Source organism: Ctenopharyngodon idella, chromosome 20 (genome assembly GCF_019924925.1).
Source record: "Ctenopharyngodon idella isolate HZGC_01 chromosome 20, HZGC01, whole genome shotgun sequence".
Classification (NCBI taxonomy): Eukaryota; Metazoa; Chordata; class Actinopteri; order Cypriniformes; family Xenocyprididae; genus Ctenopharyngodon; species Ctenopharyngodon idella.
Window position 1 is genome coordinate 12,548,456 of NC_067239.1, and position 52,904 is coordinate 12,601,359.

Below are 52,904 nucleotides of genomic sequence, written 5' to 3' on the forward strand. Positions count from 1 at the left end.
GGCCTACCTTAATCAAGAGTTTCTAAATAAAAAAGGCATAGATTGTAAAGAGTAGCCTAAAATTACTTGATTTTTACAATTAAGTTGTACAAATGGGTGTCATGCAACGACATTTGATTTAATGTACTTATTTTGTCGTGTTTTCATTTAGCTTATCAGCTGTACACTGGAATACTCATTGCGTAGTAGATATAGGTGGCACGGCATTTGGAGACTCTGCCTGAGGGCGTTTGGAAGAAACAACCTGTCTCAGAATCCTATCCGGCTAGCACGACAATTTGTGTTACAAACTCTAACATCAATTCTCAAGTTTGAACTTAAAGATAAATAGCCTAATAAGTTTCTGTAAAACGATATCTTCTTTGACAGGACCGCGAAGCGGAGAATGATCTTGAAAGGTGTTTGAGGAATAATGTGACCAGGAAATGCGAACAGATTTTTGACTGCAAGCAATAAATCGCCTTCATTCCTCTCGACGGGGCTGTGCTATCTCGTGTCACCGGTCAAAGTGTTTTCTCAAGCTCACAGAATGGACGAAACGCTTCGTCTCAAGCCCACTCAACCTTTACTAGGATAACATGGACCCTATGGATCACTGAAATGCGATTTACTGCTTCAATTTAACTTGATCTACACATATGGGACTGATGAACAATTTCACGATGGAAGACTTAAGAGAAAGGGTTTTATTGTGCTGTCAAAACACTTTCTCGTGTTTCAGAGACCCTGCGACTGATACTTCACCTGCCACCGAGAAACGGCATATTGAAGTGATAAAAAATGATTTTGTGAAAGCGCCCAACAGGGAGTTACCACCGAAACCTGTAGAGAAACCCGGCTACGTTTACGTTGCGCTGTACGACTATACGGCGCGTACGGATGATGATTTGAGTTTTAACGCAGGGGATAAACTGGAGCCACTCGATAAATCCGATGACTGGTGGTTTGCGAGAGGAATCAGCGGGATTTCAGCAAACAAAGAGGGCTACATTCCTGCTAACTATGTTGCACCCTTAGAAAGCCTCGATGCTGAACCGTAAGTTTCTGTGGCTCTTTAGAGCTAACCCTGAAACTGTAGCCTATGTCAATTAAAAAAAAAAAAAAAAAAAAAAAAAAAAAAAAATCTTTAAAGGGATTTCATATATCTGTACCACTGATGGTATGTAATTTATGATTTTTAAAGGTGAGATTAGTTGGGGGAGAGGGGATCACATTATGGTTTTGTTTGGAAGGATTTCCCTGACTGAGTTATGGTCAGAATGATCTGCCTTTCTCAACGCACCTGAGCATGAACATTATAGTTTATTTATCATGACCTTCCTGAAAAAAATCACAGACAGCTATCACATCAGATAGAATTAGTCATCTCTTTTTAACCAGCAGTACAACTGGCACTGTATGAAGTAGCACAATTGTATAACCCGTATTGTAATGCAGTGATTCTCAAACATGTCCTCAGTTTCCTGGGGACCCCCCACCACTGCACATTTTGAATGTCTCCCCTCATCTAACACAGCTGATTCAACTCATCAGCTCATTAGTACAGACTGCAAGACTTGAATTGGGTGTGTCTGATGAGGGAGACATCCAAAATATGCAATAGTTGGGGGTCCTCAGGACAGGTTTGAGAAGCACTGTTTTAATGTATAACAGTGTATTGTATTTTCATTTGCGTGCACATATGCCCTTGATGGGTTAGTTCACCCAAAAAATTAAAATTCTGTAATTAATTACTTGCCCTCATGTTGTTCCAAACCCGTAAGACTTTTGTTCATCTTCAGAACAAAAATTAAGATATTTTTGATGAAATCAGAGAGCTCTCTGATCCCTCCATAGACAACAATTTAATTACCCATTTTAATGACCTTTCTGGACCTTGACAATGGTAATTAAATTGCTGTCTATGGAGGAGTCAAAGAGCTCAAATTTCATCAAAAATATCTTAATTTTTTAATTTTTTGAATGAAGGTCTTGCGGGTTAGGAACGACATGAGGGTGAGTAATTAACGACAGAATTTTATCAGAATTCTGACAGATTCTGTCTCTGCATTGTCTGTTATTTCTTTAAAGGAAGCTGGTTAATGTTCAGTAGACAACCAGGAAGTTTTGAGCCTGTTAATGTTTCCTAAGCTGTGTGCAATATAGGTGCCATAAATCAATAAAAAATATTCACACCTTAAAAATAAGTAAATTAAAATAAATTGTTAAAAAAAAAAAACCTTTATTTTATTGTGCTAGACTTGTAATTGAGTTATTGAAAAGGGGTCTTTCTCTGTCAGTATTATTAACTCTAATAATGGTCAACATTTGTCATGTGTGATAGCTAGTGTGAGGCTAGTATGCTTTGTATGTCACTTTGGCACACTAAATAGTTTCTGACGTATGTACTTTCCAGTTTTTCCAGCTCTGCCACTAACTACGTAATGTGCTTTGAGTGTAAATTTGTTTTGTAAGGATTTGACATACTTTCAGTCAAATGTAGCCATTTGACAAGACTTTACAGTTCATTGTACTGCTGGTGTGTGACGTGTCATCATGTCTCAGCAAATTTTTAGCTGTCTGATCCATGTTGAAGATTTAGACACTACTTAGAAACTACTAAAACCTACTGGAACTACAAGGTCTCTGCAGTGTGTATATGTCAAAAATAAACACTGAGGAGACCAAAGGTTAGTTTATGATATAATAAGAATCTCATAGTCTTTGTTTGAACATGCTCAATTGTTATCTAGACCTGTACCCTTTATTACCCCAATGGTTCTCAACTGGCTTTACTTCAGAATTTCAGAACCCATGAAATGGCAACAACATATTAATAAATCATACAGAAGTAAACTAAAATGTCCTTAAAAGCAAACACTGAAATGTATTACGTTATCATGATCTGCATAGGTCTAACAATATGCCAAATTCTTAACATGACAGACATTGACTGGGAAAAGTAACAATTTTGTAAACTCATAAACAACAGCAGTAGTGTGAATTAGCAGCATAACATATGAAACAAACACTGGGCTAAATATTGCATTACTAAATGTTGTGTTAGACATTTTACCAAGTGACAGGTCAATTTACACCAAATTGATGTAGAGTTTGTTTGGATGTTTTGATTTTGACCTCTAATATTGGGTGATATCTAATTCAAATAACGTTGTGCTGCTCTTCCACTGCAGATGGTATTTTCCAGAAACAAAGCGCTTGGATGCTGAGAAGATGTTAACGTCTCAAGAAAACAAGAGTGGAGCTTTTCTAATCAGAAACTGTGAAAGCCAGCCAGGGGAACTCTCACTCTCAGGTACATTAACCTGTTTTTATTTCCTTAATAATTTTCACATGTGCAGCTGTGAAACTAAAAGTTATTATGGGGTTGTTTTTTGACATCAAATTAAAAAAAAAAAAAAATCTCTATAAAGGACTATTGCTCTCAAATCAGAAGATGTTTTTTCAAAGTTATCGTTTGGCTTATGTTATAAGTAATGACTTGACAGATTGGTGTCTTTGCCTGCTATGCAGTGCAAGTAAGGCTGTCACTAATGATTATATTGGTAATTGAGTAATCGTTTGATTATTTTGACGATTAATCGAGTAATCTGATTTATTTTTTCTGGTAATAAAAGTAGACTTAAGTGAACAATAACCATTAAAATTACTTAAAATACATAGGTATAATGACAATGAGGCAATAATAATTGGTTCATATAAAGTATCAAAAGCAAGTAATCATAGTTTTATTGAACAAAAATACTTGGCCTGCCCCCTAATATTCGACTAATCGTTAGTTGACTAGAAGAAGCTTAGTCGACCAAAATTTTATTAGTCAGTTTAGTTGCAAAAAAAAAAAAAAACTTGTGGTGAAGTCACACAGTCCGTGAGGGACAGATCATTAACCTTGTGGTAAATACAATATGCCAGGCAGGAAATTCAAACATTCGCCTATCATCCATTGACCTCAAATATGGCTTATCATTTGACATGGGCAAATTGCAATCAAGGATTTTTTTTTTTTAAATCGAGTAATCAAATTTAATCAAGGAACCGTGACAGCCATAAATGCAAGTACCCAGCTAAAATTTTTTATTCTACGAACGTTTCCAAAAATTCATTATTGGTTATGAGAATGCTAAAATGTCCAGTTTTCTTAATGTTAGTTTTGGAATGTTTTTTTTTTTTTTTTTTTTTTAAGGTTAGTATGATGTCCCTGTAACATTCTTTCAACTTCATTTTTGTTAACAACTCAATGTTATAGGAATGTTGATTTGTAACATTCCAAGAACATAAAAATGTCCAGTTTCCTTAATGTTAATAGAATGTCATTTAAAGGGTTAGTTCAGCCAAAAATGAAATTTCTGTCATTAAGTACTCATCATGTCATTCCAAACCCATAAGACTGTTCATCTTCTGAACATAAATGAAGATATTTTTTAATGAAATCCAAGAGATTTTTTTTTATCCCCCATAGAAAGCAACATAATCACCACATTCAAGGTCTAGAAAAGTCGTAAAGACATTGTTAAAATGAGACTAATTCCGCCATATTGCGCGTTGCACTTTCTCCCGTTCAAAACAATACGAGTGACGCATCTTGTGTTATTCTATAGTCTTTGGTAGAACCTAGTACCTAGTAGAACCTTCTCTTCACTTCAAAGCATTAATTTTGAACCACTGTAGTCATGTTGATTATTTTAACAATGTCTTTAATACTTTTCTGGATCTTGAATATATATATAAAAAAAACCTTCAGATTTCATCAAAAATATCTTAATTTGTGTTCCGGAGATGAACAAAGGTCTTACAGGTTTGGAACGACATGAGGGTGAGTAAGGTTAGTATGATGTTCCTGAAACAGTGGAACACCTGCTGTTGACAAGCAAAATCACTGAAGGAAAAAGAAATAAGATTAGAAACTACAACTGACTTCCAGCCACGGCCTTAGATGAAATCAACTGCAAATAAAAGAAGACATTAAATCTCTAAATATCTCAGCAGAGGATGATTAAACAACTCACAGCATTACATCTTGACTGTATGAGATCTTCCAAAAATGCTACAACCTCTTGTGCAAAAGTTGAGACACACTTAGACAATAGACATCAACTCTCATCATACAAACCTCAACAATGGTGACAATCAAAAAAATATTCATAGATAAATATTCATGCCGCAATGCATGCTGGGAGCCATGAATGAGTTTTGTTTGCTGACATGAAGCATGTCACAATTGTTGCCTTTCATGTGCCGATTGTTGATGCCTGTGAGTGTTTAAACAGCTCTGTAGTTAATAACTTAATGCACACAATATGTTTTTATAATTTATAGTATTGTGAATCACTCCCTCAACTGATTTGTTCAAAGACTAGCCTACTCTGTGCACCTCTGCTGCGAGTCACACAATGATCTGTGACTTTGCTTCAGAGGTTTAGCTGGCAGAAAAAAAAAATCATTGTTTTGAGTGACATCAATTAATACTTAGTGTTAATGAAAAAAACTCAGTGTATTGCTCAAAACTACTGTCAGGACTGCTGCTCTGCACTTCACTACAGTGTAAATACATTCTTTCCGCGCTGTTCAGTGCGTCGCACAGTTTTGGCCCACAGATTTCAAGAGTTGGTCAGCTAAATGAAACAGGCAATGTGCCAAATAGGTAGGCTAGGGGTAGTCGTGACAGCAGATGCAGCGTAAATTAATATTTAATATGATAAACTAATTTTGCGGCACACAAATTTATGTGTACACAGAAGAAAGCTCTGTCTATAGGCTCTGCCCTGGTACAGGTTGTGTCGAGCCATTTATTAGTCTGGCTGTTTGATGAGAAAGAGATTAAATGTAGTTGCAATAAACTCTGTAATAATTTGTACAAATGTATCAGATAGACTATTCTGTTGAGCGGAGCTGAGAACTGATGACAGCATGGCTTGATCTTTGGTTAACCAGTCAGCGGAAAGGGCCATTTTATTCCCGCCCATGTAGAGATCGAATGTTCAAGCTGTTTATCCATTTTGGTTTTATTTGTCTGTTTCGCTTTTTCTTAACTTGTGTCAACCGTTACATTTATTACCACAAACTACTCAATGTAAACTTTTTCCAGATTTAAAGACCAGTGATAAAGCCTAAATATTTTCTGCCCATGTAACGACTCATTTTCACTTGTTTATCAAATAAATAAATGCCAGCAATCGACATGTGATCATTATTTTCATCTCATCTTAGCACTATCAGTAATTTGTATTTGTTTCATGCTAAAATGTGGATGCTCAGTTAGAAGATTTAGCTGTCATCAAAAGCACAACTTAAGTTAAAGAATTTTAAATGTGTTTTTTAAACCAAGGCTGGAAAATCTGCTTCCTGATTAGTGACAAGAAAGATAAACAAGTGTTTCCTCATTCCAGAGTCTTTGTGTCATTTCACATGGTTTTTTTTATTTTTTTTATTTGCTCATAATCTTTTACAAGATTGACATTTGAGATCATGAGAGGAACTTAGGTGATAAGGACTCTGCCCAAGGTGCCTAGTTATAGCAACAGCCAATGTCGTCAACCAACATGTGACTAAAAGTAGCTGATTAGTGATTACTCACCAACTCATTAACACTAGACTGTGTCCTGAGCTTTCAGTGCCACTCCCTGTATCACAGATCAACCATAAACTACACAGAGCTCAGACTCAGCCTAATTCCTCAGTCCAGCAATGAAATGTTGCCACTATTTTTCCAAATTTGAGAGTGTGCACTTTGTTTTCCAGAAATTTATAACCTAAAGAAAAAATGGTAACACTATTTTAGATTCTTTTAACTATTTGCTTATTAGCTTGCATATTACTAGAATATTGGCTGTTTATTAGTACTTATTAAGCACATATTAATGCCTTATTCTACATGTCCTTATTCTACATTCTTAATCCTACCCAATACCTAAACTTAGCAGTAAAGCAGTAAATTAGGAATTTATTGAGGGAAAGGTCATAATTAACAGTGAATATGTGTTCCCTATACTAATTACCCATAAAATTATCATGATAAAGTTTTTCATATCAGTCATTACGATAAATGTCAAATCTTTATTTCTTTCAAGCAGAATTTTGCTCCTGAATGAAAATGGTAGAAACCAGACAGTTAATCGTGGTTTTAAACTACTCGTTATTGTCAGAACATGACAAAAACTTGACAAACAGGTGAACATTTCATAAATCTGAGGTGGTATATTCAAAAAGATTATAAATATAGCTGCAAGCAGCCATTAAGGGGCCAAGCACAAAGAAGGCATGATAAGTCATGCCAACAAGACTGGGAGCATCAGACCAACTGCAACAATGAGCAATTAAAGATCTATTAAGATGATTTTAGGCAAAATAGCTGAAAATGCAGAGATACAGCCTCGAGTCATTTTTGCATCATGCCTCAAATTCGTTGCTGTGGCGTACAAAAACGGTTTCGACTATCGAGGTGAAATCCATAACTTTTTGCCAGTATGGTCTGAAGATGACTGATAATTGGATTGAGTTGGATATTATTCGACTCGGCATGATGCCCTGAATCTAACGAGGCCACTTTTATTATTTTTGGGCAAATCAGTCAGAAGTTATGAGCAAAAATAGCCATTTTTCATATCTCCGGAGCAGCTCCAAAACACAGCATATAACCTCAGGTCATGCTTGTGATGACATGGACCAAGTTTGAACTCAATACGATAAAGCGTTGAGGAGATACAGCCTTACGTCTATTTTCGCAAGCGCTACATACAATTAGTTTGTGCGTTTTTGAAAGCGGTTTGACAAATCGACTTAAATTCCATAACTTTTTGTCGGCATGCTCTGAAGATGATCTGGTTCAATTTTTGTGAAAATCGGATCAACGGCCTAGGAAGAGCTTGAAAAAGTAGATTTTTCAGAGAAGTCTAAATGGCGGAAAAATTTTCATGACGGAAAATGATGTCATAGGGTGCAATTGAATCAGCTTGAGTTTTGTTTCTAGCACTTACGATTCAAAAGTTATTAGCATAAATGTGAGTGCAAATTTGGACTGCTGGTGGTGCTAAAGGGATTGAGTTAGAGACTCCAAATTTGCTATGGTGACAGTTCAGACTGTCCTCTATCAGTGTGCCAAATTTCACAACTTTTTAACATACGGTTCTATGGGCTGCCATAGACTCCCTGAGCAGAAGAATAATAATAATAAGAATGCCAATGATTACTACGCACCTTCGGTGCTTGGCCCCTAATGTTAATATATTTTTTTCTACATCAAAATATGCATAAGTATCATATATGCATTTTTGAAATGACTCTGCTTATATATACAGATGAGAGTAGGACATTATTCAAAATGGTAAAATGTATTTTTTTATTTGTGTACATTCAAAATGACTACAAAATGTCATGCCTTTGAAAAATAAAGAAAACATCAGATTGCGCTGCTAGCGCGTCTGGACCTTCTTTAACATTTTTCTAGCACACGCCACAAACAAAAACTAAAACAAAGTGAATACTTGACATGCCTACAGTACTTTTAAAAGTCTACATTTAGATTATTTGACATTAAATGCATTATATAAGTCACTGATGATCGCATGTGATCATAACGTGACTTACAGTCCGGAAAATACGGTAAGCTATATAGCAAATTATTTTGCGGACCCCCTGGCACTTTGAGAAATCCAGCGTTAGCGTCAGTTCTGGCAGGTCACGTCAGTCAAGCTCGCATCAGCTGACTCCCAGGTGACTTACGTCTACCTATAGGAATACGTCGCCTATCACGACATTCATATATAAGCTCATCAGTATTATCAGCAGCTATTGCATTTTTTCTGGAGCTAATTACCCTCCTCCATCCCCAGCTCCTCCTCTCTTCAGTCAGGATCGGCCTTATGATTCCCCTGAATCAGACTGATTCTTGAAATATGTGTACATGTTAACTTATTGACATTAATTATATCTGCATATGTTGGTTCTGTTCTGTTTACCCTAGGGGGGTTATTGCTGCTCTTATCCATGCTAGGCTGCATGAATGCGCAGGGAGTTCTTGCCCAGAACAGAACCATACCGCCAATACAAACTCTATGCAATTATCAATCATATTTGACAATAGTGGTCCTGACAGAACCACTAGTCTACACAGAAGAAAGCCCTGTCTAGGCGGTGCTTCGGTACGGGTTGTGTCGAGCCATTTATTGTTCTGATTTTTTGATGAGAAAAAGAATAAATGTATTTGCAATAAACGCATTAAGAATCCATACAACTCCAGCAACGGAGGATCTTCTGCTAACCAATCAGCAGAAAGGGGCGTTTAATTCCCACCCACGTGTAGAAATTGAATATTCAAGCTGTTTATTCATTTTTCTACCTATGAACGAAAAACAAAAAATCAAGCTGAATTCTCGTTTTTCAAAAACAAACTAAAAAACAAAAAAGGAGCCATTTTCTCATTTTTCTACAATCAATATTAAATCAAAAAACGACTGAACGAATGATACATGGATTTGTGTCCCTACCCTTAAATGACCGTAAAGATTTGTGAGGACATAGTGGGTGTGTCAGATCCGCATCATGTGTGGCCGGTCTTAAAGTGACCGCAGCCTTTTGAAGCTTTAATAAATATTTATCTATATTTAATTTATAACTTATGCAGTGAAGATTGTGAAGTGTTTGATAAATGTATTCAACTTCTGTATATTTCCTACCTTAGATAAAATATTTAAAATATTCTGTCTTTATGTTGTTTCTACATCAATTTTGAGATTAAATGTGAAATAATTACAATATAAAAATATATTAAAACATTTTTTTTTTGGGTGCGATTAATCGTGATTAATTACAGAAAAAAACTGTAATTAATTAGTTAATTTTTTTAATCGATTGACAGCACTAATATTATTTGGTTGCTTTGCCTTTTTTTGATGTGCACAATGTCTCCTGCCATTGAAAGGCCATTGAGCAAAATAATGCTATTTTGATGCTTTTGATTGGTTCTCTTGTTTGAATTTGCAGTGCACCAAATCTGCCAATTACATCAATCCACATTGCCACTGAAAGCTTTAGGCTACAACCTGTCTGAGAGTTGCCACGATGGCGAGTGATAAAAATGCATTCCAGTGCTGGAAATTTAAAAATCATTTAATCCAAAATTCTGTATTTAAAGGGATATTTTTTCCAAAAATTAAAATTCTGTCATTTACTCACTCTCAAGATGTTCCAAACCTGTATTCATTTCTTTCTTCCGCTGAACACAAAAGAAGATATTTTGAGGAATGTCAGTAACCAAATAGTTGATGGGACCCCTTTGACTTCCATAGTATTTTTATTTTTTTTCTTGATGTGCTCTCTGTCTGTTTTGCAGTGCTGGACAATGGAAAAGTGAAGCATTATAAGATCAGAAAGTTGGATAATGGTGGCTATTATGTGTCAAGGACTCGGAATTTCACTACGCTGAGAGAACTAGTGGAGCACTACTCCATTCATGAAGATGGCCTCTGTGTTCGTTTGGCAGAACCCTGCAAAAAAGTGTGTTGATAATTTTTTCTGTCAAAGAAAAAAGATTGAAGGGTTTATTTTGCAAAAATAATCAATATTAATTGAGAGAAAGACTACATTTTCTCACGTAATACATACATAAAAATAAATAAATAACATGAGGTATTAATTTGAGATTTTGTTCGAAGAGTGTGAGACAATAGTGAAAAATTTACAAAAGTATTTGACTGCAGAATACACTAGAGCAACTGACCAATTAGAATAATATGCCAGAGAGTTATTCAATTCAATGTTCAAATGAATATTCAATCAATACATATTTCCTTGCTTTTGTTTGTGTGTACACTAGACAATTGCTCCAGAGACTCATGGTCTATCTTATAACACTGTGGATCATTGGGAGATCCCGCGTTCCTCTGTAAAACTCCTGAAGAAGTTGGGAGCGGGGCAGTTTGGGGAAGTCTATGAAGGCATATGGAATGGCAGAACATCTGTTGCTGTCAAAACACTCAAACCAGGTACACACACAAACATAGATAAGATGGATACACATATGTATGATAGACATACAACTCCAAACATACATGCAGATGGCTTGCTATAGGTTTTCTGTATGTGCTATAGGAACTATGGATCCAAAAGACTTCCTGCGAGAAGCTCACATAATGAAGAAACTCCGTCACCCTAAACTAATCCAGCTATATGCTGTCTGCACTACGGAAGAGCCCATCTACATCATCACAGAGCTCATGAGCCACGGAAGCCTTCAAGAATATCTGCAAAGTAAGACACACTCGCACATGCTACAATTATCAAACACAATTATGACAAAAATCATAATTGTCAGGTATTTCCCTTACGCAAAGAAAATATATGAATGATCAATATATTAAATGATTTAACGATATATTTGAACATATACAGAATAATTTACAGTATTGTGTTAATATATTACAATATATTGAATAATACATAAGGAATTGCCACTTTTCATATATTGAAAAATATGCGACTATATTTACTAATATAACATAATGTATGTAATTTTATATTCAGTAATAAACTTCATAATATATTAATGTATATGTGATCAGATATGGTACTGCATGTGTAATATATTTCGGATATATTTACTCATGCAGTATAAACACATATTAGAGAAATATATAATGTCATATATTTCTTATATTTTATAATTATTTACATTATAAACATTTGATAATTTTTAGGCTAGTTAACAAAAGCACAAGCACACCTGCATGAACTAAAGTATTTAGCAACGCATTTAGTAATTCAGCTTTTTTAATTAAAAAAACAAATCAATTATAGATCAATTATACACAAAAAACAAAACAAAACAAAGAACAATATGAAATACAAAATATAGACACAACAGGAGCAGACAAAAAGGGAAAGCTGTTTCATAATTAGTTTAATAATTAGTTAATGGCATCAGCTGTAATTGTGATTTATACAATACCTGATGTTGAATTCTAAGTTCTAATACACAGTATGTCATGATCTCTGTGTTTGTCTTTGGACTTTTGTTTGTTTTGGAGCGTCTGGAATCCGCTTCTTATATGAGGGGCTCTGTCATGATCTCTGTGTTTGTCTTTGGACTTTTGTTTCACTTCCTGTCTCATGTGCCATAGTTGTATTTTTGTAGTCCTTTGTAGTTTTTCTAGTTGATTAGTTCTGTGATCATTCCCAGGTGTGTCAATTTAATTAATTATATGGGAGTATATGGGAGAATTATTTTTTGTGATTATTATGGATAATACATTTAATTATTTATTGAACATTTGTTATTTATAATATTGCTGTTGGTGTCATATTATAAAAATAATAAGCCATTGAAGGTTGTTTGTTAAAGCAAATTTCAAACAACACAATTGGTTGAGATAATATTGCTTGGTGGGTTGGGTTGGCTTGGCGCTCAAACTGAACAAATGTTTAAATTTCACAACAGAGCCACAATGTTTACACTTTTCTGAGAAATCAACCTTTGAGTGGCTTAATTACCCATAAAGAACTGCTTTGATGCCAGAAGGGGTCATTTACGAACAAGGAGCTGGAGAAAGGGAGGAACACAGTTTACACTGGCCATGATGCTTCCTTATTGCCATAATTTAAATGTCAATCATGAATGCAGTTAGCAACAGGTATAATACAGTTGTGGTCATATTTACATACACCTTGCAGAGTCTGCAATTTTTTTTTTTTCTATCAAAATAAGAGGGATCATAAAAATGCCTTCATTTCTGAAGGGTAGTAAATGTAGTAAATGGAAAAATATGATGTTTAATCAAAATAAGAAAAATAGACACATTCTTAATTCTTTTTAAAAGTTTACATCCCCAGCTCTTAATGCATCATGTTGCCTTCTTGAGCACCAGTTAATGTTTGCTGCTTTTGTAATAGTTGTGTTTGAGTTCCTCAATTGTCCTCACTGTGAAAAAAATGGATCTCAAAACATTCACTGATGGAAAAAGTTCAAATTTGCTGAAGAAGCTGGAAAACCAATGTATTTCTGAAGAACATTTAGCAGTTTAACATCTCCGGACAAACAAGGGACTCATGAACAACTATCACAAAACAAAAAAAATCATGGATCATCCTGGTAACAACACACAGTATTAAGTATGTAAACTTATAAACTGTGTAATTTTCTTAAATTCAGCTATTACTTTGTCTTGTGGACTACTGTATATGTAAACATTTTTGTTATTTAGCTTATTAAGGGCTGTACTAAATAAACAAGCAACATGATCTCTCGTTTTGTTAAAATATGAGTAATTTAGCAAAATCCGCAAGGTGTAATGTAAACTTACGACAACAACTGTAAGTCAGAAGGTATGATAACGGGTTGAACACTGAGGCAAGAGGAGTCTACCCTGTTGAAAAACAGCATATGCTGGTTAGGTATGTTTTGAAGCATGGCAGCTGGTTTGAGCTGGTTTAAGCTGGTCCTTAGTTGGTCCTTAGCTGGTTTAAGCTGGTCAAGTGCTGGTCCTAAGCAACTAGCTCCAGCTCAGGACCAGCTTATAACCAGTTCAGGACCAGCTTAAACCAGCTCATGACCAACTAAGGACCAGCATAAACCAGCTCAAACCAGCTGCCATGCTTCAAAACATACCTAACTTTTTTTCAACAGGGTGGTGTACCATTATTAAGATTTCAATGAGTTTAATGATTATTGATAGGACTTTAGTACTACTGTAAATGTTTTCCAATCAGCAAATTTTGGTTTAAAAACATTGCCCTACAGGGAGTTTAAAAGTTTCCAATTCTAGAGGGAGTTCCGTCGGCAGCTGGGGACATATGTAAGCCTGTGTTCAGAATTTCATCCACAGTCTAATGGGCAGACCGAGCAGGCCAACCAGGACCTAAAAAAAAATGCTTTCATTTTCCATTTCCATTTTGTAGTTTCAGCAATATTGTGTGATGTAATTTAAAAAGACAATAGTTAACAATTTTCATGATTAAGATTACACATTAGCCATAAAAAAAAGAGACCACATTTTCTAAAAGTTTACATGTACCACCTGTTTCTTGAATAATAACATAAAATGTTATTAAACATGTTATTAAAATGTTATTAAAACCTCAGTAAGAACTTCTGTAGATATATGACAGAAATAAAGTCAAATACGAGTAAATACGAGCAAGAGTTGGTTGTTAGTCGCCAGCAGCATACCAGCTCCAGACATTAGCTAAAATTACAACATCAGCATTTCTTCTGTGAAACCGCAAAACCAATGTTACTCACGTATGAAGCAGAAACAACGCAGCCTCTGCGTTTGTTTTCAGGCCTTCCCACTTAGATCTCTCCAGTGCTGGAAAACTTTTCTAATATTAACGCGGGTCCTAAAACTCTTGCCTGATCATATCCCTTCTTTTTCCAGTGATATTCCTCAGAGATTGTCTCTTCTGTATTGTCTTTCATCTCTCTTTCTACAATCATTCTTCAAATCTCCCTCTTGCTCACTCTCTCCTCCACCATCATATGCCCCCTAATGCTGATTGGCTACACGTTTATTGTGGTGCTCGGTCCGAGCAACTTTTCAACAGAGATTTCGAAAAATTGCTTACTGCACCTTTAAGGCTCTGGATGGAAGTCAGTTGTAGTTGTTTTGTTCTGTCTCCTGTCTTTTTTCTGTTCTTGTTGTTTCTCTTCCCTTCAGTGATTCTGGTCAACCATCACTTAATTAGTAACATAATTATATAATTATTATCCAATTATCATGCTGGGAACTAGAAATTTGCTATAACTAATTCAATTTGAGTTCTGCTTCAGTTATTGAGTTCACATAACTTTCAGTACTATTTCAGTGAAGTGAACTCATTTTTATTTAGTACATTGTTAGGTTTGACAGTGTAGACACAGGGGGAAAGGTGGGACTGATTCTTAGGGCCCAGAGAAATTTTTTTATTGTTATTATTTTTTTATTTATTTGAATTATCCATATTATAATATATCATATAAATTGCATATTTCATAAAGGTTATTAACAATCCATAGGTTCTTGAGGTTAGATTATTTTGAAGAAACCGTTAATTTGTAAATAAAACAGAATATACATTTTACATACAGTACGCTAAATGTCCTACTTTTCAGGTCATATTTTGAGCAGTCAAATATTTAATTTTTAATGCATTAGAGTATTTGACTAAAGAAGCATGCAAAACGCTGTTCTCTCTGACAGTGCTGCTGAGGTTATGACCCACATCACGGTTATGGATTCAGACAAACCTGTTGATTGAGGGTCTGCAGCCCACTTCATTTGTCAGCATATCTGATACCACACATCGGATGTGTGTTAACTGTATTTATTGCCTATTCTATCTCTCTCTTTCTCTCATACAGAAGACAGAGGTGCTTCTCTGCAAATGTCTGATCAGATAGAAATGGGAGCACAAGTGGCAGCTGGCATGGCATACTTAGAGCTGCAGAACTATATTCACAGAGATCTTGCAGCTCGGAACGTTCTGGTGGGAGATAACAATGTGTGCAAGGTTGCCGACTTTGGCTTGGCACGAGTTTTTCTGGTGAGAAATAGTCTATATTTTTATATAAAAAAGGCTTGACCTCTCAGCTTGCCTATAGGGCAGTGGTTCTCAAACAGGGGGTCGCAACCCAAATATGGCTCACATGTCTCTCATGATAGTGTCACGGACAGCAGGGAAAATATATGTAGGGTAAATGCAAAGAATAACAAGCAACTAATACATAGTACTATAAATAACCTTAGCTACTTATAAAAGGGAGGAGTAAATTCTTCACATATTTTTTGCTGTGACATCAAAGGTTGTGCATTTGGTCAGTTTTTTTCAGTATTTGGCCCAGTGTTAATCCAAACTTCTGCTGTTGTTTATTCATTTACAAAAAGTTTAATTTCCCTATTCAGTTTGTCATTTCAATAAATTTGCATGATGTTGGGTCTGTCCAATTCATTTTAAGGACATTTTTGTTTATTTTTATACAATAAACAAATAACCAATTGATGTGCAATATGAAATCTGGGTTCTGTTGCAAACCAGTTGAGAACCACTGCAGTAGTGTATGCCCTGATTATATATAAAGAATACAACAACTGTACCTTTAATTTCTTCACTGCATGTGCTCTTTAGAAGGACAATGAGGACAGTGGTGAGAATGTTTATGAGGCCAAAGAAGGAACCAAGTTTCCAGTGAAATGGACTGCACCTGAGGCCATCAACGAGAATAAATTTACCATCAAATCTGACGTCTGGTCTTTTGGGATCCTGCTGTATGAAATTGTGACTTTTGGACAGATGCCTTATCCAAGTACGTCTTTCTCGTATATTATTGGACTTTTTAGGGATGTTGATAATGCTGAGGTGAAGTTTTGTTGGAATAATACAATCTAGAAGAAAAAAACTGGCTCTGACAGACACGAGTCAATTCCTTTGAGTCTGATTCATCTCTGAAATTAGATTTCTTTATTTGACTTCTTTGATTTGGATAATGTTGAGAGAGATTAATATATGGCAGTGGTATTGGGACATAATTTGTCCCTATCCCTTAAGCCTTCTCCTACACCGACCCCTAAACCCTAACCACATTGAACCCGCTGATCAGTAAAGGTGTTCTTGAAGGTCCAGGATGAAAGCCATTGTTTTGATCATGGTACTGTAATATGAGCTTGATTGGATGCATTGCTGCTGACCTCAACAACAAGAGACAGGGTGTTTTTACCTCCTTTTTAAAAAGTTGATTTTCCTCTCTATTTGATTAGTTTCATTTTATTATTTGCATTAGCATTGCTAATTTTTTTCCCTTCTGATCTCACCTTGACCGTATCAGAACAGACCTGCGACCCAGCTGAGAACCATTGTAACATACTAACATACTGTACTACCATCATGTTTGACCTTGTCAAAGCATTGAAGAGTTTTAATGTTGATTTTCTCTCTTTCTCCAGCCATGACAAACTTTCAGGTGGTCCAACAGTTGCCCAAAGGCTACAGGATGCCATGTCCTCTAAACTGCCCAAAATTTTTGTATGACATCATGTGTGAATGCTGGAAGAAAGTCCCTGCAGACAGACCTACCTTTGAAACTCTGCAGTGGAAACTCGAGGACTTCTTTGATATGGATGTCAGCTCTTACGATGATGCAAACCGCTACTAAAAAACACTACTACTTACAAACTTAAGGGGTTAGTTCACCCAAAAATGAAAATTCTTTCATTTATTACTCACCCTCATGTCGTTTCACATCCGTAAAACCTTCATTCATCTTTGGAACACAATTTAAGATCTTTTTGATGAAGTCTGAGAGCTTTCTGTCCCTCCATAGAGATTCAACGCAACTACCACTTTCAAGGTCCAGAAAGGCAGGAATGGCATCATTAAAGTACTTCATGTGACTCCAGTAGTTTAACGTCAATTTTATGAAGCGACTCGAGTGCTTGGTTTGTGCAAAAAAACATAATTTACCACTTTACTTACAAAAATATTGATCTGCAACGCACGTTCACGAGAGATTCACAATGTATGCGTGTTATGTTCAGACTCGCGCGTCAACGCAAATGCGCGAGTGTTCATGAGAGCATCACGACGCATGTGTTTTGTGTTCACGCGAGAGCTGACATTGTTGCATGAACATGCTTTGGATAATATTATTTTGCAAAAAAAGTTGTAAATTATGTTTTTCAATTTTGGGTGAATTAACCCTTTAATATAACTGTAGATGAGTCAATTGCAAGTGGGTTTTGGCAAGCCAGACTGAGATGCCATTGTAGTATAAAAGAAACAAAATGCCTTTATGTATTCTCAATGTACACATATAATATGCTCAACGTACTTATCATCAGGGCCGGCCCTGACCAATTTGCTGCCCTAGGCAATGTTTTACCTGGTGCCCCTGGTATTGCAGCCAATTCCACCACTGAATAAAAAAAGCTGATAATGGTGAAACTATACAAAAATAGCACCTAAGTCACATTATAGCTTAAACACAAATAGCAAGAGTAATTACATCTAGCGTTCATGCACAAAACATGTATTCATTGAGCACTTTTCTGGCATACTGTTTAATTTTCAAAAGTGTTTGTTTTCCAGTAGATGGCAGAAATCTTCCACTAAACTAGCACATTTTTCATGTTATCATTATGAATGAAATCATTTTGAAAAAGAATTTTACATAAAACGTTGCTATTTTAAGGTAAAAATAACTGACGTTAACTCCAGCTAGATAGCTAGCTTTTTCAAAATAACCAGTTGTTATCATCTAACTACTATGCAATTAGATAAAATGTTCATTCATTGTATCACATTACCTCTGTCTGCACTGCGCAGACCGCATGACATCAATATCAAAGTATCGAGAGAACGATTAGAGAGCAGATGGCTCCATATGCTTTGAAAATTCTCTCGCTGTACTTTGATGTCATACACCGATCGCAACCCATTCATTGGTTGATTTCCCTGGAAACTGCTCTGTTGGTTTAAACAGAAAGATCAATAGCATTAGTATGTGGCGGCACTGTCTGTTCTGTCGACCAGTGACAAACTGGACAATGAGTGGGGTGGATGTTGTTTTAAAACAAATACTGTATGCATAATTTGTGCAGTTTTGTTTTTTGATGCCATTGAAAACGATTTTGCACAATTAACAACATAATTCAGCTTTAAATCAAATGTATACTCTGAGCCTTGTGATAGTGAATTGTTTTTTTGTTCTTTGTAGGCAAATCTGTATTTTCTTGTGTGTGCATACTGTGTGTCAGCAATATCATGGTAGTTTAGTGTCACTTTACTTGCACTCATGCTGGCACCATGAAGCTGAAACTATTGAGGAATAATTATACAGAGTCTGGGCGACACACATGTATGGATCAGATAGCAGCATAGCCAGATTTACCAGTTTCAGGATAAGTTTAAATAGCGAATGAGTCACTGCCTGTCAGCCTAACAGCATTACTGGCTCAAAGGGAGGAATGCTCAGAATTCGCTACATATATTTGCTCACAGCATTAAGTTCTATGTGACAGTAAAGGCATACTGAGTCTAGACTCTCATTTGAACCTTAGTGAAGACTGTAATTATTAGATGTATTGTACAATTATAGTGATTTTTAAATGCATTTTAGATCTAAATAGTTTCTTTGAGGTTAATTTACAGACTGTGATTCTATTTCTTATCCTTTTATAAGAAGATAAACAAATACATTTTAGATCTAAATAGAGATTCTTTGAGGTTAATTTACAGACTGTGATTCTATTTCTCATTGTAAGAAGATAAAAATATACACTACCATTCAAAAGTGTGGGGACAGTAACTATAACATTATCAGTTTCCACAATATGAATCAAACAACATATTGATCAAACTTATAAGATTATAGTATAAAATGTTTGGTGATCAGCAAATCAGCATGATTTCAGAATGATCATGTGATACTGAAGACTGGAGAAATGATGTTGAAAATTCATCAGCATCATTTGCCATCATGAAATTAATATAACATTATAATGTATTTTAATAATAAAGTATTTTAATAATAATGTTACAATTAACTTGTACTAATGTTTACAGCCTTGATGAGCATAAGAAACTTAATTTAAAAACATTAACATCTAACCAACCCCAAACTTTTGAATTGTGTGTACAATTATACAAGTACAGACCAAAAAAGTAGGCCTACAACTGTAATGTAAAATTCATAATAGTTATTACTCTACATTTGTAATTGAAGATTGAAGCATATATTTAATATATTTTTTTTGTAATTCATAACAAAAGAATAATGTATTTGTATATGTATATTCACTTAGTGAAATAAATTTTAATACTTAATAATGATCCTGGACTATGCTTTATATCTCCACCACATGGGGGCACTAACAACCTTGGATTTTCAGTTGGGTGTCAAATTAAGCCTTGCTTATTCTTTCACCTACCCCAGCAGTGTGACCGCCATCAACTGACTGCACAAGCGCCTTCTTCTCGTTTATAGTTAACGTCAGGGGCGTCGTAAGTGGGGGGAAAAGGGTGACAGAGTGCATGGGGCCCTCAACGATCCTGAAATTATTATTATACAATTGCGCATATACACGGTGTCTGCGCTATTTCTCTGTTCGCAAGCTTTGGCACACGTCTGTGTAGGCGCCTCCTACAAGCACAGCATGCACGCAATTCACATTATTTGATTGGTTGTCTTGGAACATTGCAAAGCGCTAAATGGCTGAGGGAGAGCGGATGCGCCGGACTCCGGAGTGTGGTGATCTTCGAATCGCTCCGCCGCCGCCGTTCAAGCTAAGATCAGGAAAAAAGTAAACAGTAAGGGAAAACAATTCCTCATAAATTTCTTTCCAAAGAGACCAAGTGAGAACCTATATTTTTCAAGCGAGGCGACGGCGACCTATATGCCGCTGTTTACGTTGTGTAAATAGATGCTTGCTGAACCGGAGTCTGCATAATGAGAAACAACTTGTTTCTAAGCCGGTAATAAACGCTCTTATCGTACTCTAAACACCGAAGTAACACGAGAAGTGTGTGACAAATCATTAGAGAAACTAAATATGGAAAACAATATGTAAACCATGTTTGTGTGGATCTTGCATTAAAATATTAATATGAGCAAACTTGGTCATATAATTTTAAGATAGTGTGATATAATAAACTAAAAAAAAAATGTATATCAAAAACAATTCAAAATATTAAACACTCACAAAATTCATCACAAGATCCAGGCAGCTATTGTTTACAAATCCAACACACTTTTAACATTTTACAGAAATGACAAATTATTTAAAATATATAAAAATTGGCCATCTTAGTAACAGTCATGAAAGAGTAATATCAAAAGTGTCATTATTTCTACCAAGTTTACTATTCAGCAGCTATTCTTAAACTATACACATATTATGGTAGCATAAATATCAGACATGTAGCCTAAAATATGGCTCAGGATAATATCAATCCTATGTTCATCATGCTTGTAGAGGTACCTACAATGTTAAATAGTTTAGAAAGATTGTAATGTTTTGGAATACAAGGCACAATGTCTGTTAATAAAACACAAAACTGTCATTTTTATGTCTAATATTACTGGGGTGCTCTATTTATAGCACAATTCAAACACAAGAGTGTTACATGATATATAGTACAACTGTTTTTCTATCAGTGAGTGCTCTGTGTATAACTGTACACTATTATTTAAAAAAGTGTGACATAAAATAAAAATACTATAATAATAAGGGGCCCCCGCACACTGTCTTTGCGTAGGGCCCAGGAATCGGTGCTACACCCTGGTTGACGTGGTTGCCTTTTTATTTTCTAAAATTCCAGAGGCAGTTTGAAACAAAACATTTTCTAAACCAACATGTAGTAGCAGTGAGAAGTACTGTGGCGGACCAACATCAGATCATATTGTAAAACATCTATTTTTTGTTTTTATGTCAAGCATGAAACCTGTCTCTCTCCCCCCATTTATAGCAAAAACACTTGAACAAGTTATTTTCAACTAGGTATCATTTCTCCTGTTACAGAACAACCAATCAGGAGTTAAAAGTAGCCACTCAACTGAGACTGCCTTGCTGTCGGTTACTGAAGCTCTATGAATTTCAAGAGCTGATACCAAATCATCAGTTCTCATTCTGCTATATCTATCTGCAGCTTCTGACATTGTTAATCATCAGATCCTTCTGTCCACCCTCTCATCACTGGGCATCGCTAGAACTCCACTTTGCTGGTTTGAATCCTACCTCACAGGTAGGTCTTTCAAAGTTGCCTGGGGGGAGAGGCATGCAAAACACATTAACTGGTCGCCGGGGCACCTTAGGAATCAGTTCTTGGACCCCTTCTCTTCTCCATATACACAACATCACTGGGACCCATTATACAGGCACATGGTTTCTAAAATTATTGCTATGCTGATCCCACAGTAGCTGCACAGATCTAAGCCTGCCTGGCAGACATCTTGGCATAGATGAAAGAACATCACCTGCAACTCAACCTAGCAAAGACAGAGCTTCTTGTCTTCCCAGTGACTTCACAGTACAGCACAATTTCACTAACTTGCTATAGGTTCAGCAACAATAATCCCATAGAGTTCGGCCAGGAATAATTTTTGATGACCAGCTGACCTTCAAAGACCACGTTGCTACTACAGCACGATCCATGCAGGTTTGCACTGTACAACATCAGGAAGATCAGGCCCTTGCTAACTGAGCATGCAACACAAGTTCTCATCCAGGCCCTTGTTATTTCGAGGCGGGACTATTGCAATGCTCTTCTAGCTGGACCTCCAACATGTGCAATCAAACCTCTTGATTCAGAACGCAGTGGCTTGACTGGTCTTCAACAAACCTAAAAGAGCCAATGTCACAGCGATAACATAAGATAATAGGGCTGGACGATTATGGCCTAAAATCAAAACCTCAATTAATTGAACATTTTACCTCGATTACGATTAATGAACGATTATTTTGTTTCTGTTTTTTTTTTTTTTTTGCCCTCATTAGTTTACTGACAAGGTTTGTACTGTAAATATGATTGAATATTAAAGGTGGGATATTTTTTCCTATTGAAAGTGTGATTGACATAGCTCACTTTCAGCAGTTATTTCATCTATGGTTCGTAACATTTCTTAACAGCGCAGCTACTGTTTGTATCAGTGTTCGTGCCACAATGCAGCTGCGCGAGCACGGTAGCTCGATATAATACACATCCGATCATCTACAATCGCTTGTCCAAACTGGCAAACCTTAAAACACATACTGACAAAGTTTAGTGAAGTTGCTTTCATGCCACTGACTGGACGGGGCAGAGTCAGGTGGCTACACACATGGTAGTATGTTTTTAAGGGGGAAGTATTAACAGGATTAAAAAACCGAAATAACCGACATGGGAAAATTACGTCGGTTAGAGGTTCTGAATTTCGGTTTCGATTACTTTTCGGTTAATCGCCCAGCCCTATAAGATATATATTTTAATAACTGTGCCAATGGGAGGGAAAATGCTTGTTTTATTAATCATAGCCAAACCCACACACTGTAGAAATCCTAATTAGGGGCCAGGCACCGAAGGTGCGAATAGACACCTATTGTATCTGTTAGTTTTCTTATTCTTCTTCCGCTCTTTATGGCATATGGTAAAAAGTTGTGAAATTTGGCACCCAGATAGAGGACAGTCTCAACATTAAACACAGCAATTTTGGAGTCTCTAACTGAATCCCTCTAATGCCACCAACTGTCAAATTTTGCATGTATCTGTTTTTCCCCATACAAAAGGAAGTCAGTGGTAACCCAAACTGTTTTGCATATATATATATATATATATATATATTTTTTTTTTTACTGCAGTGCTCTTTGACACATTTTGTCACATTTCCATGCAAGAAAAGCAAAATAATAATAATAATAAAACCAGCATATTACAGAAAATGCTGCTAATGCTGCAGATGTTCATGTAATCCTCAGGGCCAGTTGAATGTCCTGCCTGTGATTTGATAGAACTTCTGGTTAAATGGGTGGAAGAAGCGTTGCAGTTTTTCCTTGATGGAAGGGTTTACATCCGGATGGATCCGTCCCTTACTGCCCGCTAGGCACTTGTTAAATATGAAGTTATATCGTAGACAGAAGAACCCACGTGTTGCGTTAAAGTACAGATTGTAATGGCTGATCTTTGAGGGAAGGTTTAAGAAATGCTCAACCAGCTTAAGTTCTGGCAGTGGGTCTATAATGAGGCGGTCTCCATCAACTACATGAAATTGCTCAACAGGGAAGTACTTTAACCAGTGTTCTAGGTACTTGGTGTAGATGCTTGTCCGTACAGCCTTGTACTTTGTGTTCACCTCACAAGTGTTGGTATCAATCACAAGTTCCTCAAACTTGTCATATGTTTTGTTTTGGCGCACTTTCCCCTCCAGGACCTGTGTGTAGTCAGAAACAGTGCGGGTGGTGGGCTCACGCACGATCACCAAAAGCTTAATGGAGGAATTCATCTTAAAAATCCTCTCAGGTACCTCCTCAGTGATGAAATATGCAGGACTCTTCTCAATAGTTATTTGATGAGGAAAAGAGAAAGGCATCTTTTCGCGGTACCAGTCAATGCCACGAGCATAGTTCTGGTCATTGTCGAAAAAGTGGACCTCTTGGGAGGCCTTGACAACAGCAGGGTGAAGACTGAGCATCTCCAGCAATGCGCGTGTCCCACCTTTCCTCACCCCAATGATGATGGCTCTGGGCAACTGCTTAATGAGGTGATGCATTTGCAGTTTCTCCCTTGTGCTGTTGGTCCTGCGCAGCTTGAGACGATGAGCTTGTTTTTGCCACAACATATGTAAAGGAGTCTGCCATGACACACCAGCAGGGGGCATTCTGTCCTTAATGGGGCAGATAAACTGCAGCCTGCGATGAGAGAATGAAACACTTCTATATACTGTCTACTTTTTATGTACTTCTCAGAAATATACTTAAAATTACACTCTAGTATACTTATTTTGACAGACAAGTACATTTTATGAAGGTAAAATGATGCCTAAAAGATTTGCATGCGCAGGGTAAGATTTGTGAAAGTGTACATAAGATTGCAAGCATAAATTAAATTTGCATGCTCAAGAGAAGCTTTGTAAAGGTGTAAATCGCCTTTCAAGTGTAAGAAAAAAAACTGTAGCATTTTTCTGGTTTTTTTTTAAATGTAATTAGTTTTTTAGTTTTTTTTTTTTTTTTTTTTTAAATGTACACACAAATCCAAGAATTGCACACACAAAATGCAAAATGCCTCACATCGATACTTTCGATACTGATATTGTATCGAAAAGGATCGATCCTCACATAAAATATCGATATTAAGGTGCTTTTTAACCAGTTATTTTATTTATTTAATATTGAAATTTAATTTTTAAAATAAGCTTTATAGAACTATTTCTCAGATGCAGCTCCTTTTACATCTTGTATGCACTATAGACTAAAAAAAGATGGATGTCACATCTTCACTCTCTTCCATTGTAGTAAGTGACACCGACAGTGTGCCAATATGGTGCTAACATCTTGGGTTTTGAGTCTGCGCATAGTGAACTTGGAGCCCGAGTCTGTGCAGTAGTGAGCACGAAGTGAAGCCGCGATATCAAGGTCCCGCCCACACTCCCGCAGAATCGGTTACAGTTTACTGCAGAACAAAACATTATGTCGGTCTGAAATAAACAGTTCTGGAACTTTACAAATTATAGTTAAAGCTCCAGTCTCCCCCCGAAGATCCAGAAAATAGTCCGTTGGTGCTTCAGTGATGACTTTGCTCAGAGAAGCTGTCAATCATAGCGTCAAAACCCACATTTTTATAGCATCAAATAACTAAAACCAAACTTATTTAGAGAATGAACACTTGAACTAACATCAGCGTGATATAAACCGCCTAAAATTACAGAAACAAAAAATATTTAACGTGTAATTTGATTGTTTAGTTTGTCTCACGTCCCATTACATTACATGGAGAGGGCCATGACCTATACTGCATCCAGCCACCTGGGGACGATCGAGATACTTTGGCTTCACTTTTCAGGACTCGTGTGGCACGCTAGGTATGCACACATCACTCCTCTCTGCTCGGTTGTCTTTTGGTGTGATTTTTTCCCCCAAACGAGTTCAGCGGAAATTTCTCCATGGAGCCGATTCTAAAGATTTCATTGGCCATGTCAATCACGGTAATGATTGCCTACACCAAACACTGATCCCTAAACCTACCCGTCACTGTAACTTCAGCCAATGAAATTGGTTGCAGGGCGGGATTTCTGTTGTACTAGTTCGGGAAAAAAAGCTGTGTTTTGTTGTCCTGCCATCACGTAAAGTGCATGCTTTAAAATGAAAAAGTATCAGTATCGACAGAGATATTGGCCCTGTATTTACTGGGTATCGGATCGATACAAAATTTTGCAGTATCGCCCACCCCTTTTGCAAGCACGAGGAGGAAGGTGGGTTCTTTTTCTTCATGTAGCCAATCAAATGAGGCTCTTGCTGGCTCTTGATTTACTCTTATCTGATTGGTTCAATAAACATGCCAGACGCCAGAGCACATCTTTATCATCATTTGGCTCAGCATCGTTCTAGTTGCCAGAATGGTACTTTCAATGCACATATACATGTTTAAATAAATAAATAAATAAATAAGGCATAACTGCTTAATAAGCTGTGCACCATTAGCCTAACTACCATGTGTTCATACTGAATTTCGAGCTGGTGTGTTAAGAAAGATAATTTCTGTGTATTCAGTGCATGTATCCTGCTCATCATCATCATCATCCTCAGCAGGCCATGATATTAGTTTGTAATATTGAAGTCAGAAGAATACAGATCATATTTATTTTGCGTTAGCATGAAGCTGCATTTTCACAATATATTAATTACACTTACAAAAACAGTAAAATGCTGCAAATCTTTTTTTTCCCCTTAAACTTGAAAGGCGATTTAACCTTTACAAAGCTTCTCTTGCACATGCAAATTTAATTTACACTTGCAATCTTATGTACTTTCACAAATGATACCCTAGGCTGCGCATGCAAATCTTTTAGGCATCATTTTACCTTCATAGAGATTCTCTCCTCTTTCAGAAGTAATACCGCCCCCTACCATATATCAGTGAAATTCCCATCAATGGTGGGAAAGAGTTAAATGTCCTAATTTAACTAAGGCCTACTCCTGGCTTATGCTGAGCCCTGTCTGGAGAAACCAGCCCTTTATGTTTTACTACTAATTTGTTTTTAATTTCAAATTAATTTAACTTGTACTGTAAAGTTTCCATGAAAACTGCGCAATTTCAGGGCATGTGAGTTCCTGAACATCAGGAATGGTATGCGATATGTTCAGTCTCAAATACTGCTCCGAAGCGGTATCATAGATTGTATGGATCTGACCTGGGGCAGTCGCATTTAGGCCTACTTCCTGGACAGGACCATACACTTGATCCAGACTTTCAATCTTAAAAGTGAATTTGTTCTTTAGTTAGTGTTAGTCGATCTTTGCATTACCAAATAACATTGCGCTACTAGAGTATCTATACAGGTGGCGGCCAATGAGCGCTTAATTTTAGCATGGCAAAATAGACCGTGTGCAGAATTTGTGGCCACATTTGTTGCTGATGACCTGCACCATACATAATTAAAAGTGTAAACCATAAAAGTGTAGACCATTCAGATTCACAAAAGCAATATTTATTTTTTAATATGTAAAACTTTTTAAAGTATCACCAAACTACTGGATGCACTAATAAAATAAGCAAACAATAACTAAATACCATTAAAATAAACAAACAAAAAAAATTAACAATATATCATAAAATAGTATTACATATTAAATACACCACTATAATAATCTAAACAAAAAATGAAATAATCATTAACTATTTCAATATTTATTGTGTGAAAATTATATCATGTTTTATATATTTTTTATATATATTTTTTTAATCACAATCAACAATTTTGACACTAACAATATTTTTCCTCAGAATTTTTATTATTTTATTTTATTTGGCTACCAAAGAGAGAAATGTGTCAATTAAAATGCTTGTGATGACATGATGTGTGATTAAAAACAAAGTAAAATTAAGTTAAATATCACTTGTAAATCTAATAGTTTTATTGTGTAATTTCAAATCAAGCTGCAATTTTTGGAAAACATATAAAAATATTGTTTGTGTATTTAATTTATATTTAGTTTAGGGGTTTATAAGGAGTCAGACTTTTTTTTTTTTTTTTTTTAATTTTTTAAAATGATTTCCATCACAGAGTACATAATTCGAGATGTGGTGAAAATGTGTATGAACAATTGAAAAAATGTGGGATGTTGTTAATGGATTAATTACAAATGTGAAGAGTGTTTAATTTCTAAAAGTACACAGAGCAAAAGGGTTTACTGCTGAATAAACACACATTCATGGGATTTGAGTTTCTCTATAAATGAATGCTACAATACTGTACCTATCTAAAATGCCAACTCTGGCCATCAGAAAGAGAAGGCTCCCGAGCGCCAGGCTACCTAGTACAAAGAACCTCTGCCTCAGCCACTGCTGCTGTGAAAGAAGCATCACCCTCCATCAAACAGCCTTCCCCAGCCTGCATAGAGACACACACATGAACAATATGAACAAGATTCATGTAGACAAATCCTGTCACTTATGCATTGATTAAGAGCCCACTTCCATCAAACTAAAGTCTGCATCATTATTAGTTTACAAACACATACATTACCAAACAGTGTATCAACAGAAGAGAGCTTAATGTTTTTAGCACACAATAAATCATGTCTTACAAGTCATAAAATGTTGCAGTGCCATTACAAAGGATGCACACGCACACACACACGCGCGCGCACACACATTTTTGCAGTAAAATATGCAAAAACCACTAGGCCAGTGTTAAATATTTTGTTCACTTGAGTACTTACAATATCCCAAATGTTTTCAACTATTTGTAAACCGTGAGAAAATGGCAATTTTAACCAAGGCTCTGGGACGTGTGAGGAGTCACCTGTCAATTGCGTCATACCCGCATTAACCCTCGGTCTGCCTAGGTTTCCGGTTTTATTTTGTAGAAACCACGGAAACACCAAAGACACTTTCATATATTACACGTTTTAATAGACAAGGGAACAAGTGTTTTGATATATTTATAGACAGAAAACTAATTGTTGTTATATAGCTAAACACGTTTATTCTTATTGTTTAAATCTAATTTTCTTGATTTTTTGCGAGTACCATGCTTTACCATGCCTCAGAGAAAAACACAGTTTTGTCAAGTAGCTAACATAGCATAATCAGATGCAGCTTTATTTTTAGTAACAGTAATACAGAATTTTCTTCATCATACAATACGTTTTAAAATGAATTGCATGCCATTTATCAACACAAGCCATCCAGCATTTAATATGATATTCTAAAATCGATCTAGCTTACTGCAGTGTGTCTCAAACAAGTGTCTCACAGCAGCCACCGCGCGAACGCACAGAGTAACGTTATAACAATTTTCAACACACTCAGATGTATCTAATATGATAAACAGAGCTGTGTTACCTCATACTCATGACCGGAAAAGCGGAAGCGGCGCCGGCGACTGTGGCATAATAAAAGTTCCGCTGCTCGTGAGGCGTGTGTTGCGCAATTGCTCCAGAGCATACTACATAATACATACAATTGCTTCATACTACAATAACGTTAATAATCGCATCCATGAACATGATTTCTTCCCGAATCCTATCCCTATTCTTTTGCACAGTCCGTTGAGGTGAAGACCACATGTCCCAAGATTCCGCGCTCAAACTTGGCGTCATCATGCTACGCCTTTGTTTTAAATAGGCCTCTAGCAATCTCTAGTGGACAGAAATCCTACATACTGCACCTTTAATATGAACCCTCTGTGAGCTATCCAGATGCGACACCTGAAATGTGCAAAAATTCCTTGATTTTTTTTTTCAACAAAATTCAGAATACTAGAATACAAATCTTGGTTGGTATTTACTCTGAATCAATGCTGTCTCCCAGCTCGTTTTTTTCATTTTGACCCATTGTCTCATTTGTTGGATATGGTCTCTTTAATAAAACCTGCTAATTCTCCCATGGATGTCATACCCTCACAGTTTCTTAAAGATGTTTTTACTTCTGTTGCTACCATTATGCTGGTGATAATGTACAGTTCTCCAAGAAATGGAGTGGTTCCTGCAAGCTTTAAACATGCTGTGGTTCAGCCTTTGCTAAAAAAAAAAAAACATCTTGATCCTACTGTTTTTAATAATTACAGTCCTATTTCAAAATTGTGATTTCTATCCAAAATTTTTTGGAAGGTCAGTATTGATCATTATACGGTTGTTAAGTCTGACATCACGCGGCACTGCTTCCGGGTCCAAACACTATCTCTTACCACAAGTAAACAACAAATGGTGCTAATATACACACACAATGTGGTGTAATACTATCAAAAAATTATAATCATAATCTTTATCTCCGTACCAAAATCCCAGATGGCCAGACAGTGATTCATCTTTTGTAAATCGTTAAAATATTAATGTCTGTGACGCTGTGAGTACGAAGACTGTTGTGTAGACTGTAAGTATTTTAAATGTTTAATTTTAAAATGTTAAATCTTTAATATGAATAAATAGCGCTCATTAATGGCTGTCGAGATGCCTTTCTCAAGTGAAACGAGTCGAGGCTTGGAGCCAGAAATGGCGTTCCTTACGTCATGACTTAACAAGCAAACTGATAAATCATACTCAACAGTGATCACATGAGGCATCCCACAAGGCTCCATTTTGGGCCCCCTGTTATTATATCATTATATGTTTCCTCTAGACTCTATATTCCAGAAGTACATTGTTACTTATTATTGGTATGCTGACGATATGTAACTCTACCTTTCTCTCAGATGTCTGAAATGAATAAAGGTGAATAAGCACGGTCCGTGCGACCTCTATCCTTGCTACAATATTTTTGGAATTAAGTTTTAGTTTTTGAGAGAAGCTTCTTAAGGTTTTACCAGTTTTCATAATGTAAAGCAGTTGAAAACTGCATAGCTTTCATTTGTTTAGTTTGCAGAATTTGGCCATTTCAAAGATCTGGTCTGTCTGTATGAATTTGCATTTGTGGAGCGATCTGAATCTGTGGTTTGTCTCATTTGCAACCGAATTGCTTGAAGACAAATTACAAAGCACTCACATAAACCATGCATTACCAGAAGTTGTATTAATGGTAAGGAGTGTTCAATTTACTCTTATCAATACAATTGTAATCAATATGAGCTGTTAGTAAAGAAGATGCGATATGTGAAATGGCCTTTATTACATTACCCATATTTCAAATGAGAATAATCATGATTAATAGTTTAACAGTTTAACCATTATCCTGCAGCCCTAATCACTCCTGTTCTCACTTCCCTAGCTTGGCTTCCAGTTACTTACAGATATAACTTTAAGGTTCTGATAGATGTTTTGCTATATATCAAGGCTTGCATGGTCTACCAATGGTGATTGGACATTTTGAGATTGCGGAATGCACTTCCATTATAAGTCATGTTGTCCTCTTCCTCACTGCCATATTTAAATCTATGTTGAAGACATTTTTATTCTCTGTAGCCTTTGATGTTGTTTGAAATGTATAAGGTTTTATTAGTATGTTTTATACATGTTTTATCAGTATGTTATGTTCTTTTAACACTTTGCTAATTCTGTTTGATTGGACCAATTATTATATATTTTTTTCTTGACTGTACAATACTTCAGTAGAATATTTATTTTTAAATTGTATAACTGTATAATTAAACTTGAACTTGAACACACACTGAAAATAAGATTATTCACTCACATATTTACATTTTAATTTATTCACTTATGTAGATGTAAATCTACTTAAGTGAATATAAAAAAGATTAATATAAAAAAGCGATTCATCCAGTAACATGCTCTTTTGGGCTCAATGAAGACCAGTTATGTTTTGGATAATTGGTAGAAGTTGCAAATTCAGGAAGACTGTACATGTTAGAAGACTGGCTAGAAGAGCATTGCATTAATTCAGTCTAGAAATGACAAGAGCATGGATCAAGAGAATAAAAAACCTTTGCCATCAATTGACTGACAAAGTGTATAGAAAAAACTATTATTTTACAATTACAGGTTTAAATATACTTTTTTTTTTCATGACATGATTTGTTGGTATATGTTTTTCAGTTTTAACTACTACAAAAACTGAACTTTTCTGTAGATCAGGGGTCTCAAACTCAAATTGGCTGGGGGCCGTTGCTGTGATTGACACCTCATAGGAGGGCCGTTTTAACATTCAAGCATAAGAAAGCACAAAATTTCTGAAAATTTACTTTCCTTTGCATTATTTCTCATTTACTTCAAATTTCATTACTAAAACATTTTTGCCATACTTAACAAAAAATGTAAACAGCAGTGTCTCTATCATTGTCACATACAGTATTAGTTTTTGTAAATGGCCCACGGGCCACGGGCCACGGGCCACGGGCCACGGGCCACGGGCCACGGGCCAGCAGTTTGAGACCACTGCTGTAGATGCTTTTTAACACTTAACCTGACCCCAACCTATTCCTAACCCAAACCACTTCTTATGGATTAGGAACGGCATGAGGGTGAGTAAATTATGGCAGAATTTTCATTTTTGGGTAAACAACAAACTTATGGCAGGTTTGTTTACCAATACTTTTAGCTGTGACCTTAAAACAGTATTGTACTGCTCTTTCCCTTTCCATTATTTTCTTCTCTCCTCCTCACTGTCCATTATCCAGCTGTCCTCATCCTCTCTCCTTTGTGGACAGTTGGGCTAGGAGAGCAAATGTCCTGCCTTTAAGACATGTCCCTGTTTTTCATCTTTAAAGGGTAGATTGTTTTTATGCTCCAAATCTTCCTTGCACTCATTCATCCTGCTGCTATTATTGTTCAGAAGCCTCCACCCACAATATTTACTCTGTTGTGTGCAAGTAATCCTGGTGTCTGAGCTGGCATGTCAATGTACATGAAGCTTTATGGACTCTCTCTCTCAGAATCAACTGCTGTAAAATACAAGGTCATGTACAAATAACTACATAAAACAAAACCTAATATAATATATAATGTAGTTGCAATATGAGCTGCATATCATCTGAAGGTTTTAGATCCAGTCACTGTTCTCCACCGGAGCTGCTCTCATCAGTTTACACAAAGAAAAATAGTACAACGCAGAGGAACCACCGTTACATTCACACTGTCAGGTTTTGGGACTGACAGCCACAATTACTTATAGTTATGAGTCTCGAAATGTCCCGCTCGGCTCTCTCACATTGTATGATATGAGAGACAACTAGATGTCCAGTCCGGTTCTGTTCACACAGTGCATGTTTTCTGTCAATGCGGTTGTGAGCCCTGAAAATTTACCAGTGTGAGTTTGGTTATATATGGTATAATGCATTGTGACCCCCCTAAATAACCGAACTGTGTGTGAACGTAACCATATTAAGGACTCAAATATAGGACTGACTGACAACTGTATTCTACTGCTATATTAATGGAGGTTTAGCTCTAATGTTTTTTTTTTTTTTCATTTCAGTGTTTGCTTTATTTAGGCTTTTGATCCTTGACTTTTTATTTTTTGGCTGCTGAAATAATGCATTTTCAAAAAACATTCACAGTTGCAAAGAAAGCTGAAACAAAATGAGATCTTATAAAGTTGGTTAACTATTGACGGTGATATAATCAACATGAAGTGATGATCATTTCATATTTGCTGGTCTCATCTGAAATCTAATTGATTGTTAGTATGCTGTGCTATTAACACATTTAAATTTTTTGTTACCAACTCTGTGGTACTACAGCATGAGATCCAGCAATGTTGTTGCAATCAGTTATGATGGGGAATTTTAACATCATGTACATAAAAAAAAAAAAAAAAAAAGAAGAAACTTGAGATTTTACACACACAGATGTCAACAATCAACATATAAATCTCAACAATGGTGATAATCAACAAAAAGTTTCATGCCACATAGCATGCTGGAAGCCAGCATAGTAAAAAAAAAAAAAACTCCCAGCATGCATTGTGACATGAATAAATTATGCAGCTGAATTGTTCTAATACTTTCTTTAATTCTTACTATTGGCTTTTATCTTTGCTGTTGTTTTTGTTGTGACTTCAGCAGCTTATGTGATTGTTCTGATCTGTATATCTGAATATTTTGTTGATTGTCACCATTGTTGAGGTTTGTATGATGAGTGTTGATGTCTAAATGTCACAACACTCAGTTCAAAATTCTTGCTCAAAAGATGTAATGTCATTGAGATATTTTCTGTTTTCATTATAATCCTGATACAGTACAGAGATTTTTATAACAGTTTTGTTTGCTATTCAGTATTGTTTCAATCTCTGTGTAAAATACAGAAACACTATGAATAAACAATTTTAAGATACTCTTAAATGTCACAAACTTTTAGCTTCAGATGGTCTGTTTCTTCTTTCAATTTTTTTTTTTTTTTCTGCAGCAATATACAGATGCCTTTAATAAAACATTATTATAAATGTTGAAAGAGAGTCAACTTAAGAAAGGTCAAGGGTCCAACTAACGGAAAAACTAATCACCATAATGGTGTTTGTCATATAGTCCACTGCATAAAAAAGTGAATGAAAATGAGTAATTAAATTCAGACACTGATGTAAATATTGTGTGGATATATATTATAAGGGGATAGGGGGCAATTTCGATTACAGCCAGTGTCACTGTGACTTCAGAGTTGTTCTGATGTTCAGAAATATAGTACTCTTTCTTGCTTGTGTGATATTGTTTCATTATAAATTGCTATTTTTTTCTGAAAAAAAAAGGGAAAAACAGTCAGAAAACAGAAATCTATGATGAGACATAGATGATAGATTGTGTTTGTGTGTGTGTGTGTGTGTGTGTGTGCACGCACGTAAGCACTATAGAGTGGTGCTCATGGTGTAATGGAATAGTATGACCTCATACTCAGATTCTGTATCTGATGGAGCACTTAGCTTATCTTCACAAAAGATGAGTCACACTATTGAACAAAATGACCTGCCGTGGCTTCACATATAAGGTTATAATAGTGCTTGGTTTCATATTTTAAGGGTGAATGACATGCAGCATAGCATGTTTACTGACACTATTACTCCTACAATGTAAACCCCATCATGGGTGTTTTCTACTGTCCACTGACCAATAATAAAGAACTGAATAGCTAATCACATCATAACAGTGAAGCCATGTTGTCATATTGGGATTCCATTTACTGTCTTAATAGGAAATCGTATGATTGGATCAAAGAGTAAGCATTATCCAACCAGTCGGCAGTTTTATATCTGAAGTCTCCCTCTTACAATGTAAAAAACTTAATTACAGTTATTTCAAAAATAATAATGTTGTGGAAAATTTGTGCTTGTAAATAACTTTCGTGTTAATGCAGCTTGTGAAAATTTTAAAATTTAACTGGAATTGTATGTTTTGTAATTATGTATTAACAAAAAGAAGAGGTCACTCACATAAGCAAAAACTTGCCATAACACTGCTGGGTCTCGTGTTTAGTTTTACAGGGCTGGTAGCGCAAATTTAATGTATTGCTGACAACACAGTTACAAGCAGTTACTAGAGTCCAAATGAGATCAATGGATCTGCTATTTTGTGATTATGTAAGTAGCCATCATCACCTGCACTGTAAAAAGTGAACATGTGCAATTGTTGTTTTAAGGAGGTATTTCTACCTGATTCTACTTACAGATTCTAATTTTGTTGTTGTAATTTAACTCATTCAGTTTGATACAACATAAAACAAAAAGCTGTTTTAATTTAACTGAGTTACATTGACCCAACATACAATTTGCATTAAAGCTCAGGATGGACATATTCAACACATGTGCTCCTGCTCCTTACGGATCTACACATTTTACTTCAACAAGAAATTGTGATTTAGTTTTATTAGACATTAAATTGCATCAAAGTGAAAATCACAATTGACAGTGCTACTCTTCACCACAATGGTAACCACAAAATTCAATAACAGAAACTCCTCTAAATGTCCAAATGAACATTCTACATGACGTTCTACAATACGCCATGACGTACAACGTATAGTACGTTATGGCATTGTGTAGTACGTTGCGGAAGTTAGTGCTTTTTGGACTTGAATGTGTATGGCTGTCATGCCGAAAGATCATTATTTTACTTTATAAAGTTTTAAATAAGAATACCTGTCTTACACAAATGCATCGATTCACTTCAGAAGGCCTTTATTAACCCCCTGGAGTCGTATGGATTTATTTTTTTATGGATGGATGCATTTTTTTGTGTTCAGAATTTGGGCAGTCATTCACAACCATTTTAAACCTTGGAGGACTAAGGATATTTTTAAACATATCTCCGATTGTGTCTGAAAGAAGATAGTTTTCACTTTTTGGGTGAACTCCCTTTAATCCCTAAATTTTCTCTCCTAATGCAGTCCCTTGCAAAGCATGCTGGGAACTACAGATCCACTGCCCAGGGCTGTGTTTCTCAAAAGAGTAAATTTATGGATTGTTATTTTTTGTGTTTTTCAGTAAAGGGGAAGATGTTGGTAGTTCATGTTAATGTTTGATGTTCAGTTATGTTGGAGATTTAGAGTTGTTTCTGTTACTGAATTTTGTGGTTACCACTGTGCTGAAGAGTAGTGCTTGTGCTTACGCTCTGGACACAGACTTTTTTTTTTTTTTTTTTTGCTTAAGACTGACACCTACATTGTACATACAGACAAACAATACTATTAATCCAACTGCACTGTACATTGGAAATTTTACTTGAAATGAGTAAATAAAATTGCCTTTAACAAAATTTTTGTTTTTGATTAGTTTATTCAAAAGCTATATTTGGACTTAACAGCAAAAATTTGGTTTTTCCAAAATAAAAATTTAATTTGTACCAAAGTAAAAAAAAAAAAAAAAAAGATTCATGGTCTCTAACAAACAATATTTTAACTTTGTGTGAATGTAACTTGTGTGATGTTCTTAGACAGAAGAACTATTTTGATTGATATTAAATTTTAAAGTTTCAAGAAAATGAACAAATTAACAAACAAATTACAGTAATTTTTTTTAGGTTGGTCCAAAGTATCATTTTTTTCAGTGTGGTCTCTTTTAACTTTGGCTTCCTTTGCCACAACAAATGTGTTTTATAAACAGTTATAGTAGCCACTAGCCAAAAGAAACTAATCTAAAAAGTCAAAGGCAAAAAAACAAACAAAAAAAACACAACATTAAAGCTGCAGTCCGTATAGTATAGTATTTTTTTAAAATGTTACGTATTTAGCCTTATATGTTTCCTCTGTTTTTATATTGTTTGTCAACACACATTACATATTATGTATTTGCATCCACTAATCTTCCATCCATACTGACTAGTGCTGGCTATTTGACAATTCATAATCATTCATAATTATTTTGAGCAAAAGGATTATATAAAATATATAATAAAATTAAATTAAATTATATAAGTGGCCTACATAAAATGACAAAATAAACATTCATCAGTCAGTACTTTTTTTCTTGAGTACATTAAAAATCAAGTACTTTTGTACTTTCACTCAAGTAAAATTGAAAAGGAGCACTAAATACTTTCACTTGAGTAATATTTTATGATATGTATCTGTACTTTTACTCAAGTTCTTGATTTGTGTACTTTGTCCACCACTGCCTTTTACATTCACAAACAGCAATATTACACACTGCATGAAAGACAATATTCAAAAAAGCATAATAGGGGCACTTTAAATATCTCTGTTTTTCATACAATCTGATTGATTTTAATGACTGAAAGGGCACTATGACGAGGGCACTTTACTACACCAGCTCCCCACCACCCCATTCCCACGCCACTGATAGTACCATGTTTTCTGCTGAGTGCAGCATGTAACAGGCAGCACAAATAGGTTTTTAATGTCTGAGACAAAGGAACAGTCAAACACTCTTAGCTAAATGGTCCTCTCTCACATATTGTTTGTCACTGTTTGTCTACATATTAAATTGGGATTGGAGAAAGCTAGAACAGAAACATTCCACACTTCACTCCCTTTAAAAACAACAACCAGGTCACCTCATATAGAATGCAGCCCAGTTACACATCATTATTCACTGGATAATCTGATTGCCAACTCAGTATCGATCTGTAGAATTTTCTTGATCTAATTTCACTCCTCATTATAGATGAGGAGTCCTGTCAAAGAGAGTAATAAAGACAGATTGAACTTCATTAAAAATTGCTGTACATTTACAGTGAAATTGTTTATCTCAAATACTGAACATGATTGCAGATTCCCAGCGAACAGATTTTTGTTATAAGAACGTTCTCCAAAAATTCAGTGTTGGTTCTGGGAATGTAATTTTTTTTTTTTTCTTCAAGTTTTCTTGATGTTAGAGGAATGTGTTTTGAAAGGTATGATGTGCCTTAAACGTTCTTTCCACTAAATTTTGATTAACAATTCAACATTCTTTCAATCATTCAAACACCTGCTCTGAACATGCACTAAAACAAGGAGAAATAAGGACACAAACTACAAATTTCTTCAGTCACAGGCTTAAATAAAATCAACTGAAGATTAAAAAAAAAATCTCTGAAGATCTCAGCAGAGGAGGATTAAAAAACTCCACAAACAGTATTACCAGCTTCACTTATTACTAACCAGGGCCCGTATTTATAAAGCCTCTGAGAATTACTCACAAGAACACTGCTAAGAATTTACTTAAGAGTAAAAAACTTCTTGGCTTAAAGCTGCACTTAAAAGTTAGTTATCTCAGTCGTAATTTAAGTGAAGTGTAGGACTAAATCTTAAGTGTCAGTCTTAGAAATGATTCTCGTCACTTTGCTGTGCCACAAACGGGATTTTGGATGACGACACAGGCATGGACCAATCACTGAATAGATTTTCTCAGATAAATTCACATTGAATGGTGAAATTCCTAAGAGGAGTTTACATTCAACACACATTTGACAATGAAGAATTTTCAAGAGAATATATAATGATATACACATTGGAAATGAAAGATAAACATGTTTTCCACCATGTCTTAATTGCAAATTTTAAACCAGTGTGCTGTTAACTAACTTAGATTTTATGATATAATCAGCCACCATGGATTCCAAAGAAATCTGAACTGGCGGGAGGAAGAAGCGCTACTGCTTGCTGAATTAGTCAAACAGTTCACTCCAACATTAACCAGCGCTGACAAAGATGATGCCTGCTCTGTCCAAACGATACCATTTGATTAACTGCTCATCGTTAAACATTTCAAAAACATTCTTGCTCCCCTGAAAGATTCACGCATGTCTCTGTCTCCTCAGTGCCATCACAAGCCCCTACTGGCAACTCCTAACCATTTGAGAGACCTCTCGAGCTGTCTTAAATAACTGGGAGTGTAAGAGCGATTCTTAGCTTTAAGAAATTTAATAACTTGCTTTTATACTTAAGTTTAAAAGTAGGAGTAAATTTCATGAATTCTCAGCACTTCAGACTAAAATGGCACTTTGAGAAACTTGATAAATACCGGCCCTGATAGACTTTATTTCTGTCAGACGACTACAGCAGTTGAGATTAACAGGGGTTTCAATGTTGATATTTGGTTGAAAATGTTTTGTTTGGGGTCACCATCATGGAGATTAGTGTTTGCTTTAGTTGGGCTCTTGACCCTTGACTTTTGTTAGCTTTTTTTTTCTTCAGCAATTGAGGTGTTTTCAGAAAGCGTTTCTGCATTGATAACTAACATGGCTGCTGTAATTGTCAAAAGACTGCATAAAAGCGGCTTAAACAACTGCTTTTTCTGCAGTCTTGCTTACTTTTGGACTTGAAGCATTTATTTATTTATTTTTTGAGAAGTAGTCAACCAATTTGATAAACATCATTTGTAACACTGAAGTGATTTGTGTAAGATTGTCTAAAGCTATTTGAAAGTTAAGATGCTGAGACAAATTTAGACATCAGCACTCATCATACAAACCTCAACAATGGTGACAATCAAAAAATTAATCTGCATAATTTATTTATGCTGCAGTGCATGCTGGGAGCCATGAATGTGTTTTGTATGCTGGCATGAAGCATGTCACCATTATGTTTTATTGTGCTGAATGTTGATGTCTGTACAAACGGTGTATAAATGGAACAAAACCTGTTTTAAACAGAAAAACAACGACAGTGTTTTTTGTACACTCACAGACATCAATATTCAGCATCTGAAATGCAACAATGGTGTTACAAATGATCTTTATCACTTGCAATCAGCTGAGCTTCATACTTTTCAACAAAGCTTCAATTCCATAAATCAGCAATTACAGAAAAAGCAGTTGTTTAAACCACTTTAATGCAGTGTTCTGACTACTGCAACAGACATGTTGATCTGCTGTAACAATACAGAAATGTTTTCTGAAAACAATGGCAAAAATAAACAACTTAACAAAAACCAAAAGCCCAACTAAATGGGTGCCCAACTACTATCTGGGGTGTGTTTCCCATACAACGACGTAACTCGCTGCTACGCTACCATAGTATGAGCCATCGTTGAACATATTAACTAGCTAGTCACAACTGTTTCCCAAAACCATATTGTCGCAAACATGTCGTTCAGCCACGTTGGTGAATGATGTCACGCAGGTGGTGAGTAATAACTTCTTTGAATCCGTTTGAGACTGAATTATTGCTAGATTTTTTGCTATAAATTACAGACATGGCATCTGAGGACTAATTCTCATTTTTCTCAGTTATTTTGCTTTATTTACAGATTCAATCATAGGCTTATTCTTACATACCAGAGCACGTACGAACATCTGCACTCTTCAAAAACGGTGCTTTAAATCTCTTGACAAACTAAAATATGTAAATGACATTTGTATATATTCAAAATAAGAGATATACATTGTACTTAATGTCAGCTTGCTTATTTTGCTCAAGATAAGGAAAACTATGCTTCTAACTACAGCTAGACTAAAAACGCATCTCTTTACCCTGGCATACACATAACACATTATCAACTGATATTTTCAAATCCGTTAAAGGATTGTTAGGCTGCATAAATTAGGTCAGCCAGAACCGGGAACACTTCCTATAATACCAGATGTACTCGTTACATCAGAATAAGAATGGCATCTACGCTAATATTAGTCTCTCTGTTTATCCTGAGGTTTACCCTAGTCAGCCGGATCCGGGCCGTATCCAGGTGAGATTGAGGACGTGCGCCTAGACACGACGACAACACAGCTCTGAAGTGTCAGCAGAGATTGTGCCAACTAGATCATCCCCTGTGAAGTCCTCACCGACACGACAGCCAGTGGCACAGATCCTCAACAAACCGTCCCATACCGGCGTGATGAATACGATCCTCAACTAGATGGAACTGGAATAAATACTTTGACTGTTGCGATCCCAATCGGACTTATGAAAGCTGCCTGGATCATAATCATGCACTGTTCGCTGTTGGCCAGAGGAGAACTGGCCCCCCGACTGAGCCTGGTTTCTCCCAAGGTTTTTGTTCTCCATTTTAACACCTGGGCCCGTATGTATAAAGCCGCTCAGAGTAAAATTTTAGTCTTAAGTGTGTCAAAATTCTAAGAATGACGTAATTTTACTCTTATTCTTAGACTTAAGAATAAGTGTGATTCATAAAGGTTCCTAAGTGTCAAGACTAGGTCTTAGCTCCTAAATTATTTAGGAGAGCTGGAGAGGTCTCTTAACCCAGTTAAGAGTAACAAGATGGCAGCAAAGAAGAGGAGACACACACTTTCCAATGAAGATCTGTGGCCTGTTGCATGAAGCTAGTTGAACAAACTCTGAGTTTCAGAGTAGGTTTGCAGTTGACAAATCCAGATAAATCCAACCTGGTTTAGATCAGGTTCAACTGTTGCACAACGCTCAGTATAAACTTTCTCTGTCAACTCAGGTTTAATCCAGAATTTGCAAAGCCCGTGCACCTGAAAGTCTGACACGTGCGGCAAACAGCCAATCACACGGAACAAGGAGAACGTCAGTTTGATTCACTTCTCACGAGAGAGCCGCGCAATTCATGTCGCTTCCGAAGATTAAGAGATCGTTATGAAAAATATGAAATAAAACGCATTTACAAAGCAGGAATAAACACTGCTGCTGCAGCGAAAGTTTGAGAAGGCAGCTGAAAGAAAATATCTGACTATATCAATGCATGTGAATCAAACAAATAGACCAAATAATTAATATAGTTTCACAAAGAGCTCAAAAGAATACATGTAAGCTTAATCTGTTTAAAAGCTTTAAATATTATGCATGTATTACATTTATTTTAATTTAAAAGCAAAGTTTAATATTGTCAATTAATATAATCAGCCTAATTATATGAATATGTCATGAATTATTCATAATTTTAATTTATTTAATATAAATATAATGAATAATTAACAGCAAATGTTGAGAAATTTTGTCTCTAAAATGTTTTCACTATAAACTGGTTTAATTTGGAGCGAGAGATACAGGAGGAGTGGCTTTATTGCATCAGATACATGTCACTTTACTCACAGCTGATTGGTCGAGTTTGGGTTTGCGATCTCTAACCCAGAATAGTACATAGCCTGTACTATGAAGCCGGATTCACTGGCTAGCCAGGTAAGTTTCAGATTAGTTTGCACCAATCCTGGGTTTTAGGTACCATGAAAGTGACTTGGCTTTTAGCGGTGTTCATCACCATAGTAACTTACGCTCCACAGCTAACCTGCTCTGTGGCTCCGTTATGTTCTGGATAAGATATCTCAAACTGAAATTGGACCAATCAGATGTGAGCAAAGTGATACTGACACATCCAACGCAATAAAGTCACGCCCCCAGTTTCACTTCCTCCAAATTAAAGGTCACTATATAGTAAAAACAAATATTTAAAGATGAAATTGTCTGGCTTTAATGATAATTAGAATTATTTTATATTATATTATTATATTATCTATATTATTACTAACCCATTACACACAAGCAATTTTAGTTTAACAGTTATTATTAAGCATTTAGTTTAAATGAATATTAATATATACAGATCATATGTAATATAAATAAGCTGTAGAATCAATAGATAACTCTTTAAAAATGACTACGTGACCTTACATGTTTGAGTCTCTATTGCTATATATTATCAAGTCAAGTCAAGTCACCTTTATTTATATAGCGCTTTTTACAATGTAGATTGTGTCAAAGCAGCTTTACATTGATAGCTGGTACATTATTTGGCTGCACAGCAGCTCTTAAAGAATAGTGTCAATGCAGGCAGATCAAAGCACTGTTGAATATCAAATGTCAAGTCAAATGTCAAGTGTCCCCAAGCCAAAGACGACAGCGGCAAGGAACCTAAACTCCATCAGGTGACATCAGGTGGCAGACAAGTGGCAAATAGGTGTTTAAATGGAGAAAAAACCTTGGGAGAAACCAGGCTTAGTCGGGGGACCAGTTCTCCTCTGGCCAACAGTGCTTTGTTACGATTCAGGTAGCTATCATAAGTCAGACAGGATCGCAACATTCAAAGTATTTATTCCAGTTCCATCCAATTGAGGATCGTATTCATCACGGCGGTATGGACGGTTGTTGAGGAACTGTGTCGTGCCTGTCGTGTCGATGAGGCCCTCACAGTGGATGATCTAGTTGACTCAATCTCTGCTGATACTTCAGGGCTGCAATGTGGTTGTGTCAAGGCGCAGGTCCTTGGTCTCACCTGGATACGGCCCGGATCCGGTTGACTACGGTGAACCTCAGGATAACCAGAAAGACTAATATTAGCGTAGATGCCATTCTTCTTCTGATGTAACGAGTACATCAGGTGTTATAGGAAGTGTTCCCGGTTCCGGCTGACCTAATTTATGCAGCCTAATAATCCTTTTTTGAAAAGGATTATTAATCAGCCTAATAATCCTCAGATTTGAAAATATAAATTGGTAATGTGTTATGTGTATGCCAGGTTAAAGAAATGCGTTTTTAGTCTAGATTTAAACTGACAGAGTGTGTCTGCTTCCCGAACAATGCTAGGAAGATTCTTCCAGAGTTTAGGTGCCAAATAGGAGAAGGATCTACCGCCTGCGGTTGATTTTGATATTCTAGGTATTATCAGCTGGCCTGAATTCTGGGATCGCAATAGACGTGAAGGACTATAATGAATTAAAAGCTCGCTCAGGTACTGGGGAGCTAAACCATTTAGTGCTTTGTAAGTAATTAGCAAGATTTTAAAATCTATACGATGTTTAACAGGAAGCCAATGCAGTGTTGACAGAACTGGGCTAATATGGTCATACTTCCTAGTTCTAGTAAGAACTCTAGCTGCTGCATTTTGTACGAGCTGTAGTTTGTTTAACAGGCGAGCGGAACAACCACCCAGTAGAGCGCACCAAAAATTAGAATCTCTGTTTTTTCTGAATTTAGTAGTAGGAAATTACTGGTCATCCAATTTTTTATATCAGCTATGCATTCTGTTAATTTTGTGAATTGGTAAGTTTCGTCAGGGCGCGAAGAAATATAGAGCTGAGTATCATCAGCGTAACAGTGAAAACTAACGGCATGCTTCCTAATGATATCTCCCAAGGGTAGCATGTACAGAGTGAACAGCAACGGTCCTAGTACTATACAAGCAACTAGATAAACTAACTTCACAAGTTTCACTTGCACTGATAGAGCAAGATCATTTCTTTTATTTTTCCTTTTTCATGGACAAGTATTTTCTTTAGTGTAAATGCGTTTAAATTCTTCATTTTCTTCAATCTCTTAACCTTCAGCAAAAGAGTTTTGAATCACGCTGTCTCTCTCACGAGAAGTGAATCAGAGTTTCTCTCTGTTGCAAGGCATGTGATTGGCTGTTCACCACTGATGTCACGCATTCATGTGCACACGCTCCACAAACTCAGGATCAAAGCCTGAGTTGACAGAGATAGTTGATGATCAGCATCATGGTACCAACAAAGCCGGATTGGAGTGGTTTGGTTTTGTCAACTCGAAACTCATCCTATAACCCTGAGTTTGTTTAACTACCATCATGGTACAGGCCCCAGGTTAGCTGTGTAACGTCAGTTACCATAGCAACAAACCCCGCTAAAAACCAATCCACCTTCATAAACCCGAAAAACCAGAGTTTGCTCAAACTAATCTTGAACTTACCTGGGTAGAAACTGAAACCGGCTTTGTGCAACAGGCCAATGATGTATTGGAGTTATATGATGACATGGAGTTGATAAAATTATATAAACTTGATTGTCAATTCTTTTCGTAACTGACCTAATAAGAAATGTAATAACTTTAAATAAATGTAATACATTTAATAAATATTACTTAAACAATAATTAATGTTTAATGCATTTTAATACATTTAAAAGTGTTGTATGCGATTTCTCAAATTCGTTGTTGAACACTGTTAATATTTGAAATCAACCCAAACCCACCCCTCTCTTCATTGCACCGCCTCCAAAAATTATACTCCAATACTAATCACCCTGCTCCAAGTCGGTCTCGAACCCTGGCCCGATCACTGCTGGCACGTGAGGCGAGTGCATTAACAATGACGTTAAACACCTCATTCTCTAACGGTCATCAGTGTGCTGTAGTTTAACTGCACAACTCTTACTATTTGGCCACTGTTACACACGCAATACGAGAGTGGATGTCTCTTTATCACAGCTGATGCGCAACAAAATGCTTCACGAAAAATAAAGCGCAGATGATGAACGAATGACAAGGAAGCACAAAAAATGAACGTACAGTACACAAGAGTGAATACAAACAAGAGTTTGTTGTTAATCGCCAACAGAACAGCAGCTCCAGACAATCAAAACCCAGTCTTACTTAACATTACATGATAAGGAATCAAAGCAGCCTCCTCGTCTGTTTTCAGGCCTTCCTGCTTAGCTCTCTCCAGCGTTGGAAAACTTTTCTAATATTAATGCGGTCCTAAAGCGCTTGCCCAGTCATAAACCTTCATTCCAGTGATATTCTTTTGAGCTCTTTAGTTTTGTGTAAACTTACCACACCAAACATAGTGGCCAAAATTGATGTGCAAAGGTTTTTTTTTTTTTTTTTTTTTTTTTAAATGACACTACAATTTTGCTTAAACCATCAAAATATGAGGAAAATATTTTATGTTTATATTTATATTATTTAAATGTTTTAAAATATGAAATGGACTACAACATAATCAGGTTTTAATATTTAATCGGTTCTCTCTTGTTTTTGCACGTGTTCATAATTACTTTGCATGACAGCCTGGCCAAAAATAATTTGAAATAATTTGAAATTTCATTTCATTATCACACATGAAACAATTGACTCCAAGCACAGCTACACGATATGCTTACATCTTTTAACACATTTTAAAAAATATTTGAATTAAGGTTGAAGATGTCAATTTTCATATGGCTGGACATCACCTTTGGCCACTACTCTATGGCAGTTCACTGACTTTCCAACTGACGATCAAACCATGCGGCAAAAGCAAGCCACTTTTATGTTGACTGTGGGCTTCCCTGGAGTTGTTGGAGCCATTGATGGAACTCATGTTCACATCATTACTCTAACTGTAAATGAGGAGACAAATATCAATAGAAAAAGATTCCACACCATCAATACTAATTTGTGATCATTTTGCACAATGCAAAGCTATTTTTAAAATAAATTAAAATATTAAAACATTTCAGTGTCTTTTTCAATGATTTTTTTTTTTATAATAACATTAAATTATCGGTGTTGTGCTGCTGTGACTTCACCCTTGCAGACTCGCTATTGGCTGATTCAGAGGTTGAGGACAGCCATTTTGAGTTGACATCATTGTAGTCTTTACTTCACAACACTTAAGTGCGACTTCAGTCAGCACTTAAGAATCAGTCTTATACTTTACTAAAAGTTGCTTTTAGCTTCTTTATAAAAGTCTCCTACTCTTAGAAAAGTCCTACTCTTTACTACGGGCCCTGTTTGCCACCTGATATCACCTGTTGGAGTTTGGGTTCCTTGACGCCATCGCCTTTGGCTTGCTTAGTTGGGGACACTTGACATTTGATATTCAACAGTGTTTTGATCTGCCTGCATTGACACCATTGTATGTGAACTGAACTGAGCTGGATGATGACATCACTGTTTACTCCAGTGCTGATATAGATAAATTAACTAAATTAATAACTATTGATTCTTACAACGGAATGAATCAATACTGAATTTACTTAAGCTGGACAATGACACCATTTTCTTTAAGAGCTGCTGTGCAGCCAAAAATTATATACCAATAATTATCACTGTAAAGCTGCTTTGACACAATCTGCATTGTAAAAAGCGCTATATAAATAAAGGTGAACTTGCGATGTTAGTTGGATAACGATGCTTCTGGGAAATGCACCCCTGGTTAGTAATAAGTGAAGCTGGTAATGCTGTTTGTGGAATTGTTTATTCAGAGATTTAATGTTATTTATCTTCTGTTGATTTCATCTTAGGCTGGCCACACACTTGAAGATTTTAAGCCCGATTTACAACCCCGAATGATCTGGTCCAAAAATGTGGTGGTAATGTGGTGTCATTACGATTATTTAACTGCTCTCGATTGAGACAGAATATCCCTGATCTCAAATCGTAAATATCAAACATGTTTGATATCTGAAATCACTAAAGGAAAGAGGAACAAGAAGAACAGGAAAAAACAAAACAAAGAGATGAGCAGAAATACTGTAGTTAATTGTGACGTTCTGTTGGTGATTAGTGTTTCCTTTAGTTGGGCACTTGGCCATTGACTCTTTATGGTAGATTTCCTCTTTGCAATTGTAACATTGTAAAAAAAAAAAAAAAAAAAAAAAACATTTGTTGTGGCAAAAGAAGACAAGGTAAAATGATATCAGGTGATATTTACTTCTTTTTTTAATGGTCATAAAGTATGTTACACTACGGCTGGATTTAATTGTTCAGTAAGATTTGCCGCTTGCAGTCGGGGAACAGTTGAAAACAAATAAAGTTGGACATGTTCTGTTTCCATGTTCGTGCAACATTTGCATATTTTATCACCGATTACCTGGATTAGATGCAATATTTGACACTGATGTTTCAGATGTTTTCATGTGGCAACAAAAACACCTTTCATTCAATATTATGTACTGCTTAATACAGCGCTTGTTGTAACAAGAAACAAGAACTTCATTAACATTAGCCTATACTATTTAAAAACAAATAAAGTGGGGTCTATATTTTTATCAGTTTTATTTTGATAAACATGACACAATATAACATTGTGACCATCAACAAGGTGTCAGAATAAACAAGAAACACACATTATTGTTGTCATCAGGTGAATCCAGCTAATCGTGAAACAGCTGTGTCGTCATCAGAACTCATGCAGTCTCTGTGTTTTCTAGTTGCTTTTGCAATACTTTGATACTAGAGCATAGTATCCAACAACATAATACGAACGAACGGAACTCAACAGTGGTGACAATCAACAAAAAAAAGATTGTATTCATGTTGTATTGTTCAGAGTTTATCGGTGTATGTGGATGGTTTGTTGATTATCACCATTGATAAATTCTTTGAAAACACTCTAAAAGCACTGCAATTGCTAAAGAGAATGTAACAAAACTCAAGGCCAAGTGGTTAACTAAAGGAAACCTTTATTACTGTAATGGTGATTTTAAACAAAACACTCAACAAAACATCTACTACTACAGCGACAGCTCTTAATTCTAAATAAGAACTCCTGTTTTTGAAGTTGTTTAATCATCCTCTGGAAAGATCTTGAGAGATTCAATTTGTTAATTTATTTGCAGTTATAGTTGTTGTGTTTTTGCTGGTCTTCTTTTCTTCTGTTCTTTCCTTCAGCAGTTCTGCTTGTTAACAGCAAATGTCATGCTCAATCAGCACTACAGTGAATTTACGTTATTCATTCACTGCAACAATGCTCCAGTGTTATTTTCACTCTCTGAAGAATATGAACACTGAGCATTTTGTGTACTGTTTTATGACTTACGAGTAAAATAAAATTTGTGGTGAACATTACTTGAAGATACTCACTCTAGACTCACTCTTTTTTTCTAGAAGATGTGATGCATCATATGTGAATTTAGTGGCTGTTGTGTGTAAAGTTGTCTCTACCCATGCCACTGTAAGAAATGTAAATGATTACAACTGTAATTGTTTTGAAGTCACCAAAATGGTGATTAGTGTTTCATTTGCTTGGGATTTGGGACCTTGTGGCCCGGTTTCACAGACAGGGCTTAGCCTAAGCCAGGATTAGGCCTTAGTTTAATTAGGACATTTAAGTAGCTTTTATCAACATACCCTAGAAAAAAAAAAAAAAACATTACTTGTATGCATCTTGAGACAAAACAATGGCTCTGACATATTTTAAGATATATCAGTGCAAGTTACTTTTAATTAAAACAGCTCAAACATGCATTTTAGTCTAGGACTAGCTTAAGCCTTGTCTGTGAAACCGAGGGTGTATGTTCATATTTAAACATCTGTTCTAACCAAGTCAGAGTGTGACAAATTAATACTTATGTTAAAACAACAACAAGCTAGAAGATAAAACAAGATAGTTGGCTGATTTTGAAGGGTTAGTTCACCCAAAAATGAAAATTCTGACATTAATTACTCACCCTCATGTCCTTTTTAAACCCGTATGACGTTTGTTCATCTTCAGAACACGTATGATTTTTTTTTTTTTTTTTATGAAATCTGAGAGATTTTAGACCCTATGCAACTGCAGAAGCTCCAAAAGAGGTTTGCACTCGCGAGTCATTCAGGTTCGGTTGAGCTTTTGTTTATGTTTGCAGATCAATGTTTATATGTGAGTAAAAGCCTAAATTAAATCTGTTCATCATAAAAAGCGATCAAATCTCTTCAGAAAATCTGGACCATCACCATTTATCACCACTCATTTCATGGTTTAGTTTTATGATCTCTTTATGAACTTTTTGAAGCATAAAATTTGCGATTGCATCGTAGGCTGTCTATAGAGGAACAAAAAGCTATCCGATTTCATCAAAATGATCTTCATTTGAGTTCCAAAGATGAACAAAAGTCTTACAGTAGAGCTGCACGATTAATCGTAAAAAGATCGCGATCTCGATTCAAGCACCCACGCAATCCTACTTTATTAATGACAACGATTCTCCCTTGTCTATTAAACCTTTGACAAATTCATACCGGAACGTTCAAATCTGTGTTCGTGCTGCCAGAGCCAGAGAGAGCCGTTTTGAATCAAACATTAGTTGTTTCTGTGTTACAAATATTCACATTATCACAGAAGTAGTGAGATATAAGTTTTAAGTTATTAAACACCGATGTCTACTATAGCGATCAAAATAGTGCCTATTGAAACGAACTTGGCACGTCAAATAACGGTTGTATCAATTACATCTAATTCCACTAGGTGGCGACAACTGACTGTTAAAAAATGTATTTGTCATTGAATCGTTCATTCAAAAGATTCGTTCAAAAACACTGATTCATCCAGCAATGAAACAAATATTAATGAGTCATTGAATTAATTCAAAACCATTTTTTAAATAATTCATTCAGACATTTTCTAGCAATTAGAGTCAGCAATTTATATTTTGTCAAAACCTCTAGTAAATTACATGTTATTTTGTTTGGTTGTATATAATCGTGATCTCTATTTAAAACTAAAAAATCATGATTCTCATTTTATCCAGAATCGTGCAGCTCTATCTTACAGGTTTGGAACGTCATGAGGGTGAGTAATTCTGTGAAGCTCGTAAAAACTTACCGTACATTAGACGTATTCTTCACGCACTCAGAGGGACCCACAGAAACGATTGACGCTTATGTCGCAGACCTGAAAAGATAAAGCAAAAGACTGTCACGATCAATTAAGAGGCAGACTGCTGAGAGAGGCAGACCTCTCACTTGAAAAAGCAATCGACATCTGCAGGGCCAGTGAGATTACATCAAGTGAGATAAAAGCACTGAACGATAAGATGAAGGTACACAGAGTCAACGCAGTAAAGCCAAAGAAAGCGAGATGGTAAAGCGATCAGAGTGTGCTGACAAAAAAGAAATTCAGCAAATGTGGCAACAAGCATGAATACAGAAACTGTCCTGCCTTTGGGAAAACATGTAATAACTGTCAAAAGATAAATCACTTCGCTAAAATGTGCACTTCCGAGAGCCATGAGTCAGAGTAAAAGGATGCACGCAATTGAACAGAGCGAGGATGTGTTCATTGGAAGAGTACACCAAAAGCAGGTCAACAATATAAAATATAACAGCAATCAGGTGTTTTTAAATCTCATCTGAGATGAGCAGAGTTGGGGGTGAAGCATTAGCTTACAAGTAACGTGCATTACGTGATAAGATTACTTTTTTGATGTAACTGCAAATTACAATCTAATACCACAAATACATTTATTTACAGCCAAAAAAGTTACTGCAGATTAAGTATTTTTTTGAAGAACAGCAGTCACAGTAATAGTATTACAACTGTGTAGACAGATGATTAATTTCCTCCCAATCTAAAATCAATGCTTGGTAAATTTACTAATGATATGTGCAACTGTAACATGAAAACCAGTGCATACACTTTTTATTTAGGTGTCCACTGTAGTGACCGCTATGCATTATGTCTTCATTAGTTTACAGTCTCCGTTTAACTGTCCTATCTTTTATAAGATAAGAACTGTTAAACAATAGAAGTAAACAGTATGCGAAGAAAGTAGGCTATTATAGTGTTTGATTTTAAATTATTAGTGGCAAACACTATAATACTTTCTCATTTACCGTCAGCATTCAAAAAATAGCATAATTTCAACAAGTCTTTGAATAGGCTACCTAATTAATGTGATTTCACAAACCTTGCAGACTTAGTCGAATCCAGCTGTGATAGCTTCTGAAGTGTTTGTAGACTAAACTAAATCGTCCTTGGGATATGGCTATCTAGTGAAAGCGCAGGTGGCGATGATGGATCAGTCAGTGTTCCAGTATAAGCATCACTGTCCCCCCTCCAAAGTGTTTCGGACAGGTTACATTTCAGCTGGTCGACATGTAAACGTCAATACAAGAGTCACACACAACGGCTAACACAATCATATGGGGGAAACTAACGCTCTTCTGCAATCGTAAAGTCGTTTGTTACTCTGTCAATCGCCAGATGAACTAATTTCTTCCCCGAGACTGCGTTAAAAAGCGCTTTCTTCTTGACCCAAGAATAAACGTAAAAGTCTCACGTGTTCTCGTTTAAAGACACTTTGTCTGTGGGGAAGAGTGTTCTGGGTGCGCCCACCGAATCCATCAGCTAATTACAGAGGAGCGAGGAGCTGGCTGCTGGGCGTGCGCGCGACACGGGATGAGCTCCAGCCTAGCTCAACATAAGGACGGAAGATGGCCGGGAAACATGCGTTAAGGCGGCGTCCCAGTAGCTGATTCAGAACAACTAGATTGTGGTCAAAGCCAACTGGCTGTTTTTAGTGAGATCGCGCCTTCTTCTGTCGGAGGTCCGTTACAACACGAATAAAAAAGGGAACATGGCAAAGGACAGTTCACTGCACTACCTGCACCACTCAGTCTATTTAGTACAGACTTAAAAAAAAAAAAAAAAAAACATACTTACTAAACATTATTTTTTACAATTCAATCATAATCCTTACACTTTGAAATTTGCCTTACCGATATGTTGAAAATACACTAACAATACTTTAATATTATATTCAGTGAGCACATGGCTTGTATTACACATAGGCTACTAGCCTGTAAATCCATATTTAACAATCGTTGTGATGCTAGAAGAGAATGGGCTTCCCCAGTCTTGTTCCTCTCAATGTTTTTTTCCCCCTCCACCACCTAAACATAAACTTTCTTGCCACATTGACCAGTCATAAAAGTTCTTACTGAAAATCAACAGAGGTTTAGCTCTAATTAATGTGATCTTTTTTTTTTTTTTTTTTAATTTTATGATTGCTTCCTGGCTCTTGACCCTTGACATTTGATTTTTGGTAATGTAATCTTCAAAGTGGATTTATTTCATTGATCTAATCCAAAAATCACTGGTTATAAATGCATTGTGCCATGTTTAAACTTTACATTACTAATCAATCATGTGATGCTACAACTGTGTTGTAGCAAGTTAACCAAATATTCAAAAGAAAATGAATATGAAACTCAACAAAGTGACAATCAATGAAAAGCTTCTAGACACACTGTATGCTGGGTGCCAGCATAATAAAAGGAATTAATAGTGACCTGGACCACTATTTTAAAGTGAAAAAGACATTTTTTTTTTCTTTTCAGTTTAAAATAATGGTCCAGATCAGTGGTCTTCACTATTATTTTCATGAGAGCCACACTGATAGGATAAGTCAATAGGAGAGCCACTTTTACTGCAAAGTTTCAAAAGTTACATCCAGTCATAAATAACATCCCAGATAGCAAGAACATTTGGGCTGATACTTTGACTGTTGTGATCCCAATCGGACTTATGATAGCTGCCTGAATCAT

The 52,904-nt window shown here is 36.0% G+C and overlaps 2 protein-coding genes across 2 annotated transcripts; one reads left to right on the plus strand and one right to left on the minus strand.

Annotated features, from left to right (window-relative positions):
- Window positions 1–217: 217 nt before the first annotated feature.
- frk (fyn-related Src family tyrosine kinase) lies at window positions 218–19,791 on the plus strand. The gene is made up of 8 exons (XM_051875612.1): window positions 218–1,036; window positions 3,174–3,295; window positions 10,328–10,491; window positions 10,811–10,979; window positions 11,086–11,244; window positions 15,329–15,510; window positions 16,093–16,270; window positions 16,908–19,791. The coding sequence occupies exons 1-8, from the start codon at window positions 639–641 to the stop codon at window positions 17,114–17,116; spliced, it is 1,581 nt and encodes a 526-aa protein (XP_051731572.1). The 5' UTR covers window positions 218–638; the 3' UTR covers window positions 17,117–19,791.
- Window positions 19,792–19,928: 137 nt separating this feature from the next.
- LOC127502594 (heparan sulfate glucosamine 3-O-sulfotransferase 5-like) lies at window positions 19,929–52,681 on the minus strand. The gene is made up of 4 exons (XM_051875613.1): window positions 51,266–52,681; window positions 50,182–50,250; window positions 27,905–28,039; window positions 19,929–24,341 (listed from the first exon to the last, which is right to left on the minus strand). Exons 3-4 carry the CDS (start codon window positions 28,009–28,011, stop codon window positions 23,408–23,410), a joined length of 1,041 nt encoding a protein of 346 aa, XP_051731573.1. The 5' UTR covers window positions 28,012–28,039; window positions 50,182–50,250; window positions 51,266–52,681; the 3' UTR covers window positions 19,929–23,407.
- Between the last annotated feature and the right edge of the window lie 223 nt (window positions 52,682–52,904).

Coding starts and splice junctions, on each gene's coding strand:
- frk (XM_051875612.1), top strand. CDS start 639: ATGGGACTGATGAACAATTTCACGATGGAAGACTTAAGAGAAAGGGTT. Junction 10,492..10,810: donor TGGCAGAACCCTGCAAAAAA/GTGTGTTGATAA, acceptor TGTGTACACTAG/ACAATTGCTCCAGAGACTCA. Junction 10,980..11,085: donor TGTCAAAACACTCAAACCAG/GTACACACACAA, acceptor TATGTGCTATAG/GAACTATGGATCCAAAAGAC.
- LOC127502594 (XM_051875613.1), bottom strand. CDS start 28,011: ATGCTTCTTTCACAGCAGCAGTGGCTGAGGCAGAGGTTCTTTGTACTA. Junction 24,342..27,904: donor AGAGTTGGCATTTTAGATAG/GTACAGTATTGT, acceptor CTCTCATCGCAG/GCTGCAGTTTATCTGCCCCA.